This window comes from Nyctereutes procyonoides, unplaced genomic scaffold (assembly GCF_905146905.1).
Source record: "Nyctereutes procyonoides isolate TBG_1078 unplaced genomic scaffold, NYPRO_anot_genome, whole genome shotgun sequence".
Taxonomy (NCBI): Eukaryota; Metazoa; Chordata; class Mammalia; order Carnivora; family Canidae; genus Nyctereutes; species Nyctereutes procyonoides.
Genome location: NW_026575128.1, coordinates 19,200,842 through 19,272,681, shown reverse-complemented (window position 1 = coordinate 19,272,681; position 71,840 = coordinate 19,200,842). Strand labels below are relative to the sequence as shown.

General features: G+C 40.3%; 2 protein-coding genes across 8 annotated transcripts; both read left to right on the top strand.

Annotated features, from left to right (window-relative positions):
• The first annotated feature begins 23,785 nt into the window (after positions 1-23,785).
• On the top strand, positions 23,786-56,227 carry NAP1L1 (nucleosome assembly protein 1 like 1). 7 transcript variants are annotated; one of them, XM_055341653.1, is made up of 16 exons: positions 23,786-23,886; positions 34,486-34,522; positions 39,032-39,117; positions 40,595-40,697; positions 46,245-46,386; positions 46,653-46,733; positions 47,427-47,555; positions 48,516-48,587; positions 49,394-49,533; positions 50,163-50,308; positions 50,405-50,424; positions 52,224-52,346; positions 53,073-53,102; positions 53,617-53,667; positions 55,334-55,377; positions 56,099-56,227. In XM_055341653.1, the coding sequence occupies exons 2-15, from the start codon at positions 34,506-34,508 to the stop codon at positions 55,367-55,369; spliced, it is 1,176 nt and encodes a 391-aa protein (XP_055197628.1). In that variant the 5' UTR covers positions 23,786-23,886; positions 34,486-34,505; the 3' UTR covers positions 55,370-55,377; positions 56,099-56,227. The 7 variants fall into 7 exon arrangements, with proteins under 7 accessions (XP_055197628.1, XP_055197627.1, XP_055197626.1 ...); XM_055341652.1 differs by having other exon boundaries at positions 55,334-55,405; XM_055341651.1 differs by having other exon boundaries at positions 55,334-56,227.
• Positions 56,228-69,872: 13,645 nt separating this feature from the next.
• PHLDA1 (pleckstrin homology like domain family A member 1) lies at positions 69,873-71,749 on the top strand. The gene is given in 4 exon segments (XM_055341961.1): positions 69,873-69,978; positions 69,981-70,119; positions 70,164-71,020; positions 71,190-71,749. Coding segments are annotated over 3 exon segments (1,089 nt in total). The 3' UTR covers positions 71,008-71,020; positions 71,190-71,749.
• Positions 71,750-71,840: the final 91 nt, after the last annotated feature.

Below are 71,840 nucleotides of genomic sequence, written 5' to 3'. Positions count from 1 at the left end.
AACCAAACTAGCAGTTATGGCCACCAACACAAATGGGTTAGTGGTGCCTTGGGCTTCGATTTTATAGGCAGTCATCATCTCTCTCTGGTTCCATTCAGAATTTGAAAGGAAAAATTCGTTTTTGCTGCAATGCATTTTCTGCGGAACATGAATTGTTAAACATTGATTCTCTCTGACTGAAGACTTGTTTGGGTGATCACGTTTTGGTTGAGAGCTAGAGCCACTTCTGTTGGGATTTGCAGGTTTCTCATTCCTGTGCTGTGGACCTGTGCCCTTCTTAAGGAGCTGTTAGAGTGTATCCCCATGGAATCTACCTGAAAGGTAGCCAAATTTCCAAGGTTCATTCGTTTTCTTTCTTCCTTTCTCTCTCTTACTTGGTTAAATAAAAAGATACTTTGCAAGCAAAAAAGAGAACCAGGAAGCAAAGAGAGCAAGACCTAATTCTGAGAGGAATGGGGCTCACAGAGTTGGGCTAGGGATAGGAAGGAATTCTCCAGGAAACAGGAAGACAAGGGGAACATTAAACATCATTTGTAAGTAGTACAATACAACTGTTATTACTTGAGGCGATGTCAACATATAAATCATGTAAATAAAACAAAATAGTCTACTTTCCATAACCAAGTCTCCCTGGATGATTTTTGCCTGCTGCAGAATTTAAAATTTTTGAGAGTTTTTTTTTTTTAAGCCAGATTGAGATGTGGTGGAGAGGGGAGGTTGCTAATGAGAAAAGCAAGGACATTTTATGATTCATGACATGAACCAAAATCAAACTATAAGCAAGTGTAGGTCAAGTACAATGACAATGGGTGGATAGACTCATCTCTGGAGAAGACAGAAGAGAAAGTGTTGAGAAGTTGATTTGGTGGACAGGGCCCAAATGGCAAAAGGAACTTTATCTTTTTATGGTGTGGAAGCACCATAGGTATGATACAAAAAGCTATTTATTGACTTTATGAGAAAAACAGCAACCTATTCAGACTGTGCTTTGGAAATAACAGCTGGAAAACAAGGTTAAAGTTTTTTATTTTGAGAACTTAGAATCCTATTAACAGAAGAACTTTTAGCTATCTTGAAAGTTGAAAAGGATAGATCTTTTAACAGTTGGTTTCATACTTTTGTTTCTGGTGTCCTTGAAAATACATTTATCTCGCTTAAATCCAGATTGTAAAAGCACTTACTGGTTAACATTCCCAGTGTAGGGCTCTCTTCCAGTTTAAGTAATCAGTGATTACTTACTGAACTTCCTGAGTGTTTCCTACATCCGGACACTCTTTTTATTTTTTTTATTTTTTTAAAGATTTATTTATTTATGATAGACAGAGAGAGAGAGAGAGAGAGGCAGACACAGGAGGAGGGAGAAGCAGGCTCCATGCCGGGAGCCTGATGTGGGACTCGATCCCGGGACTCCAGGATCGCGCCCTGGGCCAAAGGCAGGCACCAAACTGCTGAGCCACCCAGGGATCCCCTGATGCTCTTTTTAGATGAAACTAACTATACTTCTTGTTCTTTGATTTTTATTTTTTAAATATTAAAATAAATATTAAATATCAAATATCTAAATTAAATATTTAATATTAAATATTATTTATTTATATTTATTTATTTAATAATAATATTTATTATTAAATAATAATTATTATCTAATAATTAAATAATAATATTTATTATTAAATTAAATATTAAATATTAAAATATTTTATTTTTTAAATTTTTTTATTTTTTAAAGATTTTATTTACTTATTCGAGAGAGACACAGACAGAGGGAGAAGCAGGCTCCCTGCAGGGAGCCCGATGCAGGACTCGATCCTGGGACCCTGGGGTCACGCCCTGTGCTGAAGGCAGATCCTCAACCGCTGAGCCACCCAGGCATCCCTATATCTCTTGTTCTGATGCTCAACCTTTGCCACATGTCTATAAATTTGACTCAGTGACTGATTACAAAGCCAACCGTGTGTTCCACCTATGGGATCCCTAGTCATTTCTTGGCTTCTCGGTGTTGGTGGCCGTTCCTAACCCCAAGCACAGCTCCCAACCCATTGATCACCATAGGTTGTAATAACATTGGCTCTTGTGTACCCCCAGGCAGGCAGGTGAGTCATGAAATGGTGTTAGGTCTATTTACAGTTTGGGGTCAGCCTTATTACTCAGCACCCCCCCCCCATATTCCCCCCCCAACCCCTGCCTCCTCTTTGCATCTTTCTCTTCTGTCAGGAACGACAATAACACCTGTGGGTACCTTTCATTTTCCTCCATTGAGCAATTTAACTCATTCATGTCTCTTTTTCCAGATTCTGTCCCAGGACCCCAACACTACCTGTAATAGCCTTTATAATTCAGTTTTTAGATAAGAGGTATCCTTCTTCAGCTTGTCCAAGATGAGGATGTTCAATTCTTCACTTTCAATAGAAAGTGTCGAATTTATTGTTAATTCGAATAAAACCACAAACTCTAACACAGTTATCGATTGCAAGTGCTCACAAACACTTCTTTTTCAATCCTGAAGAGATAAATAAAAAATGCCTCCAACACATAGGGAGCCCTCACTATTCCCAAAATATACATATTGGTTGTTTGGAAAATTATTAGGGAGGAAAAATTTCCCTCTATATTCCTAGACTCTCTGGCTGGGCCTTGTAAATTAGACTAACAAAGAGAAAAGCATACAAGACTAGACTAAGAGACTAGCATAAGAGAAAAGCATACAAGTTTATTTAATATAAGTTCATGTGACATGGAAGCCTTCATAATGAAACAAAGACCTGGGGAAACATTTGAAACTCAATGTGTGTGTGTGTGTGTGTGTGTGTTTTAAGATTTTATTTATTTATTCATGGGAGACAGAGAGAGGCAGAGACACAGGCAGAGGGAGAAGCAGGCTCCACGCAGGGAGCCCAACCTGGGACTTGATCCCGAGTCCCCAGGATCACGCCCTGGGCCGCAGGCAGTGCTAAACCGCTGAGCACCCTGCCCTGAACCTCAGTGTTTTTATGTTAGGTTTGATGAAGAGTGGAAAGTCATGGGAAAATGTAATAGTACAAAAATGCCTGAGCTAAAGATATAAGCTAATAAACTGGGGAAACTTAGCAAGACCTGTTTATTCAGATACCTCCCTGGGTCTGTCTGTCTGTCTGTCTGTCTTAGGTCTTAGAGATAGGAATACTCATTTCCTCTGGGTACAGGAAGGGCACCTCTCACAGGAGGGTCTTTGGACCGGCCTTAGGGGAAGTCAGAGAGTTCTTTCTGACTCTCTCTCAAATTCCTTCAGCTTAAAATATTCAATATGTCAAGGTGCCATTTTGGGGGGAAGCATGTTCTGTACCCCATCAACACTAAACATGTTTTTGTTTAAACAAACCTTGGTTAAGAGCCTACTGTGCTCTAAACACTTCTTCCACTAACACAATGGAATGAATACTGTTTGGATTTCAGGGCCAGCTCCCTATTTTCACCTCACATGGTACTAAACTGTGTTCGGAATTGTTCAAGTCATATCTCTGAGCTCTGGGAGCAACAGGCCATGTTAGAAGAAGGGATGAGGGAGGAGAAGGAGAAAGAATGAAACTCTCTCCCTGCTGTGGGAACTGACAAGCCCTAGGACCAATGATTAGTAAATACTTGTTATTTTCTTATTATTTGGGGCTAGCCACTGTTCTAAATAGTGTACATAAAGTAACTCATTTAAGCAAATCTGTTTTGCTTTGTGTTGTCACCCCTTCTCAACTCTCTGAGCACCTCTCTCAATATCACCAGGATACAAGTGCTGTCCTGTGTTCTTCGCCGTGGCCAATCTACAGCCCAAGGTGCCCTATGCTCTGAAATCCCCTATTTTCCAATACCTACTCATTAAAATTCTCAATATGACAGTTGTTATGATGAACACTGAATAGATTCTATAGATTATGTTATGATGAACACTGAATAATCTATAGATTATTCTATAGGGTTATTGAATCACTATACCTTATACCTGAAATGATTATAACACCGTAGGTTAACTATAGTGGAATTAAAGTAAAAACTCAAAAAAAAATTCCCATTATGTTAGTGTGACTGATCTTACATGCTAGAAAGAAACATTCCAGAGATACTTTTATTTTCAAACAGGAACCCTCATAAATCAAATGCATTTCTGGTGGTATTTCAGACAAGTGGGTCAGGCAGTGAGGGGCAGGCATGGACTAGTTCTGGGTTAATCAGTGGGAGGGTTGGCCCTCCTGAAAAGAAAGTCCATGGAGGCTGTAACTCAGAGCTATTCTGTTTTACAGCATCTTCCGTTCTCCACTTCTGAACCCAAGAACAACACAGAGGGAAAGTACCAGCAAAGATAAACTAGCACACTCAGCTTCTTTAAGTTCTGCAGAACGTACCAAGGCAGGAGCAGCAGAGGCAATGTTGTGGAAAGCATGGGACTCTTCTTTGGGTCCAAGTGTCCTGTTACTGTGCTTCTGTGCTGACACATGTATCTGCTGATCGTTGGGTGACCCACGCAAAGATTAATTTACATTCACCCTTTTCCAGGCAAGCTCGAAGTAGAAAAGAAAAGTCCTAAAATTGATTTCTGGGACTCTTAACCCCATATATTTTTTATCTTGGTTCTTAATGATGGTGGATTAAAGCCTTCAAAGGAAGAAGATGCTGGTTTTTCTTAGTCATCTTTTGGATATAACTATCTGAAGTAAGAATTAATTATTTCACAAAGGCATGATCTTTGTTTGTCATTCTTAAGCTCTGAGCAGAGGGCTAAGACCCTATTAATCTTTGTCTTTTCCAAATTATTCACGCAGATGCCAAAAGCAATGACATCATTGCAACTCAATTTCCATTTTCATGATTGCAAACTGCTTTGTATACTTCCATAAGAATTTTCAAAATTTGAGTTCTACTGAAAGAAAAATAAATGCAAGAATAATTGTTAGATAAATAAGAGGGATGTTTATGCCTCTATTTTTTTGTGATTTTTCTAATGTATTTATTATCAAATTACATACAATTAAATAATGCATAAGGGAATTCCTGACTAATGATCACAGAGTTTACTTTTAGATAATTGGCCTTAACTAGCCAACTAAGGCAGGCCTATTGAGTGGCCAGGTTATGCCACTATTCATTTACCTTTTGTGACTCTTGTCACAACTATAATTATTTATTTGTGTTGTTGCTTATGTAATTTTTTTCTTCCTTAGTCAACCCTGGGCTACCTGAGGAGCTTACTGTCAACTTTACCACCATGTTTTGCATCCCTGGTATGATTATAACCCCTGACACACAATAGCCCTCATAAATACAATAATCATATATTGAGTAAACAAATGATATCGTTAAGCACCTGAGATAAGTTCACTGCGATATCTGAGCAGTGAATTTGGCAAAGTCTCTTGGCAGTTAAGGCCCAAATGACACATACTGGGCTTTTGTTCTAATTACAAATAGCATGTACGTGACGAACACAGTTTTCCTTGAATTGAACTCAAAGACACCAAGTAACAGAAATGACCACATCTGTGCTTTTGCAGAACAACCCAATGCTATTCAAATGATTTATCTCATGGACACTTTCTGAAAGCTTACATTGCATTAAACTAATGAGAATATTTTTGTAGATAACAGATTACATGGCCCAGGTACATAGATATCAGTTAATCAAAACAAAATACTGTTTGGTATTTAATCGTTCAAACTTTGGAGTCAGGAAGATCTGGGTTTAGGGGCACCTGGGTGGCTCAGTTGGTTAAGTATCTGACTCTAGATTTTGGCTCAGCTCAGGATCTCAGGGTCCTGGGCTCAAGTGCCGTGTTGGGTTTCCTGCTCAGACTGGAGCCTGCTTCTCCCTCTGTGCCACTCCCTGCTTGTGCGCTCTCTCTCAAATGAATAAAATCTTTAAAAAATATTTGACTATATAGAGACTTTGCTGGGATTTTTCTTCAGATGAAAGTAGTTGATCAGATCATCTAGAGCTATAGTGTCTAATATGGTAACCACCAGCCACAGGTGGCTACATTAAAAGTAATTAAAATGAATTAAAATTTTAAAAATTTATAATATCTATTCCTGTATCACACCAGCCATATTTAAGCGTTCAAGAGCTACTCTGTGGCTAGTGGCTGCCATATTGAACAATACAATGGAACCTTCCCGTTATTGCTGGAAGTTTCATTGGAGCAGTGCTGCTCTAGAATGATTACAATTACTGGCTGTACATTTAGGACAATGCCTAGAACTTTACAAGATACCAAGATCATTCTAAGATGGTAGAGGTGAAGGAAGTCATTTGTCCAGCTATCAGTGGAAATGTATAGTTTTGTAATTCCTCTTGCAGATGTCATGCCACAAATAATTCCGTCTGGACAGCTGAGAATAGTTTCTCATTCCAAAAATAATGTTATGTTACCGGTGTCTCTAATGAAGAATAGGTTTGTTGTTGTTGTTGTTTTTTTTTAATCTACGTAACAGTTCTGAGATAGGTATTACTTTCAAAATACAGTTGCGAAGCTAAGAGTGATGAATTGACTTTTCCCAAGTGATTTGGCTGGTAAGGGGAAAATAAGAACTCAAGCCCTGTGCTTAGCCGCTTTAGACTCTCGAACCAGATTCTCACACTTAGTAGCTGTGTGCCTTGAGCAGATAACTTAACCTCTTTGTGCCTCAGTTTCTTCATCTGTAAAGGGAGAGTGATAATAATAGTAGTCAGCTTCAAAGGGCTGCGGAACTCCGGCAGGCATATATGTAGTGTTTGTTTGGCACCTGTTTGCCTGGCACATGGTAAGCCCAATAAATGTTTGCCATTATTATCTAATGCAGTGTTTTTTAAAAAGAGGTTGAGAAAGAGGTTTTAATTGTTCCAATTGCTAATTATTTATAACAGGTTGAAGAACTCTTTTTAATGGTATCTCTTTTCCAAGCTCTCAAAGAGATCGGATGGCCAGGATTTCCCTCATATCCACCCAGAAAAGGAGAGCCGGTGTCAGCCCATGTGCTGAAGTATCACAAAAAGGGAATCTTCTCCGAAAAGCCTGAGCATGATAGCAGAAAATCCTTGGAGCTCAGAAGTTTACCCAAAACCTAGACAGAGTCTATTTTCACTTAACTTTCTTTTTGGAGAATGCAAAAAAGGGACACAGGACTGAGAACCTCCGGTGGAAAGACTATCGGATAAGGGGCCATGTAAGTACTACTGTCCTGTGCAAAGCTTACTGGGGGTATTAATTTTGCAGTTCTGAATCCCAGAAGATTTTAGGAGAGCTTTTCTCGTTGGTTCCTGAGAGGATTCAAAATTCGTGAACATAGGGAACCCGATGGGTTTGGGGGGCAATATTTTTCATGAACTGGGGCAGAAAAACAGAATGTCAAAGCTGAGCACCCCTTTACCATTCAGGACAGAAGAGTACATTTTATGCCTGCTAAGAATATGGAAACGAACTATGCCCGCGTATTTCTAAGGGCCGTGGACACACGCGGGCCTGCATACACACACACACATACACACACACACACACACTCAATAGCAATAGCCCAAGCCTCAAGGAAGAGAGTTCCAAACTCTTTCACTAGCAATACAAATCAAGTTCCAAGAGCAGGAAAACAACCTCCCCCCAAACCCAAAACACACCCACCAAAATAAATATCCGGGCCTCCTCCTTTTCTTCTCCTAAGAAGTCCTGTATGTAGCTATGGCCCTCTGGAGTCAATCATATGGGTCAACTCTTAGAGTGATGCCAGGGAAGGGGGGTGCTCAGCAGACATGTAATAGCCTCTGCAGCAGACTGGTGAGAGGGAGAATGTCACAAGTGGAGATCTTTGGGTGAACCTAAAGCAGCATTTCATTTGCATGTAGGACTGGTCCTCATCACACCATCCCTTCTGCAGACCTAGGTGCTGCAGGCAGGAGGACAGGAACACAGGATCCAAAGCACCAACCATTAGCAAAGAAATTGTTAATTTATGTCAGATAGAACTTAGGAACAAAAGCCTAATTGTATTTTCTCCTTGTTGCCTCTCCAGTTCTCTCTAAAACTCCTATCACTTTTAAAAATTAAGATTATTTCTACTTCTCTCTAAATTGACCCTGTATTTTGTTTATAAGAGAAAACAGTGATAAGCTTCTAAAAGCTTGTTATGTGGCAGGCACTCTGCACACCACCTAAGTGTGACTCCACGTCCTCTCCACAGCCCTCGAGCAGGGTTGCTGGTAAGTGGGGGAGCCAGGACTACAAACGCACGTCGCTCCCCCCTTTAACCAGGTGCTGCGTTGCTGTGCTCTTCTGTCCTGTGGATAGTGTGTAGTCCTAGCAAAGAGCACATCTGCCCCCCAACCCCCGATGACTAGCCATGCTGAGGCCCTCTGTTACAAAGAAAAGTTTTTTGTTTTTAAAAAGAAAAGTTTGCTTTTGAGGTTTTCTTTTGAACTCTTTGTCAGCATGGGGTCACTCCCTGTCATTTTCTGTTCAAACAGGACTCGCACCATCTGGGGACACACACATAACACACACACGTACACTTTGATCTTGGTCTCCACCTAAAACTCCTTTGTACAGCTGCCTCGCACAACGCCTGCAGAAGGAGGAAGAGGGGATGGGAATCACATTTTCTGTGGTCTTGACTTTATTTTTCCCTACATCCCATTGCCGCCTACATAGTTATTTCAGGGGTTTACTACAAGAAAGTACAGGAGTCAAGAGAAAATAATTTTAACCTATATGCTAAGTAAAATTTTCCCCACAGTCTAGGCCAGAGGTTGGAGAACTGTTTCTATAAATGGCCATATAGTAAATAGTTTAGGCTTTGAATAGTTGGTCTCTTTTCCAACAATTCAACCCTAGTACTGCAGGGAAAACAGCTGTAAACAATATGCAAACAAATAGATGTGGCTGTGTTCCAATAAAACTTCATTTACAAGAAGAGGGTTCGGGTTAGGTTTGGCCTGCGAACTACGGTGTGCTGACCCCGGGTCTAGTGCAGTACCGCCCAACAGAAACGCAATGCAAACCACAAATGTGATTTTAACATTTTTAGCAGTCACATTTTAGAAAGTAAAAAGAAACAGGTGAAATTAATTTTAGTAATGCATTTTATTCAACCAGCCAGAGCATGATCATTTCTACACGTAATTAGCATTCAAAATTATTAATGAAGTATCTTCAGTTCTTTCTTCACGTTGTCTTTGGAATCTGATATGCATTTTCACATTTACGGCACATCTTACTGAGCCTGGCCACATTTTGGTGCTCAAGAGCCGCGTGCAAGGACTAGCTTCTGCCCTGGATGGGGCAGCTCGACGCTCGACAGTAGCTCTAGTTCCTCACCTGGGTTCCTTCTTCAGTTCAGCTCTCTGCATCCTCTTTCTCTATCCACACAGCCTGCCCCGAGATCCTTAAGCTTTCCCTTGATTTTGACTTATTGACTAGAAGGCAGCCTTGAGGCATTGCCCCAGGGCTGCCGTGTAACCTTGTGGCTCCCAGTCCCACAGAGCTGCTACGTCCGTGGGGTGGGGTTGGTGTCCAGCCTGTGTAGGCTGCTCTACCAAAAATTATACCATGTGGCTTAGACAATAAACATTCATTTCTCATGGTTGTGCAGACTGAGACGTCCAAGACAGGCTGCCGGCAGGTGCAGTGCCTGATGCGGACGAGCTTCCTGGCTCAGAGACTGCCACCTTGTTACTGGTCCTCACGAGGCCGAGGGGTGAGCCATCTCTCTGGAGTCTCTTTCAGAAGGGCATTAATCTCACTCGTGAGAGCTGCACCCTCAGGACCTAATCACCCCCCAAGGGCCTACCTCCAAGGACCATCACATTAGGGGGTGGAGCTCAAGGTATGAATTTCGAAGAGACTTGAACATTCAGCCTGTAGTGCAATCCCCCGAGCATCACCCAACAAGCCAAGTGCTGAAGGACAACTGGAGTGTGCGTGCCCACTCCAGATCTGGCACCTCGTGAGGTTTCATCAGAATGAATCCTAGATCCTCCTCTTGACCTTTCTGTCCAATTATCCAGAAAGTAACTATTGAATCTGGAGTCCATCCGTTTTTCCTCTCTTTCTTTGTGCGTGTCTCTCTCTGTCTTGGTCTTATTCTGTCTCTGTGCCTCTGTGTTTCTGTTTCTGTCTGTCTGTCTCATACACATGTGCACACACAAACAAACACAAATCACAAATACTACTGCCCTGCCTCTCTCTATACACACAAATATGTGAAGGGAAAATATTTGCTCTTGAAGACTATATCATTTAATAAGTTTGCAAGGAGGAAGAGACACTTTTTTCCCCCTTAATTGTCCCATAATTTGCAATTTTGCCTTACTTATTTTGAAATCATCGCTTTATGACAGCTGAAGGAGTCCTATTAACTTATTAACTTCTTTTGGGTATCCTTTTCCCTCTTAGTTTCCCATTTTGTCTGCTTACGCTTGCCAGATGTAAGAAGCAGATTCATCCCTGAGCCACTTACTTCTTATGGCCATACTCTTAATTACACAAAAACACATCTGAATATTTATAAGGGCCCAGGTGAATTCTTAGACCAAGCGGCATTGATTCGATTGAGGCCAAACTGCCATAATAGAGACCCAATACTACAGCAGCTTGAAAAATATAGAGCTCATTTCTTTGTCATGTAACCATTATGAAGAGGATGGTCTAAGTCAACAAGGCAGATGGTAGAGTTTCCATCACCTCAGGGGCAATTCCTCATCTACATTCGTAAAGAAACTTGGCCACCAAGTCAGGCTCTATAACTGGAAACACAATGAGAACATGGAGAAGGCATATCAAATGTCTTAAAAGCCATTCATAGCCTACACACAGCACGTGTTATTCCTGTTTATGTTCTTTCGGCAAGAACTTAGTAATACACTCACACCTCGATGTGCAGAAGGCTAGAGAATTTAGTCTAGGAGGGCAGCCACATACCTAGAAAGGAAAGGAGAATAAATTTTAGTGGGTAAACAATAATCTCCACCAAGGGATATTTCCCTTCCCAGGCTGACTGGGCTATGAATGTAGGGATCATTTTTCTAATTTCGACTTCATTATCTCATATAATGATTTTAACAGTCCTGTGGGATCAAAATTGTTATTTCCATTTTATAGATGAGTGAATTAAGGTGTTAGGTTATGCAACTTTCATAGATTTTTGTTCCTTGTTATAGTTCATTCTTCCTTTTATTATATTTATCTGGGATATATCCCCAACTAGGTTATAATAGCATGTTACCAACATTACAAAATCCAACATCTACACACAACAATTGCTTAATAAAACTTTGTAATTGAGTAACCAAATTAATGATGGACGTATATTTATATGCTGACACTAGAAGCTAATAGAAGCAGACTTCTTGCTACATAGGTAAATTATTTTGATAAGAACTAATGTTTTAAAACTCAAGTACTCGAGAAAACTACTTAGGAGTATCGAGGATGGCTGCTAATTTCTTCTACAATGCTGAGTCATGGAATCATGTTTATTTAATTAACCCATCAATCTAACATTAAAAAAAACACTACTCAAAGAGTGAATTTTTTAACAGTTCAGTCAAATGACTTATACATATAAAATTCACTTGATTGAAAGCCTATTGTAGGTAAGGTCTATCTTTAGATTAGAACAAAAAAAGGAAGAAAACTAATACTTATTGGGTAAATTCTGTGATAGGCCCTTTATATATTCCTCACAAAACCCTATTAAGTAAAAAGGATATAAGCATTTATATATTCAGAAGAAGAGGAAAACTTTGTTGGGGAGGAAAAACTTTTCCTCTGCTCTCTTAGGTTCAGTGCACGGTGGCCTGTGAATTAAACTAGCAAAAGACAGATGAACAGGTGAAAATACAGACAATTTTTATTAGTGTTTATATGCATAGGGGTTGACAGAAAATAAGGAAATCTCAAAGATGCAATTATACTTGGGGAACTTTTATATTCTTCTTAAATAAGGAAAGAGAATTTGGGTTTCAAGGGATGATAAATTGTGGGGAAATAAATGAGGAAAAAAATGGAAGATAAGGACTATTTTAGTAAGGTCTGTTTATGCAAACTCATCTTGGCATTGGCTCATCATCTCTGATGCTAAGAGTCGCTCTTCTTTCCTTGGTACAGGAGGGGGACCTTCCTCAAAGGGAAACTTATATCCTGGTGTTTAGACAATGAGGGAAGGGCAGAGAACTCTCCCTGCATCTGTTGGCTTTCAACTGCCTTCAGCTCAAAATAATCCTTATATCAAAGTGGAATATTTGGGGGCAGCATATTCAGATCCCCTTCAAGATTCATAAAGATTAAATTATTTGTTCAGGTTTACTCAGTTCGTGTGTGGAGGACTCTGGGATTTAAATCTACCTCTGCCTGCCTCTAGAGCATCTAGAGCCTCTAGTCTGGTTTTTCCTATCCTATATGATTGAAATAATAACATTATCCCAAATAACTATCTTTTAACATAGCATGATGCTTGTTCAAAGTACTTTTATGGGATATTTTATTTGATCCTCTAGGTTGGTAGGAAGGCAGGACTTACTGAACTGGTTTTGCTGATGAAGAACCTAAGCTTGTAAAGAACGTGATGACTTGACCATGGCCAAGCAACCGGTCGGTAGCAGTGTTGCAACCGACCTCCTGAATCTCTGCCAGTGCCTTTTTGGGCCAATTCGTCATTGCCTCTTCCCTAACTCCCCACCCAATGAGTGTAAATGGGATTATTCCTTTAACCACAGCCTCCTGAGGCCTAGTCTCCCAGAGGATTTGAAGGTCCCTGCTCTGACATCATGTGATCTGGGTCGGAGGCCAGGTTTAGTCATTTACTAGCTCCGTGGAGATAATAGCAGATCCTCGTAGGATGAACTTGAAGGAGGTAATGCAGCTTCCATTTCTCTGGCCTTGGGCTTCAGGGGGGAAGAAACTCCACCAGAAAAACCTGCTTTTACTCTTTCCTCTGGATTGTTTACCTTCAGGGCAGATGGAGTGATGCATTCGAAGGGGAGTTTGGGAGGAGAACTGGGCCAGCCAAGCCCAGTCCTCTCTTGGGCTCCATTTTCTTCAAACTTGTCAGTCCAGATCCATACTCTGTTTTGCTAGAGGTGCAGAAGGCCTGTGCCTGTGGGGGGGCCGTGGTAGTCAGAGGCGGGGGTGAGCAGAGCCCGGCAGGCCCCCGTACAGCTCCGTTCTCCGGCCTACCTGCTCTGCAACAAGGGCGCACATCTTGATGTCCCTTTGCTGGTTCCTTTCCATTGGTTCCAACCCGAGCAGGGAAAATGGGCTTTGTTCACTGACTCCCTGGAAACCCAGAAAGTGGATTTACTTTCTTTGTTCATAGACAAAGAGGTCCTACCTTCACTGTAAAATTATGTCTGAACAAAGTTATAGTTTGTGATGTGTGAACCAGGTTTGAACTGGTAGGTGTGAAAATGCTTTTATGTAATTGTTAAATCTAAATGGGTATTGCCTTCCCACAGAATCAGAGTCTTTGTTATTGGTGGTTCTGGTGAGATTTGGTAAGTATTTCAGAAGTTTTCAATACATCTTAAGAGCATATCAGACACAAAGAAAGAACACCCAAAGAAACAGAACTATACCTACGCTCTAATAAAATATCACAGAAATTGGAAAAAATGGAAGTGAATTAGAGCCTTTTAAACTAGAGCCATCAATGTGGTCGGCAGTACGGAGGGGCTGGGATGCTCCTCTTGTGCTAATTCTTGATACATGAAAGTCATAGCCTACTTGGGCCTTAAAAAATTGTTCTTTGAACTTAGTAATAATATCTCTTTTCACTGATGTCCGAGATACTTTCTACACAAGGAAATCAGTACACTGACTCTTGACAAGATTAGGCTGATAGATCTTGCCTGATTCCCCTTCCTCCTTTGGCATCTCCAATAATGGTCTCCTCTGCCTTTCTTCTACTACAGGTCTTTCTTTGCTGACTCTTTATCTTCTGCCAACTTTTTTTTTTTTTAAGATTTTATTTATTTATTCTTGAGACACACACAGAGAGAGACAGAGACATGGACAGAGGGAGAAGCAGGCTCCATGCAGGGAGCCCGATGTGGGACTTGATCCCAGGACCCCGGGTCACACCCTGAGCCAAAGGCAGGTGCTCACCCTCTGAGCCCCCCAGGCTCCCCTTCTGCCAACTTTTTATATATATTTTTTTAATTTTATTTATTTATGATAGGCACACAGTGAGAGAGAGAGGCAGAGACATAGGCAGAGGGAGAAGCAGGCTCCATGCACCGAGAGCCCGACGTGGGATTCGATCCCGGGTCTCCAGGATCGCGCCCTGGGCCAAAGGCAGGCGCTAAACCGCTGCGCCACCCAGGGATCCCTCTGCCAACTTTTTAAATGCTGGAGTTCTTGGTCTTCTTCTTTTTTTCTTACCTTTTTCATGGCCATCCTCATCTGCACTCCTTGTGTTGAAGATTTCTAAATCCCTGCTTGCCTCCCAAATAAGCCTCCTGGACTGTCTATTCAAATATCTACCATTGGAGCCATCAGATTCATTGGAGACACAGCACGGCCAGAACTAAGCTCAGTTTATGCACTCCTCCTCCCAAATTGGTGTATTTCACAGGAAAGTCAGTTTCTCTTGAAATTGGAGAATCTAGGGCGGCCCGAGTGGCTCAGTGGTTGAGCGGCTGCCTTTGGCCCAGGGCGTGATCCCGGAGTTCCGGGATGGAGTCCCACGTCAGGCTCCCGACATGGAGGCTGCTTCTCCCTCTGCCTGTGTCTCTGCCCCCCCCCCCCCGCTTCTCATGAATAAATAAATAAAATCTTAAAAAAAAAAAAGAAATTGGAGAATCTGACAATACCAAAGCCATGTGGCAACAACAGGCTGCGGAGTAGAGGTGTCTGCTTTAAATGCGGCCTGTGATCACATGTCAAGCACAGTCCCTGCCAGTCCCTTGCTGACTTACGCCTGCCTGACTTCACACAAACCACTCCTGGCCTGGTAATGGCAGATGTTCGAGCTTGTGACCACTGATCTAGTCATACTAGACCATTTGTTGAATTAAAAAATGAATTCCAGGGGCATTGGAATTCCAGGGGCACTGGGTGGCTCAGCCAGTTAGGCATCTGCCTTTGTCTCAGGTCATGATCTCAGGGTCCTGGGATTGAGCCCCGCGTTGGGCTCCCTGCTCAGCGGGAGTTTTCTTCTCCCTCTGCTTCTGAGTGCTCTCTCTCTCTAATAAATAAATAAATTAATTAATTTTTTAAAAAAGAAATGAATTCAAGAACCAAATAGCATCACTCTTTTCTGTTCAGGCTAGAATTACCTGATTTTATTGAATCCTGGCTACACCGGTTACTACACTAATTGCAACCTTGGGTAAGTTGTTTAACCTCTCCGTATCTCAGCGACATCACCTATAAACTAACAATAATAAGTAGCTACCAGGGCTTCCTGCTAAAGCAGGAAGGCAACTGAGAACAATGACCAACACATACGAAGCCATAGCGTTTGCTGCCTCAGCCTCTACTGTTTGTCACTTTCTCTTGGATTTTTGTGACATATTTTTCAAAATTGCTTTTAAAAGGGATTGTTTCAGGGAATGCCTGGGTGGCTCAGTGGTTGGGTGAACCCGAAGGTTCAGGTTGTGATCCTGGGGAATCTGGATCGAGTCCCGCGTCGGGCTCCCTGCATGGAGCCTGCATCTCCCTCTGCTTGTCTCTCTGTCTCTGTCTCTCTCTCTCTCTGTGTCTCTCATGAATAAATAAATCTTAAAAAAAATAAAAGAGATTGTTTCATAAGATTTTGGAAAATAGATTTTATCTGGTTCATAGCCTGTAAAGAATACAACCTTGATTGTGTGAGGCTACGTAAATGGTCCTTCTTCATTACTAAGAAGTCACATTTATTTCTGGAGTTAAATAGAGGTTCAGTTTGACACCTGAAGTATGTGAGAGTGATAGGCCCAAACTGAACTGACAAATACTTGGTACCAACACATTATCTGATGTGGCTGGAGTTTTTCTGTGTATGAAATTCATGCTCAAAGGTGGAATTCATCGTTTGAGTGCTTTTGTATTCCGTACCGTATTTCTCGCATGATCTTGAACAACTAGAACAAAACTTCTTCAATATGGCTGTTCTCTTGCCAGAAATATTGTCCTACTCTTATCACACAGCAAATTCTTATCTCTCTTTCGAGATTTGGTTTCAGATGTCATTTCTGTCACATTTTTTTCTGATGCTTACGTCTCTATGATTAGCACTTATATTGAGTTGTAGCTGCTTCATGACATGTCTGTTTCCTTTAGAGTGAATTCCTTGAATTCTGGGACATCTCATGCATTTAACTAGAAAAGAGGTAATTAACGGCTTGGGCTCTGGTGCCAGGCTCTGCAGAGGTGAATCCAGACGATGCTACTTAACGGGCTGTGGCCTAGGGACAGATCCCGATGTCTCTGGACCTCAATTTCCTCATCTACAACACAAGGATAATTCTAGTAGTATCTCATAGGGTTGTTGTGGGGATTAAATGAGCTAATATTTGTAAAACTTTATAGAACGGTGTCTGGCACATAGAAGATATTTAATACATGTTAGCAATTACTGTTATTATTGACTTGATTTTTCTTTAATTTCCATATTTTATCTCTAGTGTCCTGCAATTGCTCAAATTTACTCTGTTACAACTGATGACAAATCTAATTTTACTGCTCTTTGCTTCTGCTAGCTTCAAGAACTAACTTTTCAAAATATGAATCACAATATGATTATGCAGAGATAGAATATTGAGAAATGAAAGATATCGAATGATTGGCAAACGATGCATAGCCACATTCCACTTACTTTTCTTTTTCTCTTTTTTAAACTTATCTTGTAACTCCTCCTAACTCCCTGAGCAGACCTTTCTAGGTCAATAAATTGATTCCCTTTTACTTTATGCTTCATTCTCATTCCCTTCTACCCTCCCCCCAAATACAACGTGTTTAATATATATCTGGTTAATACTAATTCTTGCTTCTTCCCATCAGGGAGCACTTGATATTAATGTGACTTATAACTGATGAAGTTAACCTTGATCAATTTAGTTAGTCATGTTTGTCAGGTTTCTCTACTATAAAGTTAATATTTTCCCCTTTCCTTACTCTCTTTGGAAGTGAGTCATTAAATCCAATTCTCAGTCAAGGGGGAGGGAATTAGTCTTCACCTCCTGGAGCGGTGAGTATCTATATATATTCTTTGGATTTTTCTACAAGGAAGATTTGTCCCTTCACTCTTTATTTTGCATCCATTAATTTTTTTTGAGCAGAGGGAGTGGCAGAGGGGAAGGAAGAGAGAATCTTAAGCAGGCCCCAGGGCTAGTGCAATGCCCCATGTGGGGCTTGATCTCATGGTCTCATGACCTGAGCTGAAATCAAGAGTCAGATGCTTAACCGACTGAGCCACCCAGGGGCCCCAACATTCAATAATTTTTATATCATTATGGATTCATGGATATTTATTTTATTCTTTGGGTTATAATCCAATACTATCATTATTTTATTCCTGAATCGTTCCAGCTTTGGCCATTGGGAGCCATGGGAACTTTTTCAGATTCACATCTGTATTCTTTTGATATGTCACTTTTATTTTGTTTATTCAAACTTACAGTGACATAAAGATGTTCTTGACTTATCTTGTATTTTCCCTCCCCAGTCCTCGAATCAGCTAGATCTCCTTCTCTTGGAAAAAAATTAATTAGAAATTAAAATCTGGGTGATGGCCATACTTATTGCTACTAGAATGTCACTACTTCTAGGCCCTCTCAATGGACAGAGCTAGGAAATATATGTATATATACTAAATGTATGTATATACATACCTATTTATCTATCTACCTATCTATCTATAAACATGAATTCATATTGATATTTCTAGCCCTAATTCAGCACCACAGGGCTCATCTCCTTGCTTATTTGTGTTTTTTTTTTTTTTCGCTGATGATGAGAAACCTGGCTCCCATTATCTACAATTATTTACTTACTTGCTTGACTTTAGTACTGCCAGCTACTAAATTGTGTCATTCCAAAGTTCATATGTTGAAGTCCTAGCCCCTAGTATTTCATAATGTGACCTTATTTGGAGATAGTCTTTACAGAAGTAGGAGGAGAGCAAGGTAAAATGAGGTCATTAGAATGAGCCCTAATCCGATGTGACTGGTATCCTTATAAAAGGGGGGAATTTGGACACAAACACATGCATTTCCACCACATTTCACTATTCTCCCAATAATGGACAATGCAATTGTCTCCAAAGAACTCCATATAATTTATTTTATTTATTCATTATGAGCTCAAAGATTTCAATATTTCTTTATTTTTACTAACAAGTTGCTTCACAGATGAGGAAAATTATTATCTAAACAAATATCCAAGTAATATCTAAACCATGTCCAAAACTCTTCTTTCAGTTTCTCACAAATCTCCTTGTCAAATTTTCTCACATAGACAAATGTAGAATTAATGCAACTGTCTTCAAAAAAGGATCACTTAGTAGAGTATTATGACTTCCAGTTTGTTTTCAATGACTTTTTTCTTTTCTTTCTCCCTCCTTCACTTGCTTTCCTCTTTGGTTCTTTCCTTTCACTTCATTCTATCGCATAAATATTTATTGAAATGCCTTTGCCCTTCTAGTCATTCTCTAAGCCAGGAGTATACAAAAACAAGGACACTGCCTTGTAGTAACTAATAATCTAGTGTAGTGTGTGTTGGGGAAGAAGGAAACATATGGGAACCCACATACAAATGTAAACAGTTGTCCAAAACCAGACAAGACTATGTAACTAGATCTGCCTTGGTGAGCTATGGAAGGTTCTCCAGGAAAGATAAAAACTTGGGCTTGATTTTGAAAGAAAAGTTGAGGTGAGGAGCAGGAAGGTATAAAACGCTTGGTAGTGTTGAGGGTCTGGCGAGTAGTTCAAAGTCATAATGTATGGGGATCATGACAGTGGATAGTGGGAGGAATGGCTAGAAAAAAAGGATGGATTCAGATTAGGATGGACTTTGTAGGCATTATTTTTGTCACGTAGACATCTAAGAGCCACTGCAGGTTTTATGATAAAAGTAGACGTGATTGGACTTGTATTTAAAACCATAGCTTTGAGGCAGCCCTGGTGACTCAGCGGTTTAGTCCTGCCTTCAGCCCAGGGCCTGATCCTGGAGGCCTGGGATCGAGTCCCACATTGGGCTCCCTCTGCCTGCCTCTCTCTCTCTGTCTCTCACGAATAAATAAATAAAATATTTTTTAAAAATAGTAAAACCATAGCTTTGGCAATGCAGATCAGAGAGGCATGAGAGGTCATTATCAGGGAGACCAGTTGCAAAGCTTTATTGCAGATAGTTAAAGTAAGATCTACTGAAGACCCACACAAAGGAATGGCTTATTTTCTACCTAAGTTGTCCATTTGTGAAGCAGGGGAAGAAAGGTAAAATCTGGGAAAGTAGAATCATATTGGTCATGTAAATTACAAAATAAAAACTATCATCAAAGGACAACATAAGAGGGGCACCTGGGTGGCTCAGTTGGTAAACGTCGGCCTTTCAGCTCAGCTCGTAATCTCAGGGTCCTGGGATCTGGCCCCACATTGGGCTCTTTGCTCAGTGGGGAGCCTGCCTCTCCCTCTCCCTCTGCCGCTTCCCTTGCTTGTGCTCTCTCTCTTTTTGACAAACAAATAAGTAAAATCTTAAAATAAATAAATAAATAAAAGAGGACAACGTAAGCGATCCATACTTGTGACAGTACTGTTCTGTCTCTATCTTGCCTTTGGTGATAAACACACTCCAACATTATATAGAACTAAACACACAAACACACACTGGTGGGTCCAAGTGAAACTGGGGAAATTTGAATAAGATTGTGAATTGTTGTTACCATTGTGGCAGACTGGATAAAGTTTACGCAGATCTTTCTGTGTTATTTTGTACAGCTGTATGAATCTACAATCATTTTAATATAAATTTCATTTAAAACTGATAGCAAAATTAAGATATTTTCAAATGAAAATCTATTAATCTGTTTTTGGATGTAGAGAGAGAAATTTAAGGTAACTTGTCCAAAATTTCCCACTGGAATTTTGATTTTATGTTGCATTTATATAATTTTGGGAAAAAAGGAAAAAATAAAACTATCCAGATTCAAAACTAAGATAACAGTTATTTAAATGTATTTTGTGCATTATTAGTGCCACTAGACATTTTACATACTGATTAATTGACATGGGTGAAAATAAATATTGAGTACTTAAAGAGCAAGTTGTTGCTTTGGGGTCTTACATCTATTTCTCTATTTCATGCTAACGAAGAGGCTGATTTTATTAGAATTATCATGCATTTTGTAGATGGAGAAGCATATAAGTACTTTTTCAAGGTCACAGCATGTTGGGATGAACCTATGCCTGTCTGACTTTCAAGCCTATGCACTTTTCCACTACTTAGGGTTTGAAATACAGACATAAGCACACTTAAGAAATCATCTCTGTCATCTGTTTGTCTGGTTGATTTCTATAGTGTATGTATCCAATATTTAGAAATGTGGAATATACTTTGGTGGTAATTGGTGTGGATTATTTCAGCTTAGGAAAACATGTTTTAAGATTTGTGACAAGATAGTTTTTGATAGAGGCACCCGGGTGGCTCAGTGGTTGAGCGTCTGCCTTTGGCTCAGGTCATGATCCCGGAGTCCTGGGATCGAGTTCCGCATCGGGCTCTCTTCAGGGAGCCTGCTTCTCCCTCTGTCTATGTCTCTGCCTGTCTCATGAATAATAAATTAAATCTTCGGAGAAAAAGATAGCTTTTGATAAAATATTTCACAAAAATTGCATCAGATACTATTAGAAGGATTCAGGGGAATTCCCTCAATCTTTAAATAAAATAAAAATAAAACAAAACATTGGTAAGAAGTTTACAATGCTTAACTTTTATTGGGTGTTAACTCTATATCAGGTATCATGTTAAGTAACTTAGATGTTGTTTAAACTTTCACAACAAAATTGGGATGAAAATTGGGCTGTTTGACTCCAAAGCTGCACTTCTTAATAGGCTACAGTGCCTTAAAAATCAACCAAATGAGAATAATGGGGGTTGAATAAAAAAGAAACTTTAACTGAAAGGTTAGTATAGTTCATGATCAGTGACCAGGGCCACCATTTATTGTAATTAAATTAGATGAATTAACTGTATTATGCATTCTGGGGGTCTAAGAGGAGTCAATATGAAAAGCTCAACAGTATCTTAAGGTCAGTCACCTTCTAGTCCTTTGTCTCACTTTATTTTCTTCATAGTTCTTTTACTTATTTACATCTAAAATTATTTAAGGCAACTGGGTGGCTTAATTGGTTAAGCATCTGACTCTTGGTTTTGGCTCAGGTCATGATCTCAGGGTTGTGAGATCCAGCTCCACACCCCTACATCAGGCTCTGGGCTCAGGGTGGAGTCTGCTTGAGATTCTTTTCCTCTCCCGCATCCCCCTCCCCCCCCCCCAAAACCGCTGGGTTCTCTCTCTCTCAAATAAATAGATAAAATCTTAAAAAAAAAGATTTCTTTACTGTCACATGCCTTACCTCACTCAAACATAAGTTTGGTAAAACCAAGAAACTTGTCTTTCTTATTCAATGTTGTATTTCCAGTGTCTCAAGTTGTTCTCAATATATATTTGGGAATATCCCAGATCTACATTTGTTGAATGAATATATAAATGATTGACCTTCCCTTGACTTTAATGGTAGAGTCTTAGATTTGCAAACTATGGTTTAAAAGATTATATTGCATTATTAGCAATTTACTAGTGTCTCATTTCTTTTATTTTTTTTAAGATTGTATTTATTTATTCATGAGAGACTCTCACAGAGAGAGAGGCAGAGACACAGGGAGAGGGAGAAGCAGGTTCCCTGCAAGGAGCCCGACATGGGACTCAATCCCGGATCCTGGTATCATGCCCTGAGCTGAAGGCAGACGCTCAACCGCTGAGCTACCTACTTAGGCCTCCCTAGTGTTTCATTTCTTAGGTCGGCTAAGATACACTGGAAGAAGGAGAGGAGAAAGCTGGAGGAAGCAGCTGGGGGAGGAGGCTGGAGAAAAGGGGAAAGAATATAAACTGGTAATGATAAGCTCTTCAACCGAGGGGTAAGGCTTGAAGCATCAGAAATTAGGAGCCTTAGACCAGTGACTGAAATTGGTGGGGCTTCCTGGGGTGGGATAGAAACCATCACGAAAGCTAACTTTGATCTCAGAAGTTCTACAACCACAAAGATTCAAAGAAAGGAGGTGAAAGTAATTTAGGTCATTTCTAGTGTGCTAATTATCTCAGACTGTGCATAGCTTTGATTGGAACAAAAAGAATCTTGAGGCTTCCATTGAAATCAGTGTTAAGTGCATGTACATATTGGGCACTGGTCTACCTACTTTTTGTACTATGTGGTTTCTTCATGAGGGGTCATTCTAATATGATAATTACTTGTTAACCTTACGTCATTGTCGAATAGGATCTTCTAAAGAAGGCTGAAAAAGAAAACAAAAGAATCACATATGTAGAATCAAAACGAATGGGCAAAATGAGGCATCTAAAGCTTAGAGTGGGAAAGGCAACTAACTTTAACGAGGTTGGGGATGCCGAGAAGAAAATCTATGACCTTGAAAATGGAATATAGTTGTTAAGTGTGAGCATTACAAAAGATGACTCCAGGCAGTCTGCAATTTAAAGGAGTGAGCATTTAGAGAAGAGGTTCTCTAACTTCTTGGTCTCAGGATCCCTGTAGACTCTAAAACTTGGGGATGCCAGAGAACTCTCCTGCGCACTAGATACTGCTATTTATCACATCAGAAATCAAGCCGTTTTAAAGGGATTCATTATTTCATCTAAAAAGGATCAATCAATTAAATATTAACATAAAAGTATGTCTTATATGAAAAGTTCCTACTTTCCCAAACAACAACAACAACAATTTAGAGTTGCATCGTCTTACTTTTTTTTGCAAATCTACTTAACGTCTGGTTTCACCGCCGAGGACTAGATTTTATTATCTGCTTCCTTTTTCAGTGTTTCCATCTCACAAGTCGTGTAGTCTCTGCAAAACTGCACCTACACTTGCGAAGAGGATGAGAACGCAAAAGGCCAAAACCACGTTTTAGCATCATGCAAAGGCTATTTCCACCTCCCCGTTTAAAGGGTGCGGGGACCCCCCTCCCCCCTTGGAGAACTAGGGTAGGAAGAGTGACAGCAGGCAGCCCAGTGTCTCATGAGAAAGAGCCATGATGGTTTTCCAAGGCCTGAGGATTTACAGAAAAGCTATTTCTCCCGCAGGATGCCCCAACGGCGTCCTCGGGACACAGCGCCCCGGGCCGGGCCAGCCGGGCCCTTTCCAGCCGCCGGGGGAACCGGAGCAGCGGGAGGGCGCGCAGGTCGCGGGAAGGGGCAGGGCGCGGGCGGGGCGCGGGGGGGGGGGCGGCGGTAGCCGGGAACCGCGGGCTCCGGGGGCACCAGGGCGGGGAGCAACCGCGGGGCGCGGGGAGGGCGGGGCGTGCGGGCGGCTGTGCGCGCCCCAGGCCGCGCCGGTGCAGGGGGGCGGCCCCGGGAGCCCCAGGGCTCGGGGGCGCGGCCCGGCGCGGCACCGCGGAGCCGGGAGGCGCGCGGCGCGCGGGGGGAGGGCGCCGCGGCCGCGGGACAGCGCCGTTGCTCGGCAACCCGTCCTGGGCCCGCCCCCCGCCTGCGTTGCTAGGAGACGGCGAGGCCCGGGGGCGGCGGAGCGGGCCCTACGTGCTGACGCTAATTGTATATGAGCGCGAGCGGCGGGCTCGCGGGTCCTTTTTAGCGCCATCTGCTCGCGGCGCCGCCTCCCGCCTCCCGCCTCCCGCCTCCCGCCTCCCGCCGCCGCCGCCGCCGCCGCCGCCGCCCTGAGTCACTGCGCAGCCCCGGCCTCGGGTAACGGACGGGTCCCCAGCGGGAAGGGCGCCGGCGGAGCCGCGGCGGGGAGGGCCGGGCCGGGGGCGGGCGCCGCGGGGCTCGGGGCCTCCGGGCGCTCCCGGGAGCCGAGGCCGCGGGGCGGCGGGGGCGGGGGGACTTCCGCGCCGCCCCGCGGTGCCCGAGTCCCGGCTCCTCCGCGCCGCCCGCCGCGGCAGCAGGCGGCCTCGGGGCGCTCGGGGCGCGGAGGAGCCGGGGCTCGGGAGCGCCGCCGCCCCCCCCCCCGCGCGCGGAGCAGCCCCGGGGGGGGCCGGCGGGGGAGCGAGGGCCGGCGGGGGAGGGGCGGGGCGGCCGCGGGGCCCCGGCTCTCCGCCCCTTGGAGGCGGCGGCCGCGCGGGGAGGGCCGGCCCTGCGGACACGTGGCCGCCGCGCCCGGGGGAGCGTCCGGGGAGCCCGGGAGGAGCCCCCAGAGGAGCACCCCGGGAGGAGGTCGGGGAGGAAGCCGGGGAGGAGGAGCCCGAGAGGAGCACCCCGGGGGGAGCACCCAGGAGGAGGAGCCCCCGGAGGAGCACCCCGGGAGTAGGTTCCGGAGGAGCCCCAGGAGGAAGCCGGGGCGGAGGAGCGCCCCGGGAGGAGCCCCCGGGAGGAGCCCGAGCTCCCGGCGCTGCGGAGTCGCGGGCTGGGGGCGCGGAGCTGTGGCGACCTCGGGGCTCCCCGGGGCGCGCCCTTGCCGTACCCGGCCTGCCCCGGGGCCGCACGCGGGGAGCGGGGGAGGGGCAGGGCCTCCCGCGGTGGGAATCGCGCGGCCGTGGTAGGGCCGGCGCCTCGGAGGAGCCCGCCGGGACTTCACGCGGGGGGTGGGGGTGAGGGTGACCCTGACCCTCCGCACGGCCCGGCCGGACCGCCTGGTCCCTAACGGGAGTGTCCGAGCGGGTCCCTCCCCGCGATGTGTTTTTAAGGCGATTGGGGGCGGGGAGCGGGAAGTGCGGGAGGAACCGTGGGGCCGCGGCGGGGGTCGGCTGCCGGGCGGGGCGGGGCGAGCCGGGTGCGGCGGGCGAGGGGGGCCGCGCGGAGAGCCTGCCCCGGGCGCCCGTCTGCGGAGGAGCTGCAGGCCCGGCTCCCTTTTCGGGGGCAGCCGCGCCAGGACGCCCCCTGGTTAGCCCCGGGGCCTCTTTCCGGGTCGGCTCCCGTGACTCGCCGGTTCGCGCTTAGGGGCTCTTGCGCCTTGGGTAAGGGGGAGATCTGCGGAGGACAGGGACTGGCTTTAAACTGTCGGAAGGGAAGTAAGGTTTACAGTGATTTCTCTCTCTCTTCTCTCTCTCTCTTTTTTTTTGACTGCCTCATGTTTGTTTGAAGTTACTCAAATTAAATGGAAATTTTAAAGAAAATTAAGAGATCAGAAAAAAATTAAGAGATCAAATGAACGGTCCACATCTAAAATGTGCCCTTCACGTGTAAGAAGACTAGTCCCTTGGGGGAGGGACGGAACTAAACATGGGTTATGAAACCTTGACATAGTACATGATCATATCAGGTCAGCATTATGCTGATTTGGTAAATACAGCTTCCGAGTTTGAAAAATATGTAAATCTTATCTGTTGCAAAGTACCTCGTTTTGATATTGGGCCCATTGACAGAATATGAAACTAATGTTCAGTGTGGCACAGGACTGTCCTCTAGAGATTTGAAACACGACCAAAACCCAACACTTGTACCAGAATTAAATTAACACAAAATGCTGTTGCTCATTTCACTACTTACTCAACTTGCCCATATGGTCTCCAGGTGACTGAGTTCTAAAACCCCAAAATTATGGGGGCTAAAAGAGGCAAAATCTGTTTGGCTTAAAGATATCAAAATCAAATACTACCTATCTGCTCATTTTTTGGTTGTAAATTTGAAATGTTAGTGACAATTAGATTAGAGAGGATGAATCCTGATCAGTTTTGAAAACTGATGGTCTGTTCGGTTCCTCAAGTCTAATCAGACCTGTAGTTGTGTTGTTATTTGATTCTTTTGAGTAAATATTTTAGCATCTATTTTTGGACATATATCTTAAAACAGGAGCAAAACAAACGTTGGTCATCAAGATGTAAAATGTTGTGATGAATGCTTTAAAGAAAAGTGGGGGGCAGAGTAGTAATTATAGCCTTCTCTACATGAAGGACCTGTTTAATGGTGATATTAAGTGCCATTTCATATTAATTTTATCTGAATAATAAGTTCTTGGGCAGAGTAGGGTTTATTAGAGTATGGTTCAGAAGGTAAGGTTCCTGCTTCCATTCCTCCTTGTAAGTGGTTAGTACGTTGATAGGAGACCACCAGGTGACATTACTGCACTTGACATGGAAAGTGGCCTCAGCTTCCGGTGACCAACTCTGCCTTTTACTGCTACATGGTTTGATAGCTTTTTTATTCAAGAATTTTGTACCTTTTGATTTTTATTGGGAAAGGGGACTAATTTCAAAGAGCCTATAATTACATTTAATTACCTATAATATCTAATTAACTACTTTTAATTATTTTCTAAGGTAAAGAGGGTACGGAACACAACAGGGGTAAATAATGTAACAGCACACATTATTCTGTGTATTATTAACTAATTTAATGCTCCTAGAAGTAGGTAATAACATTTTAATGTGGGAACTTAAGTACAGAGCAGTTAAAGGACTTCTCCAAGGTTACATGACAGAGCAATGATGACTTTTTTTCCCAGCTAAAATTGTCATAATTAGTAATTCTAATTTTTAAAATGAAATTTACATTTAGAATAGTTTCAAGTTCACAACAGTTGAGCAGAAAGTTAACCATAACCCCCCTGACCCCACACATGCACAGCCTCTTCCATCAGCAGAATGATGACTTCTGAGGAGGCTTTTGTATTGGTTTTTAAAGGGAGTTCCTTTGAGTCAAACTGTTACGCTATACAACAAATTGGACTTAAGAAAAGTACACTTGCTTGGGTTCCACTGGGGTCCAAGGAAAAGCACCAGTATTTATAGGTCAGGGCGTCCTCTTCCAACTTGGAATTTGTTTACATATAGTTAGTTGATGGCTCCTAAGTCTTTTGTCTGCCGTGTGTGTAAGTGTAATTTCCCTCCCTCCCCCATGTGAATAAATTGGATTTGTTTGTTATCGTTGGGTAAATTTTCCCTGGATTTTCAGTCCACCCCAGGTGTGTTTCTCTGTTTCGGGTCAGATGAGAATCTAGATATTGAGCTCCCTTGGCCAAGAAGGTATGTAGTATTCTCAAATAGGGGTCCATTTTGCTTAGGACACTTGAGATGGAAGTCCGTTCCAACCAAGTTGGCTGTTGACACCCCAAAATTGAAAAAGTGAGCCTAGAGAATAGGCTATTCTAACTATGAGGTTGTGTTGGAGCCAAATACGGTATTGAGCCCCCAGACCACTGAAAACGTTTTTCCTAGAATGGCAGTGCCTTAAATACAGATTTGCTTGAAGTGCATTTGGAAGGAGAGGTCAGATCTCAGGTAAAGGGAAATCTTATCTTTGGGTTAGTATTGGCCCCCTTGAACGCTAGCTTTAAAAACATAGGTAATTTTTCGTGACTAGTGGTTAACCCACGAGGTCGTCCTTTCCTCTAAAGGAATATCCACTAGTGTACAGTCTGTGTAACAGTAGGCTGATAGGCACTTTGGTTTTTGGAATAGTGGACTCGGCATAGGTTTTGGAAGTTAGATTTTAATTACTAGTTTCTCTCCTTTTGTGTGTTGCTGAGCAAGTTGCTTAGTATTTTATCTCCAGATAGGAGGAAAGCCTATAGTACGGTAGCCCCTTAGGAGTAGCTTCGTAGATGTTCGCTTTCTCCTCCTTGAAAGTCAGGAGAGCTTAGAGCCAGGTTTTCTGGACTGATGAGAAATGATTTGATAACACGTGTCTGGACGTCTAACTGCTACAAGACCACAAAGTAATCAGTTTGTGGTTTAATTCAGTGACTTATTTTTCCCCCTCTTTTTTCAGTGGAAGATTTTCTTTGTGTACAGTTCTCAGGTTAAGGTTTGCCTTTAGTCACATTTTTATGAACCATGTCTTTGAATTGAGATCTTCTGCATATTACATACATTGGGTAATGAATTCTATCTTTTATTATAAAAGGACTTTATTTCTAGGAATGCTTTTCCTTAAACTTTATTTTTTGATGTTAATACAGAGATACCAGCTTTCTTTTGGCCTGGGTTGTATTTTACTTGAAAACTATATCCTTATGTTAGAGATATGTTTCTTATAAATGGGATGTAGTCGGTTTTTCTTAAATCCTGCCTGACACTTTTTAATGGCCTTCAGTTGATTTACATTGAACATTATTACTAATTACCTGAGAGTTTCGACTGTGAAAGCACAAAACACCTAAAGATGTTTAAACCTAAACCTCTCTCAGGTTGGTATAAAAAATTTTTATAACTTTAAATTGTTTTTCTTCTACCTTGAAATTTACATGTTTGGTTTAGGGAGTCATCTTGGAAATTACAACCTGTTGGGGCTCCTAGGTGGCTCAGATGGTTAAGTGTCTGCCTTCAGCTCAGTCAAGATCTCCAGTCCCGAGATCCAGCCCCACATCAGGCTCCCGGCTCACTGGGGAGTCTGCTTCTCTCTCTCCCTCTCCCTCTCCCCCCCCCCCCGCCCCCCCGACTTGTGCACTCTTCTCAAATGAATAAATAAAAATCTTAGAAAAGAAAACATGCCTACTTAAGAACACTAGACTACTTAATCAGTTTCCTGCTCCCCCCACCTTCACTACTGACTTAATGTTGTGGTAGTTTTAATTTTTTATTTTAAGTTTTTTTTTTTTTTTTTTTTAATTCATGAGAGACAGGCTGAGACACGGGCAGAGGGAGAGAGGGAGAAGCAGGCTCCATACAGGGAGCCTGAAGCAGATTTTTTAACATATTACAGAGTGGTGATAGTTAAAAATGTTTACTTAGATATATGCGGTTATCCTTTTTGCCTCTTATTTCTTCTTGGAAATTAGATCTTCCATTTGTGATTACTTGCCTCCTGCCTGAAGAATATACTTAATAGAATTAGGGTGCTGGAGGTATTTTTTCCAGAAAAATATTTTTCCCATTCACTCTTAGAGGATGTTTTTTTAGTTGGGTGTAATATTCTAGGATCGTTGGCTGTTTTCAGCACATTGACAACAACTCTGTTGTCTTTTGGGGTCTATTGAAGAGAAGAGGATTGTGTCTTTTGTGGCTTTAGTCTGAATCGTTGCGTTTTTGAGGGGACTTGTCTTTAGTGTCTTTCCTTTTCACTGATATATCTAAGTGTGAGTTTCTTTTTTATTTATCCTGATGGGGATTTGTAGGGCCATCTTCCATCAGTTCTGGAAAATTCTTAGCTTTTGATTCTTTCAAATATTTTTTGTATTCCCTCCTCTAACTTCTAGAACTTGTATTAAATCTTTGTTAAGACTTTATTGTATCCCCAAATATCTTTTAACATCAGTGTTTTCCATCCTTTAGCCTCTACCATATTTTGGAAGATTTCTTTTTTTTAAAGATTTTATTTACTCATGAGAGACAGAGGGAGACGAAGACTCCCCGCAGAGCGCCGGACGTGATCCCGGCACTCTGGGATCACACTCTGAGCCTGAGGCAGACCCTCAACCACTGAGCCACCCAGGCGATCCTTGGAAGATGTCTTCTAAGCTTGCTTCCTTCACTTAATTATCTTTCCAGCTGTGTTTAGTCTGATATACCTGCCCATTTAGTTTGATTTCCATTATTTTTATTTCTTGAAGTTCTGTTTAGTTCTTTGCCAAATTTGCTCTGTAGCCTTTAATGACTGTGTGCAGATACTCCTGCAGACACTCTATTTTCAAACTCAGTAAGCATGGTTGTTGTCATTGGTCATTTGTCGTTTTATGTTTGTTTATAGTCCTTTTGACAATATTTAAGTCTTTGGGACAGGTTTCTGTTGTATTCTTTTGCCCTTATTGCTCTTGAAAGCTACTTGTATAAATATGAGGTCTAGGATAAAGATGTCGTTCATATTGGGTATGTAGGTGTTTAGGAATACTATCAAGCAGACCACTTTAAGCTCATGGCTTGAGGTTTTGGGACAACACTGATAAAGTGATTCTAGTTTATTTGGCCAAGAGTACTGGTTTGTCATCCCTGAGAATATAGCACTTTGGTTCTGCTTAATGTGGAGGGTTGCTATAAAGATTTCTCACCTTGGATAGGCCTGGGGCTTTTGATTTCACCTCTCAGTAGTTAAATCTTCACTTTTTAAGATTTTTTTTTTTTTTAAGATTTTACTTATTTATTCATGAGAGACACAGAGAGAGAGAGAGAAGCAGAGACACAGGCAGAGGGAGAAGCAGGCTCCTTGCAGGGAGCCCGATGTGGGAGCGCTGAGCCACCCAGGCTGCCCTGCTTTTAAGATTTTAACAAATATTTTTTCTGGACTTAAATATTTTTTATTGGTAGAATTGGTCTGCATAATTTAGCTTGTCACTACCAGAAATGGAAATTCTTCAGATGTCTGAGAAAGCAATTTCATGTCTGATAAATATTCTCATTGATTTTATTTGATGTTGAGTGAAGTAAAAAACAAAAAACAAAAAACCCTAGGTATTAACTGAAACCTGTGTTTTCTCAAGGTGATCTGATTGAGAACTACCCGCCTCAGAGGCTGGGCTTCTTTTTTAGAATGGAGATTTTGGGGTCCACTCTTTCAAATTGGTTGGTTCAGGATCTGGGTATGGGAATCAATCTTTTTCTCTTTTAAATGAACTTATTTGTACTTTTAGACTTAAAGGAAAGTTGTAGAGATACTCAGAGAATTCCTATATGCCCTTTTCCCAGTTTTCATCAATGTTAACATCTTAACGTTACCATGGTACATTGACTAGTCTACATTTTTAACAATCATCTCAACTAATTACTTTGCAGAACGATTGACACTGTGCTAAGATAATTAAAAATGGACAGAATTAAAGAGCTTATGTTTATTGAGTAGTAGTTATCAAACACAAGTTAAGTCTTTCCTATTTTTGTAGATGGTGACCAGAAATTGTCCTGAGATAAATTTTTGCAAAGATGGTGTCAAGCCAAACAATGGAATTACAAAATTAGGCCTGATTTTAAAAACGGAAGTGTGTACAATCAAGAAACCTAATTAACTAGAGTGGGTAGGGCAGATTGGAGAAGATACCTCTGAAGAAGTAAATGCCATCCGTTCTGTCTTGGATCATTTTTATTAAAAAAAAAAAAAAGCAAAAGAATTTCATTTTAAGAGTTTGAATTCTAGGGCGGCCCCGGGGGGGCTCAGCGGTTTGATGCCTGCCTTCAGCCCAGGGCCTGATCCTGGGGACCCGGGCTCCCTGCAGGGAGCCTGCTTCTCCCTCTGCCTGTGTCTCTGCCTCTCTGTGTGTGTCTCTTTGTCTCTCATGAATAAATAAATAAAATTTAAAAAAGTTTGAATTCTAAATGTAACCCCACGAAATGGACAGGGAAGGTAGCAATGCAGCCATTCTTCTGAGTACATGTTAAAATGTTTTAAAAATCTGAATTTATAAGTTTGGGTTATTTTTGATATTTTTGATCATTGCTGGACTTACTAGATTGTGTATTCAACCTGGCAAGTTCCAAAATGTTAGCAAAATGACAAATAATGCAGAATGAAATGTTCTTGCTTTCTCCCAGTCTTAACTTATAGGTGACTACTATTAGTTTTCTGGTATATCTTTACAGAAGTGTTTACATAAAATACGTGCATGACTTTGCATATTCATAGATATCTTCCTGTCCAGATTGGGTTTTGCCATATGCCCTATGCTCTTTCCATATCTGCTTCATTTTTATTGCAAAGCATTCCATTGTATGCACCTTCCATGCTAATACTAAGTTTATTTTTGATGAAGTAAGTAATTGTAGCTGCTCTCCATATAAGCTTTATGGATGCCCCTGAAGGTTGCAGTACAGCGATTGGCAAAAGCACATACAATCCCTGTAATACGCTTGTGCTCTGGTTAGTTGGGAAAGATAGACCTTAGTCAAATAATCACACTTAATTTTTTTTTTTTATAAAGGAACTTCTTTTTTTTTTAATTTTTTATTTATTGGGATCCCTGGGTGGCGCAGTGGTTTGGCGCCTGCCTTTGGCCCAGGGCGCGATCCTGGAGACCCGGGATCGAGTCCCACGTCGGGCTCCCGGTGCATGGAACCTGCTTCTCCCTCTGCCTGTGTCTCTGCCTCTCTCTCTCTCACTGTGTGCCTATCATAAATAAATATTTATAATAAATCATTTATTATAATAAATCATATAATAAATCATATTTATAATAAATAAATATTTATTTACGATAGTCATACAGAGAGAGAGAGAGGCAGAGACACAGGCAGAGGGAGAAGCAGGTTCCATGCACCGGGAGCCCGACGTGGGACTCGATCCCGGGTCTCCAGGATCGCGCCCTGGGCCAAAGGCAGGCGCCAAACCACTGCGCCACCCAGGGATCCCTCACACTTAATTTGTAATTACAAACTTGAGACATCTTATGATGGAAAGAAATAGGGCATTATAGGACTGTTTACAACCAAGAAATCTTATTCAGCCGGAATGTGCAGATTGGAGAAGCCTCTCTGAAAAAGTAAAAACTTTGAGCTAAGAGACAAAGGAAAGGGCATGTTAACTGAATTTTGGAAGAACCTTCTAGACAAATGTTAAAGCACAGGCCTTTAGATCCGTAACATTTTTTTCATGTTAGAATCTCACAAATGGGTAACTAAAGCTGGAGATGGACTTATTTAAGGTTTTTGATATTCCTATGGCCAAATTACTCTCCAGAAAGAAAAAGAAAATAAGTTTATAGGAACACTGGCTGTATTTAAGAATGCATGTTCACCATTTTCCCTGAATTAAAATAAGATCTTTACTGATTGGATAGACAAACTATAGAGTCCCACTAGTATTTCTTTGACTAAGATTCAATATTTTTCTTATTTTTGAATTCATATTTCTTTATAATTTTTTGCTAAATATTTTGTTACTGTTGGCTAATTAACCAGCATCACTAGAGAAATTTATCAGTGATATTAGAAATTATTTAAAGCAACAAATATTTAAAAGTAGAATAGGAGACATTCTTAGGAAGAAATATTTTCCTCATAATTTGTTTAAAGGATGGATATTGGCTTAGTGGTAATACTCCACAGATAGGCACTTGACTGCTAGTCAGTACCTCTTAACTCTTTAATCATCATGCAAGACATGTTGATATGAGGAATCACATCTTGTAGCATTCTGAAAGTTAAAAGTCTGTGGTTTAAAATTTTAAAAGATAAACTTGATTTTAATGTGGTGGGATCTTAAGCTTGATTTCGATTATTTTTTTGTGATATGTACATTCATTACCTGTGGCACTCAGCCATTTTCCTGCCTGCATATTAATGTTTTACCTTAAGTATTCTTTTTTTTTTTTTAAGATTTTATTTATTTATTCTTGAGAGACATGGAGTGAAGGCAGAGACCCAGGCAGAGGGAGAAGGAGAAGCAGGCTCCCCGGGGGAGCCCGAAGCAGGGCTCGAACCCTGACCTCCCTGATTTCCGGATCATGCCCTGAACCAAAGGCAGAGGCTCCACAGCTGAGCCACGCGGGTGTCCCAAGTATTCTTTTTCTTAGAGCAGTGTTCTCTAAGTTAATACTAATCTCTCTTAGTAGAATTTAGGCTAAGCATTTAGGAGATGCTTCAATCAGTTCTAACGGTATTCATGTCAGGTAACCGAGAGTTTGTTGACAATATGCCAGCATATCCCATATCCCGGTGTCCTTGGGGTGTGCTCATTATCAGTGATAAGACGGGAGGTACATTTGAAGAGATAGGGAAGGTTTACTTGAGATAGGTTGGGACTTCGCACTTTATAGTGGTCATTAAGTTGTGTAAAGGGTGACATTTGATAAAAGGATTAATAACTTTTAATGTTTTTTTGAAAGATTTTATTTATTCATGAGAGACACAGAGAGAGGCAGAGACCCAGGCAGAGGGGGAAGCAGGCTCCACGCAGGGAGCCTGATGGGGACTCGATCCTGGGACCCCGGGGTCACGCCCTGGGCCGAAGGCGGCACCAAACCCCTGAGCCATCCAGGCTGCCCGGGATTAGTAAACTTTTAAAAAAAGGTCTCTGGGGGCCATAATGGTGGCTGACTTTCGTTTTTAACATTAATTTGATGAGAATAACTCTTGAAGTGGATTCTGTGAGGTACTAAGTCTAAAAATATAAAGAAAAATTGACCATTTGTAGTTACAGGAGTTGGAATAAAGGCCTCTTGTATTCATTTTCTGTGATGCTAGCATACATCAGATGCTTTAGAGCGGTGCTATTATGAAATTGTGCTTACAGGGTAGATTTTAGAACATAATGGTAACTTGTTTGTTTATGACCGTATCCTCTGAAAAATTACTTGGGGCTAGTATGAAAGCCCATATATATGTGCCATGATTTTTCTTAACACTGATGTGTTTTTAATGGGTTTATACATTCCTCTTTGGGATAGCCCAGGTGGTATTGATTTAAAGGATTTGGGCATCAAATGTTTTTATTGGTATTAAATACATAATATACATAGTTTGTTAACACCGACATTTCTCTCCATAGATATTTGGAGTTCTTACAACATGGCAGACATTGACAAGTAAGTGCCAGATAGTTGATTTCTTGTTTGTTTGTTCTTATCTCAGAGATTGGGCTTCACTTTATACTGTGATATAATTAACAGCAGTATTAATAATGAAAAATGTATGATAATGATTGATGGTTAGTACCTGCAGTTATAACAGTTGGGTACCGTGTATCCAAGACAAAATATAGGATATATAATCATTGCTTAAATAAACTATTTGCTAGTATTTATTTTTAGGAATGTGCTGAGCATAATAATGAATCATAAATACTTGGAAAATTCAGTTTTACCATATACTTGTATTTCCCAAAGATTTTACTACTTCCATTGTAATGTATCGTACATACAAGATAAAAAGTGTATGAAATCTGTCTGTGGAGTTTAAAGAATAATAGGATACTTCAAGGTTTTGAAAGTAAAAATTACTATCAGAAGCCCAGTGTCCCTCTTCTCAATTGCATCCTCCACCTTTCCTCTCCAGATGTGTAAACACTGTCTTGGCATTTGTCTAAATCATTTTTTTCTTTAGAGTTTTATCACCTACATATTGTTAATCAATGTTTAATTTTGAAAATGTGAATAGCAGTCACAAACTCAGCAGTGTCTAAAAAGAAAAGCAATATTATGACTTGAAGTCTGTTAAGGTAGGAAAGTAAAAACAAAAAGGTGATCTGGGTCATAGTCTAGCTTTAGCTTTCCTGGGCAAGGTCATGCATTCTAGAAACATCAGTTTAATGAAGTTGGCTTCTGGTGGGGTTCTAGTGTGGATGGATGTCCTGCAGAAATACGATAAGGGAGAATGGGTGAGCTGCACTGTTCGTTGCTTATGACTTCACACAATTTAGGAGGAGGTTAAAACAGAAAACTCGGGCGTTGATGGTATGCTACGACAGTCCACAAGTTGTAGACACAGCATGGAGGTGGGAAGGCGGGAAAATGTAATACAGAGGCATCACATTCAAGGACACCGAGGAACCTGGCCACTGCTGGCGTGCTTAAAGGGGTGGCCGCAGGTATTTTAGTGTCATGGCTTTCCAAGTGATTGCCTCTAGTGTTCTGCTGCTCCAGTCTGGATTGCTTAACCTTGGTTATGCGGCTGTCACTGTGGATCTATTTTATTATCTTCCTGGGGCTTCCTTTTGTGTCTTCTCTTGGGTTTGCTGTATCCCATGCTATTTTCTTTTTTAGTTCTTTAGTACTTTCCTGGAAGAGTACAAGGGAAGTAAATTATTTTGAGACTGAAAATGGGTATTCTATTCTTACGTTTAATAGTTGGAGCGTAGAATTCTCATTTGGGAATCCTGTTTCTTCAGAATTTTGAAGGCATTGCCCCATTGTCATTTGGCTTCCAGTATTGCTGTGTTGAAGTTCAAAGTTCATTATAATTCTTGATCATTGTATGTGACGCATAATTTGTTTTAAACATAATACATATATACTTATTTCTGGAAGCACTCTGGCTTCAGAGTTCTGAAATTTTCACGTTCTATCTATTTTTAAAATTTCTTGTGTTAGGCATTCATTGGTGGGCCCTTTCAGTCTGGCAACTTGATGGCTTTCAGTTCTGGGGAATATTCTTGACTTACTTTGTTGATTGTCTTATTTCCTTTTCTCTTTCTGGAGCTCTTATTATGTTGTATGTTGAACTGGTTCTTCTAATTATCTTTTGTCTCATTTTCCATCTTTTCTCCTTGTTCTTCTTTCTGGCAAAGCTGAAGAAACTTTATCTTTCACCTCTTGTATTGAGTTTCTAAATTTCTGTTGTTTAGTTCTCAGGAGTGTCTTTATTCTCTCTGTTCCTGTTTTTATAGCATCTTGTTCCTGTTTCATTGATTGTAATATCTTTTCTCTGGATTGTAATATTGGATGTTTTTCCCCTGCATAGTATGTTTGTTCTTCAATTTTTCTTTGCCCTATTTGTTTTTGTCTCCATGTAAAAGCATTTTCTCAAATACGAGGTGTATTACTTGGTTGTCTAGTCACTAAGATCGGGGTGGGGTGGAGAATATGCAGTTGAGATGGGTTTAAAAAAGTTGATTAGAAAATTTGAGTGTTGGGGGTTTTAATTTAGATTGTAATGTAAGGTCATCAGGGAGGGCATTTATTGTGAGAATCTCCATTGACAGATTCTGGGTTGGTCAGATACCCTGGTTTAAAAGTATCTGGGTAAAGATCTGACTTTCAGTGTTGTGGGATCCAAATTGGGAAAAGGTGGTTAGGGAAGGGTCTCTTCACTTAACATTGTAGTGTGTGATACAGGCTTATATCTGAGAGACTCGAGGTTGTGTCTGTGGTCTTGTAGTCCGAGCTCTCGGTTTAATCCTTTCCAAAGAAGAAACAGCCATGCTTCTGCTAGATTGAGGGAGAGAATCTGGAGATTTAACTGCTTTATCAGTTTTTGTTTAGTTCTCTTTATTTTCTCCATTTTCATCCCCCCAGCCCTAGTTCCAGAAGTGTCCTTTTTAAGATTTTGTGTTTGGGCTCCTAGTTTTTGAGCTTTTACCACTGTTAATTTAGATGTCAGTTCTCAGTGAAGTTGCTGTTGCTGTTCTTGTCTTTTTGTCCTTCAATGTTTGTCTGGTTAAAAAACCCTTTTGTCATAATTTTAGTAGGGATTTTGGTAGGATTAAGATCAGAGGAGCATACCATCTTAACTTTGCAACCTCATTTTGTTTTACTTTAAACTTTAGAAAAAGAATAAATAGGTTGTGACCGCTTGATTCCCCACCATCCCCTTATTTAATTTTAGGTGACTGAGCCCTAGGAGAATGGGAGGAAGGGGGAAGATTCTTGTTCTTTAAAACAGGAGTCAAAAAATAAAAAATAAAAAAAAATAAAACAGGAGTCAGCAAACTTTCTGAGTAAAGGAAAGTTTTGAAGGCATCTTATAAATATTATAAATCTATAAAATACATAAACTTTAATATTCTAAAATTTATATAAGTGCCGATTATAAATATTTTAGGCCTTTGGACCATATGGCCACTGTTGCAGTTACTCAACTCTGCTTCGTAGTGCGAATGCAGCCATAGACAATACCTAAACTTATGTGGCTGTGTTCCAGTGAAGTTTTATTTACAAAAATAATGGCCTGTGTTTGACCATGTGACATACTCTGTCGACCTCTGTTTTAAAGCCTTAAAATGTAGGTGTTGAATAAATGGTTAAAATCACACTGGATAAACAGCTGTGCCAGGTAATGACCTTTAAATCTAAAAATGTTATACTAAAAGATAATTTTAGAAGTAATCTATTTCAGATGGGAAGGCTGAATTTTTTTCCTCCTTAGTTTACTGTACTATGCATTTTGCTGATAATACAGTTGACATTTTCTGTATTTGTCCTTATATGAAAATTAGGTAGTATTTGTCTCTATATGAAAGTTAATATTTCAAATGCTGTTTCTAACCATGAAAGTGACTAAATCTGTAAACCAAATACTAAAATGTAAAGTCACACAAGGAATTTTATGAAAATATATATTGACTTAGATACCCTTTTTTCCCTTTTAATTCTCGTTGTAATTTTATGTTCAAAAACTAGATTTTTAGGATGAAATGGGGAGAATATTATCTTATTACTTTTTTCCTTTTCTTTCGACGGTATCATCCTCCTGGCTTTGCTCTAAGCATAAGTAGACTCCGGTCTTCTTAACTTTTTCTGCCCATCTCCACTATGAAGTAAAGAAAAAGGAGGAAAGTCCAAAGATAGTCCAGGCTGTACTGTACTGTACTGATTGCTCCATCCATCGGGGGTACAGGATCCTTGTTTTTCCAAACTCCTTCATTCTGTTGACTTTCATTCTCTAGGATGCCTCATGGTCCAGCATGGCTACTGAACTCTAGTCATCACATGCCTATTTTATGAAGGGAGCAAGATTAGAAGGCCTCCCAGCTGTCCTATAAAGGAGGCTTACTCAATTCTGTACAAATTTTGCTTTTTTAGCTTCACTCACTGCCCAGAGTTACTTAACCACACCTCGCCAAAAGGTACAGGTTGGGAAATGTAGATTTCTAAAAGCTTGGTGTTTTGCCATCTCCTAATATCAGGGTGCTGTTACTAAGAAGACCGAAATCCGTGGTTATTGTGTAGAGAAACACATACTTCTGACCTCACATTCCTGGGACCAACCCCAATCAAACCACATTTTTAAAGCTTGGAGTAGAGGGGAGCCTGGCTGGCTCAGTCAGTGGAGCATGCAGCTCTTGATCTTGAGATTGTGAGTTCAGGCCCCACATTGGGTGCAGAAATTATTTAAAAATAAAATCTTAAAAAAGAAAAAAAGCTAAAAATAAAAACTTTATATTTGACCATGTGCTTTTAAATGAAATTCTGTGTACTTCCAGTTTGTGCTTGTTTACGTGTGAAGTTAGAGAACTGAATTACCTTTTGAATTTCCTATTTCATATTTTTGAAAGAGGCATATTAACCTACAAAATGAGTTGAAGTTTTTTATAATTTTTTATTTATTTTTTGGTAATTGGTACATTTGAACCTTGGTGTGATACTATGATATTGTAGCAAAGAACAGTCTGAACTTGATCAAGATTTGGATGATGTTGAAGAAGTAGAAGAAGAAGAAACTGGTGAAGAAACAAAAATCAAAGGTATTATTTTAAATTACTTCAGGAGCCAGTGATTGTTGGCACATGTCTTCTAGAGGGTAGTTAACAAATACTGTTCCCTTTTGGATCCTTGTCTACCCACGTGGCCTGTATCTCTGGTTTAGGGACAGTTTGTGTGTGTATGTTCAGGGTGGGGGTAAGAAAAGAGGGGAAGAGGGAGATGGAGATATAATGGTAATAAGGGAAAAGGTATGAATATAGTTAGTAACCCGTCAGAAGTCACTCTGTATACCCACCCTCTACTGCTGGAATGACATGGCATAGCTGTGTCAAACAGCTGCCCATGAGTTTTGTCTGAATTCAGAAATGTTACAGATGTTGGTGGGAGTTGTTTTGATGATATTTCTAAACAAACAAACAACACTAGCTTAGAGTTACTGGAAATGTTCAGTGTTTCCTGCATAGAAAACATGTAGTTGTATGTCAGTCATTTTTTAATCCATTCCAATCAAATGACAAAAATGACATTTGTTAAATGTAAAAAAAAATTCACTATGTTTTCTTTAGCAAATAATTATTTAGAGGGGGGGGGTTAGCAGTGTTAGTGGGGAGTTGTACTGCTTTAGGTTACACCCTGTAGGTATGGGCCAAGAATATTAAAGTACTAGATGACTCAATTTTTCATTGTAAGCCAGATGGAGGTTAATTGTGAAAAGGTCACTGAACTTTAGCGTTAGCTTTCGTCATGTAACATTCTTAAACGATATATAGGTCTGTATCCTTAGTGGCTAGTCCTAAAGGCATGTTATAGTAAGTGTATGTCATCCAGTAATCAAATTAGTCTTAGAAATTGATCTTTAAAAACATAATTGGGAAAATTCATGTCAATTTTGTGTAATGTCTATTGATGAAGAGATGATAATAGCAAAATAATTTGTTTTGCCTAAATCTAGTTTTCTAGTTTATTTTTGGATTGAACATAATTTTTAGACACCGTTAACCACATTTTGTTTGGCTTTAGTTACAACCTTGATTGCCTCAACTGTTAACTATACACACAAGCACACTATACTAACAAGCATCAGACAAATATTTAGGCTACTCTAGTCTTTCTCCCAGGGTTGAAATTGACATTTTATTTGCAGTTTTCTGATAATGTGTTGTCTGCCTTCAGAGTGTTACATAGAGTCATACATAGTAGGTAGGCATCTGGATGAAGATTTGAGCTTCTCAAAAATGTAAGATGGATGAAACACAAGGTTGTAGAAGGAGAAAGGATATTTATTGTTAAAGGTAGCTGTGGCAGTGGCATTTGTTTAGAGCATTAGGAATCTGAGCTTTCTGAACGTCAGGTTTTCCTAGAGTGGATTTTCCTCCACTTGCTTGCTGCCCGTCTCTACTCAAACCAATGAATTATGGGCTAGTCAGGAAAACTTCATTATTGGATTGTCCTATTAAAATAGCGTAATACATTTTCATAAAATCCTTCTTTCGATGCCCTTTTTTTTTTTTTTTAAAGCGCGTCAGCTGACTGTTCAGATGATGCAAAATCCTCAGATTCTTGCAGCCCTTCAAGAAAGACTTGATGGTCTGGTAGAAACACCAACAGGATACATTGAAAGGTACAAGTTCTTCTTTTCCGTGGTCCTTATTTATCCTTCTGTAATCAGCATTGCAGGTGTATCTTTTTAAAACCACCTAGGACTTAGATATTTAATAGTGGAAAGCTAATGTCTGTTAGTATCTAGTATAGGATTATTGAGAATTTAAAATTTTGCTGAGTACCACCAATTTAGGGTTGATCTCTTAAAGTTTGACTCCTCTCTACAGGAAATACACTGTTCTTAACTATTTCTGAGATTTATTTGGGGGTTTGCTAGGAATGCACAGAATTAGAAGAAATACAGATTTCCTATTTATTTCACTAGTCCTATATATAAATCATTAATAATAGCTTGTATATCTTATTCTGCTTATAATTGTTTTTACTTGGCTTTATAATTTAAAGATTCATCCCTATTGCTATCTGTATGCAATCTCTAGTCAGCAGTTTCTAGCTTCTGAATGTTGTCACTTGGCGATATTTGTCCACCAAATTTTATACTTTTTCTTTGGCGGATATCTAGATTGCCTCTAAGCTCCATCAACACAAACTCCATTATAATGGTCCTCTTTTTGCATGCTCTCTTAAAGAACTGTGTAAGAAATTTGAGACATGTACTTACCAGTGGGATTATTTGTTATGGGGTATGCAAGCTTTAAGTACTTCCAGCTTGCTTTCTAGAATGACTGTATCCAGTGCATGAAGGATGCTTTATCCTTGTGTCCTTGCCAGCAGTTGGCATCGTTCATCTTTATGGGTTTTTGCCTACGAGGTGCAGGCATATTTTATTTGTACTTTTTGCTGTCTAATGAGTTTTTGAGCTTTTCTTCATGACTGTAAGCCTTTCAGGTTGCTCTCGTCCACTTTCCTATTGGGGTTTACTGTCTTGTTTTGCAGGAGTTTTTGTATATTCTAGGTGTTAATCTCATCAGTTTTAGGCTTTATAAATAATCTTTTGTCATTTTTATTAATTTTATCCATAGCACTCTCCATTAAACCAGCATCTTTCATTTTTTATGTTTTAAGTTTTTTGACCTGTGGCTTACTCTTTTCAAGTTAAGAAGTTTTTCCTAGTTACTTCTGCATTTCCTGTTGAGTAGTTTTACCTTTCATCTTTAGGTCTTTACTTCTCAAGGCCACCTTTGTATTTAGCTGTGCATCAGGGTTTTTTTGTTTTTGTGTTTTTTTTTTTTTGTGAGCCTGTTTTTATTTATAACACTTCATTCTTTCCCCATTTATTTGTGATGCCACCTTTATTGCACATCAGTTTCTTACAAACACCTGTTTGTCTTTGAGCAGCACTCTTTTAATTAATGTGGCTTTTTAATATGTCTTCATATCTAGCAGGGTGATAATTTAATCTATTAATCTATTTCTCCCTGTAGTATCTTGCTTTCTTCTACCCCCCGCCCTCCCTCACCCCCCCCCCCCCCGCAATCCCCCTATGGAACATACTCTTAAGATTGGCCTAATTATATGAGACCTTTATCCCACATATGGCTGATAGTAAGTTTATAGGAGTTTTCACAAAATGAAACACTCCTCCACCAAATTTTGATAGGAGTTACATTGAATATATAGATTAACATGGTAGGGAATCATTCTTTTAATGTTAAATTGTCTCATTTATATCCTTGTATTTATTGAAATCATCCTCTTTTCTGTTACAGTTTTTTTTCATAGTCTATTGGTTGATTCCTGTATACTTTAGTTGTGTTGCTGTTGTGAATAGTATCTTATTTCTTACTGTATTTCCAAGTTGACTATTGTTAATGTAGAGGAGTGATAATGATTTATCTTCATTTTTTTCTTTCTTTTACTGTTGATCTAGTATCCAGAAATCTTGCTACACTTATAATTGTTCTTTTTTTTTCCTCCCATAGGCAAAAGATCTTATCTGCAAATAATGGCAGCTTTAGCTCTAATCTTTTCACATTACACCACACCAAGTTTATTTTTAGTTCATTATAACATTGTCCATGTCTTTCAGTACTCTGTTAAACAATTAGCATTAAACACGAGCATTTTTATCTTATTTCATCTTAACTAGGAATGGTTATAAAACTGCTCCATTAGACTTATTGTCTACTTGGAATTTTTTTTAAAACGTCAAGTAGTTGACGTTTTATTCAAGGTCTTCTCTAGTGAAACGTGTGTGTGTGTGTATATGTGCATGTATATATAATACAGAAATTTTTATGGGATTATAATTCTATGCCCTGGTGTTAGAGTTTCATTTCACCTTTTTAATGAAATAAACAGGGCTACTTTTACTTTTTCTCCTTTTTTTCAAAGCAACTTGTATACATAGATACGAATTAATTGTCCCTTGAACAGTTGATAGAACTCTTCTAAAAACGGACTTGGGCTTTTAGGGTTTGAGAATCCTTCTTTGGATTTGCTCCATTCCCCTTTCAGTTTCTTGAATTGAGGGCTTTGTTCATTTGATTTTTTTTAAATTAATCTATTATGGCCTTAATATTTATTGCAGATGTTCTATGAAAGTTGATTGTGAAGATCTATCTGCTGAAATCAGTACCTCAGGTTTATTAATTGTGTTGTTCAGGTTCTTTTTATTTCTTATTGATTGCTTTATCTAACAGATTCTGGGAAGAATGTGTTAAATTTCCACTTAATCTGTTTCTCCCTGTGATTCTATTAGTTATGGATTAATATATTTTTGAAGGTGTATTATTAACTATATGTTGGTGATGCGTATATTTTGACCATTTTGTTCCAGTTACCAGTATAAAATATCCTCTTTTATATTTTGTGGTGGTTGGTGGTATGAATTGTTTTGTTTGATCTTAAGACCGCTATTTTAGCCTTCTTTTGATGTTTATTTACCTGGCATGTCTTTTTCCATCCTTGAATCTTATCTCTAGTATGTAAGTTTGCTGCTTTATTAGTAATTTTAAACTCTTTGCATTTCTTGAAAGTGGTATTGTTTTTGGACATAATTGCTATTATTTTATAATTTATTGTACTGTTTCTCTTTTTCTGCTTTCCATTAAATAAATCAAATTGTCTTCTGATATTAAAATTGCTGCATTTTGTTTTTTATTATAGTAAAAGGGCTTCTAACCTAATATCTAAGTTTATTTACCCATATTGATTTCTTAAATTTACTCTGTTTTTTTTTTTTTTTTTTTATACGTATATTCTCTAGTCCTCTTTTTCCCATCAAGGCAACAGTAAAATTTACCAAGGTTTTTGGCCACCCACACTTACATAATATTTCCTGAATTTTTTTTTCTTACTTAGAAATTATTTTTAATGAGTATTTGTGGCATATTTCCTGAAGCTTCATATGTCTCATACGATTTTTATTTTGCCTTCATATTTGAATAATAGTTTGGCTTATAAAATTTTAAGTTCAAAGTTCTTAAATATCTTAAAAATTCATTTCTTCTTGTATCTGGAGTTTTCTTTTGAAGCCTGTTGTCAGTCCGATTCCTTTTCCTGTATAGGTTATTTGCTTTTTCATTGAACACACTTACAATTTTCTTTGGTCTTTGATATTCAGGAATATCATTCACCTGTCTAGGGGTTAGAGTAAGGATTTTCATATTACTTTAATTCTGAGAAATTTATTGCTCTTTTCTTCAGATATCCACCTCCTGTCTTTCAGCTGTTGCTAATTTTGTTTCCAAATCATTTTTCTGTCTTTCCTGCTGCTTTTCTGGAGAGTATTCCAACTTTAATGAACTTCCTTAAGCTGAACCTATCCTGTTTATCTTATTTGTTGGTTATTTGTTTTAGCTACTGTATTTTTCATATTTAATATTTCTACTTTGTTTTAGATTTCCTTGTCTTGTTTCTTCCCTCCTCTCTTTAAATATATTTACATTGTTCTAGTAATACGGCTTCAGATGATACGTATTTCATTCTTTCATTAGAAATTATACTCCTTAAAGGTTTAGTTATTTTGGCTGTAGAGCTCAGGCTCACTGGCTGATTTAATCCTCAATAATGATTATTGAGGGAGGAGAAAAGATCAGGCTCTGGTTTGTGACAGTCTGGAATTTAAGAATAGAGTCTGGTCACCTGAGACTCAAAGTTTACTGTCAATTCCAGGCAATTGTCTTTGGCTGCTTGGGGCAGAGGAAGTTGCTCCTTTGGTTGTAATCTGTTGTACTTGGGTTGGAGGGGTGGAGGAGGGAGTGCTTTGTAGGCTCTCAGCTGGTCCAGCTGCCATCAATGAACTCCTAAGAATGCTGGCACCTGGGCTTTGTGAAGGGTGAAGAGGTCAGGCACTGGCTGTTGTAAGGCAAACCCAAAATTTCAAAAGCTTTCTTCCAGTCTCCTGTTCCCCCGTTCTGCTCATTCTCGCCCATTTCCAGGTGGTAGTTCACCCTGTATAGTTTGTTAGTCTTACTCAGAAGTTGCTCCGTAGTGTGTGCGTGTGAGTGTGTAAGTCCCTGAAATAGTTGTTTTCTTCTTGGTTGTGAAGTTCTAGGGTTCATTTTTTTTTTTTTTTTCTGAGATACGGTGTAGGTGTGGCCAGCACCTCATGTTATTTCATCACCTTGACAAAACATTAAGCTTTACTTTTAACTGTAAGAAATAAAAAATTGGTAATAGGTAATTTGTTTTTTTACTTCTGATTAATGTAACTAAGGTAGCAGTTAAGAGAAATATTTGATTTACAACAATTGCTCATGGCAGAAAATTCTAACCTGGATTCTGGATCTATTACACAGATTCCCTGAAGTTGGATCAATTTTAAGTGAACAATTTTTGGGTGGTAGGGGATTCATAAGTTTACTTATACTTCAGGTGGCTTATACGCCATAGAAAATTGTATGATTTATGAATTATATCTCAAAGCTATTATTAAAAGTCCCTTCATGAAATATAGCATTCTTTTTTTAATGTAAATTCAAGTTTTTTTTTTTAAGATTTTATTTATTTATTCGTGAGAGACCGAGAGAGGCAGAGACACAGGCAGAGGGAGAAGCAGGCTCCATGCAGGGAGCCCGATGTGGGACCTGATCCCTTATAGGGGAATCATGTCCTGAGCCAAAGGCAGGCAGACGCTCGACCACTGAGCCACCCAGGCGTCCCTAAATTCAAGTTTTAAATACAGAGACTAAAGAGGAAATAATGGTGTAGGATATCATCCTTTTTTCTATACATATATACATATACTCCTCTCCTTTTCCCTAAAAATAGCTGGTATGGGTGAGATACGCATACTTTATTTTTTTAAATCAAGGTTATTGTCGTTATTCTCAGGATGGTCAGTCCCTAACTTTTTAACTTCCTAAGATAGACTGTTTTACAGCTTAGATGCCAGCACTGACAAGTCTTTGCTGAACTTGATTATAATGAAAGATTTATGTGATTTACATCTTTTTATCAACTTACTGTATCTGTTTAAATGTTCACTTTTGAAATATTTTCTAGTTAAGTCTGTATTTTGTGTTTCTTGACTTTGAGTGGACCTTTTGTTTCAAATAGGAGACTTAACATTCACTAACTTTTATGCTTTACTATTCAGTATGATAGAAGTGTGAGTGTTTTACTCTGATGCTATGTAACTGGTGCACTTCCAACCTTTCAGTTTGCCTAGGGTAGTTAAAAGACGAGTGAATGCTCTCAAAAATCTTCAAGTTAAATGTGCACAGATAGAAGCCAAATTCTATGAGGAAGTTCATGATCTTGAAAGAAAGTATGCTGTTCTCTATCAACCTCTGTTTGATAAGGTAATGATTTCTACTACTTTATTTTCTTTACCTAAAATTTGAGATTATAATAAAGCTCTGGAAATACAACCAACCTTGCAGATGGTTTAGTCTTTATAGACCTCTCAGCAAAATGGTTATTCGAGGTATTTGGGAAAACTCAATAATAGCAATTCAGTTGGTGGTATGCATTCATAAAATCTATACACAGCTTTAATGCAAAACAGCTGGTTTTTGGCTTGGATGTCTGTTTTTATGCACGCTTTTCTTTTTTTAAATCATTTTAGCGATTTGAGATCATTAATGCAATTTATGAACCTACGGAAGAAGAATGTGAATGGAAACCAGATGAGGAGGACGAAATTTCAGTCAGTACCAACTTTAGTGTGTGTTTTTTTTTTTTTTGTCTTGGAAATATTTTATTGTTAAGATTGTTGGTGAGTTAACAATAATCAGAACAGATGAGCCACTGTTTGCCCTGGTACCATCTGTACCCAAATTCATTTTTCCCTTACATTTTTTAGTATTTAAATTTTATAGATCATGTAAACTTTTCCTTTGAATTTAATGACATGCAAAAGATTGTTCTTGTTTTTCAAGTAATAGAGTATTCTAAGTGATTTGCCTACAACTAATAAATGGCAGGATTGTGACACAGATCCGGTGTCTGTTCTATGACTATTTCCCGAGCGTTGCTATTTTAATGTTGGTTGATAAGGAGAACATAATGTTTTGATCAGAAACACCAAGGGGTGAGGATTTGGGCAAAGTTTATATTTCTTTTTTTTAACTAAAGTTTAAAAAAATTTTTTCTCTAAAACGGTTTCCCCGTAGCTCATAGGTTCTATGTTTTGGGAGGGTTATGGTAGTAGCAATAAGTAAGGTTTGGTATGGGTAACAGCAATGTTTACACAGTTGGATTAGAACTTGTTTGAAAATTGTAGTTGGTGATTGAGGATTTGCTGGTTTCTGTACTTCACCACTGGATGTAAGGAGATGGGTAAGATTTTATCAAGTGATCTGATCTAGTTATTCAATAACTTATGCTGTTACTTATCTAGGAGGAGCTAAAAGAAAAAGCCAAGATTGAAGATGAGAAAAAGGATGAAGAAAAAGAAGACCCCAAGGGAATTCCTGAATTCTGGTTGACTGTTTTTAAGAATGTTGACTTGCTCAGTGATATGGTTCAGGTAATTTTATTCATTAAAAACATCAGTTTACCTCAAAGGGTAAAAACCTTTGAAATTTAAATGGGTATGATGACTAGTCACTCCATTGTTGACCTCTATAGAATGATTGCTGTTTTTTGAAAACTGTTACCTGTAGAAGTAAAATTGCATCTTTGATTAATGTAATCAAATAAATTATAGTTCATTTTCAAGTTAGATACTGAAATGGTCCCTTTGACAGTTGTTTATCATTGAGCAGTGTTTTATTTAGTCTTGTGTCTTCTCTGTTTAGGTGCTTGGTATTATTAGAGAGTGGAGAGAGGAAACTTAAAATTTCATTTATCTTCCCAAAAATACCTTTTCAGTCTGAAACAAATATTGAGGGACATTTGTGTTTTAAAGGAATAACATAAAGATCTTTAACTCCTTTACAGTTGTCACTTTTTTTTTGAAATCCAACACAGATGTCACCTTCTCAGGGAAATTTCACCTGTTGTAATCAGAAGCATTTCTTGAACCACTATTATCTGCATTATAGTACTTAACAGTGTAGTTTAGTGATTGAAGTCAAAAAGAAATCTCAAAACAGTGACTGCTTATTGCGTTTCTACTTTGGCAAAATACAGAAGGACCTAGCAGAAGGAAAGGAATAAGAAGCAGCTGGAAAAGGAAATGCTTTTAAAGCAAATATGCCTTAGTTAGACTTGGTTTTATGTTCTTCAGCCCATTCAGTCTGATGATGGATATAATTCTCTGTTAAGTCACTTTTTTTTCTACCATTGGCAGTAGAAATGAGTAGAGCTTATAAGTAAACTATAGCTTTGGTTTAAAACCATAATCTGGAGAGTAGGTCTTATGGTTTCTAATTGTTACCTCACTATATAAATGTCTCAGTCACCTAAATGTTTATTGTCCAGTGGTAGCACACTAATCCTGAAGTGCTACGTTAGATTCTCATTTTAGTATTTTCTTAATTTGCAGGAACACGACGAACCTATTCTGAAGCACTTGAAAGATATTAAAGTGAAGTTCTCAGATGCTGGCCAGCCTATGGTAAAAGAACTTTGAAATATTTTTTAGTTTTGTAACATTAGACATTTATAGGTAGATATATGGAACTTTCTAAAAAGTGATATTCTAAGCCTAGAAATGGTGAGAAAGAAGTTGGTACTCTTAATTATTGTTAGGAAATAAATGGGTGTTGGTAATTATGATACAGTATTTATTCCTTTTCCTCCCTCTGAACATAAAACTGTTATTGAAATATAGTAAATCCTTGTGTCTAGATGAAGAATAGATAAAAATGATAGCAAGGAAAAAAATAATAGCACCCTGAATACCTACTCTGTCTTAAAAGGTATGTGTCTGGAAATTACATGAAACAAGATGTTAGAGGCCCCCCACTTCCCCATGATGAAAGATCAGCTATGAGCTTCTCCTAAAATCATCAGTATTATGTGAAGTATGGACAAAGCTACTACAGACTATAGATTCTTTCTTCTATTGTGTGTAGTAAAGTTGGGCTATTTCTCTGTCACATTTGGGGTAGAAGAAGATTTAAAGTCTTTGTAGGGATGAAAGGAGGAGGGAGTACTAGGTCAGTTTATTTCGTTCTAACCTATTTTATAAAAATGCTACTAAATAGAAGTTGTAAGTTGAGCTAGGTTTTATTTAGTTTTATTTTGTGCCTTGTTTTGCTTTTTTGACATAATTTGGGGATTATCTGACCCATTCCCGGAGCAGAAAAGGCATTATCACCTACTTTATGTGTTTGTAAAAATCAATAGATTAAATTTCATTTAATAAAGCATGAACATTTATGATGCAGGAGTTTCATCAGTTTTTTTTTTTTTTTTAAGAGTTTTGTCTTAGAATTTCACTTTGAACCCAATGAATATTTCACAAATGAAGTGTTGACAAAGACCTATAGGATGAGGTCAGAACCAGATGATTCTGATCCCTTTTCTTTTGATGGACCAGAAATTATGGGTTGTACAGGGTGAGTTTAATTTTACTACTTTCACAGAATATTCTATTTCTATGTCTTATTGTTTTACTTATCATTTGTGATATTTAGTGTTTCCTAGTGTGTGCTTGATACATAGTTTAAACATTTCAGAAAAGTGTTTCTTAGACAAGCATACCTATTTTCCTAGAACTCCTTGGCTTATGGTATTGCAGACATCTCTGCAAAGGAGAACACTTGAATTTACTCTATTGTGAATTTGTGCTACTTGTCAATATTTTTGTTGAGAAAATGTGTTTAGAAATAAAATTTTTCTCTTTATATTGCTATTGAAAGCATTTGAGCCAATTTTCCCCCCTAAAATTGGTAATACAAATAATATTTGGGGTGCTTGGGTGGCTCATTCAGTTAAGCATCTCTTGGTTTTGGCTCAGGTCATGATCGCAGGGTTGTGAGATTGAGCCCCTGTGTCCCAGCCCAGAGTCTGCTGGAGACTTTGTCCTCCTTTGGTCCTCCCCTTGTTCATGTGCAAGAATGCTCTTGCTCTCTAAAAAAGAAAATCTCAAAAAAATATATAACATTCTATTGGATAAATCTTAGCTCTTCCAGCAATTAAGTGTAGTATGTTAATTGTGATAAGATTCTTCCCTTTGTTTTGTAAGGTGCCAGATAGATTGGAAAAAAGGAAAGAATGTCACTTTGAAAACCATTAAGAAGAAGCAGAAACACAAGGGACGTGGGACAGTTCGTACTGTGACCAAAACAGTTTCCAATGACTCTTTCTTTAATTTTTTTGCCCCACCTGAAGGTAAATAGTGTCTTAGTTTGGGTACTGATGGTTGTTTTATTGTAAGCTTTTTAAAAATTTCCTTACTCATTTGAATTTCTTTTCTCAATTTTTCAGTTCCTGAGAGTGGAGATTTGGTAAGTTAAATCGTTATTTGTTGAATTGTTCACTGTGAAACTTAACTGCTTCTCAGATGTGGGGAGTTGGATAGTTGCTACTGGCCTGAGGCTTGCAGTGCATGAAGAAGACCTGTATCCATCTGAAATTATTTCATTCAAAATGCATAGAGTGCTTTCACTGAGAAATGCTGAAAGGCTAAAGACTTTTCTTTTGAGGCTTGTGGGGGCTTCAGGTTCTTAAGATGATAGTTTTCTTATTGAAACTCGGATGTATTAAGTCATTTGGACTATTTACTCCTAACCACATTCTGGTTAGAATCCTTTGAATTTGTTACTCCAGTGGAAACATGCTTTCATATTGTGGCCATGAATTATGTGACCCCATAGGCAAGAGCTTACTTATTAGTGCCTGTGTTACAGCCTGGAATGAGGAATAACCTCAAAGAGGTCTGTGCAGGCAAGGGTGTAAGCTAGGAATGTGTTTTGAATTTGCTTTTCTGTTGGGCAGATTTAAAAAAAAAAAATATTTATTCATGAGAGACACAGAGAGGCAGAGACACAAGCAGAGGGAGAAGCAGGCTCCATGCAGGGAGCCCAATGTGAGACTCGATCCCGGGTCTCCAGGATCACGCCTTGGGCCAAAGGCAGATGCTCAACTGCTAAGCCACCCTGACGTCCCTCTGTTGGTCAGATTTTTGAACTTCTATTAACTCAGTCTAAGTAGTTTTATACATACGGAATTAGAAAGTATGTTTATTTTGAAGTACTTTTGAATTAGAATAGTTTTGGTTAAGACTTAGACCAGATCTATAAAAGCCAGGTATTTCTGCCTATAAAAAGTGGTAATTGGCTTGGTTTTTTTGTTTAAAAAAAAAAAAAAAAAAAAAAGCCTTTCGTGGGATTAAAAAGAATATAAAAGTGGCACGTGGATTTTAGGTAGAACTACTTAGCATTAAGATAGAGTTTTCATGCTATTTTCATGTTAGTGGGTTGGAGTTTGTGTTGAAGTGAATTTTTTTTTTTAATTCTACTGTCAAATATTGATGGTGACAAAAATGGTCTTGAGTTGTTACAGATAGAACACCTCCACTTGTGATTAGAAATCTTTCCTTCAAAGTCCACTGCCCCCTTTTGTGGGTGTTTTTTTTTTTTTTTTTTTTTTTGGCTGTTTGTTAAAGTGGATTGTGTTGATGATTCAAAATAGACATTGATGGAATGTTAATTCATTGTTTGGTATCATGGAACTTAAGTGGGATTATTTTAATTTTGAATAATGTCAGCACATTTCTATGTTGTGCTTTGTCATTAAATAGAACTCCTTAAAACAGAAATTATTAAATATAATTCTTATTTGGCATTATACATGCAAACTGCTAATAGATTATCTTTAAGGAATTGTGAAGTGATCCTGTGTTTTTATGTGCTGTATACCTGTTATTTAAATCCTGAGATTCTTAATATTATTCAATTTGTGCTTTCAGTGATGAGTATAAGGAAAATTACAATCACATAACAAAGTTGCTTTTATATTTTAATTTTAAGTCAAAAACTAAGCAATAAATAAAGTTCTAATTTTATTTTCCTAAATTTCTCTAAGTATAGACACTGACTTGCTAACTTTATTAAAAACCTATGAACATAAACCATATATAGATTACTGTTTAATCACACAAGAAGATAATTTTAAAATGACAAAGTTAGAAGTGAAATTGAATGTTGCTTCATTAGGATTTAATCCTAAAAGTCTTGCATGTGCCTAATTAAATAAGTTACTAAATATTGTGCTTTTTTTTTTTTTTTCTTAAAAAACAAAACAGGATGATGATGCTGAGGCTATCCTTGCTGCAGACTTCGAAATTGGTCACTTTCTACGTGAGCGTATAATCCCAAGATCAGTGTTATACTTTACTGGAGAAGCTATTGAAGATGATGATGATGATGTGAGTGAATCTGAATCCTGCAGTGAAATCATTTGGTGAGGGTATGATGGTCATAATTGGTGAGCAGTTTAATGAGTAAATGTAAATTTTTAAGAAAATAGAATAATTTAAAAGCTAATTACAGATGTCCTGTAGGTAACTTTCCTGAATTGTTTTTAAATATTTCCTTAGAATATTTGGTAGCTTTTATTTTCCTGCTCTTTATGAAGACTGCTCTGAATTAGTGCAACTTTTGGTCAGTGTTGTAGATGTATTATGCTCTTGGTTTTGACTAGACAAAACATACCTGAGATATTTTTTATTGCTTAATAGAACAATACTAGGAAGCATAGAATTTTTATCTAAAGGAATAATAAGAATTAAGGTAAAATTAGGCAGTCCTCATATTTTGGTTATCTTTATTGCTAGATGTCATTCAAATAGGTTTCAGGTTCTTTTTGTGCTTGCTTATACTTCACATAAGTATAAGCAAGTAATGTTTATAGTAATAGTTGTCTGATCACACCCACAATTGTACTGTGTTCTTTAACTTTTTAAATTGTCGGATTTAGATATTGGCACTGAGTTGAGTGATTCCTGCAGCTATTTAATTTATAATTAATGGCCTTAGAGAAAGTATTTTTTAGATATTTTTAGATATTAGTGGATACAGTGATGGCTGTAACAAATGCTATTCTCAAATGTTGGTTAGCTTCATTCAAACTTCATCCTTTTTTCCCTTTTTAGTATGATGAAGAAGGTGAAGAAGCGGATGAGGTAATGTTTACCAAATGAGCAAATAATTCTCTGTTTAACACACTGAGAAGGAAATTGAGTGACTTATGTATTCCTTTGCTATAATCATTATTCTGTGATAACGGGATAAAATCCTTTTGGAAAAAAAATATGGTTTTAGAATTCTACAGCCAAACAATGTATGTATGAGGTTTCAATAAATAAATTGCAAAACTCAGAACATTTTTTTTATTTCAAATAATTCTGTTCTGCTGCAGGGTTATCAGCTCTTTGAAGAAGTCAAAAGCTGCAGTAAACTTTTTCAACGTTGGCTGCAGTAAATCTTTTCAATAAAAGCTCTCTGGATGTCTCAAGTTGTGTTGGGAAATTTTTCATATTAGAAGCTTTCAAATTAAATTGCATTGTCACCAAACTCTGTAATCATGAAAATCTTTTGACCTATAGAGTAACTTGTATTAAAATTTCTCCATACATTATGAGCCATTTCTTCCTACTGTGTACCTACTTCATGGATGCATTTTGAACTTTAATATAGGAAGGGGAAGAAGAAGGAGATGAGGAAAATGATCCAGACTATGACTCAAAGGTGAGCAAAATTAGTGCTGCTTTTTATTAAAGGCAGGTTAAATAAGAGTTGATGTTTCTTAATATAAGGTTTATTTATTTATTTTTTTGTCCGTTAAAGTCTTTAATAAATCCTATTGACTGGAGATAATGTATATTCTGTTTTGATCCCCATTGGCATTTCAGTAGTACATGAGATTTCAGTGCACATTTCCTAAGAAACTTTATTTTTGGTTCTGACTTTGTATTTTTCTTAGTCTCAGGCTAAATAAACCCTAAGATTTTAATGTACATTATCTTGGGCTCTTTTAAAAAATTTATTTTTATTTTTTTATTTATTTGAGAGAGTGCAAGCATACACAAGACAAAAGTTGGGGTAGAGAGGGGAAGAGAAGGGTGCTCTCTGCTGAGCAGGGAGCCTGATGTGGGGCTTGATCCCACCCAGGACCCTGGGATTGTGACCTCAGCTGAAGGCTGAAATTAACTGACTGAGCCACCCAGGTGCCCCTGTGCTTTTTAAAAAGTGTTTTTAAGAAGCATTTTATTTTCATTTTGTTTTTTAAAGATTTAGTTATTTTAGAGAGTGAGTGAGTGGAGGGGGAGGGGTGGAGAGAAAGGGGGTGAGAGAGAGAGCAAGAATCCTCAGCAGACTCCCTGCCCTAGTGCAGAGTTTGATGCAGGGATTCAGGGCTTGACCTCAGGCTTGATCCCAGGACCCTTAGATCATGACCTGAGCCAATATTAGGAGTCAGCCAGTCTTTAACCGACTGTGTCACCCAGGAGCCCCTGGAAGCGTTTTAAATTCTTGTTTGTATTCTTAGGTTGTTTTCCCTCCAAAGGATAGCTTTTTGCTTTTTTTTTTTTTTTTTTTTTTTTTAAGATTTTATTTATTTATTAGAGAGGCAGAGACACAGGCAGAGGGAGAAGCAGGCTCCATCAGGGAACCTGACGTGGGACTCGATCCCGGGGCTCCAGGATCACGCCCTGGGCCAATGGCAGACGCTAAACCGCTGAGCCACCCGGGCTGCCCCCAAAGGATAGCTTATAAACAAAGGTCAGTTTTTAAATAATCTGATTGCAGGAGTGCTTGGGAATAGAGAAGCAGTACTGCTTGTTGGAGTCTCCCAACCACTTCTGTTCTTTATCTTTTTGAGACTCTCAGTTCTTGGGAGTTTGTTATATCAGAGTTGGTAAAGCCCTTTGTCTCCCCCCAAAATACATAGTACATTATCAAGATTCATTTGAAACTTGGTTTCTGTTAAATGCATTTATTCATTTGCTAAGTACTGTAAAATATCCAGAAGATACTTTAGTGAGCAGGTAAGAGAAGGGGTAATTAAAAATCAAATTAAATAGTCTAAAAGGTATAAATTAGTATGTCTGATTAATCTAGAAAAAGGCAAAAATAATTGGTGATATGACTAACATAAATTGCTTGGTTAATTTTTAAGATTATGGTTCAGTGTGTTATTTTATGGAGTTCATTCCACAATGTAAAATTTGGGCTTTTGCATTTTTGTGATTTGCTAATATTTGAATAAATAGTTTGCCATCCTTGCTATACCATTTCCTTAATTTGGCAAAAATTTTGGTAGAACGATTAGATCATATAATTACGATAATTACTGTTGAAAATTAAATGAAGCAGGTAGAAGAAGATAGATTGACTTGTTGTTTTCCTTTAACAGAAGGATCAAAACCCAGCAGAGTGCAAGCAGCAGTGAAGCAGGATGTATGTGGCCTTGAGGATAACCTGCACTGTAATAGCCTAAACACAACTATTATTTACTTACAGCCTTATGTTTTTGTATTTTCTTGGTAGACTCAGTAATTTTTTTTAAAGGAAAGGAACTGATAATTTTAGACCAATTTGTTCTACGTAGCATTTTCACTCTAGTTTTTCTGGCAGTTCTATTGACTGCACAAATTCTTCCACGCATGTTTGTTCATCACTACGTGGTTTGGTTCTTCGGGAGTAATTTGTATCCTGTAACAAAGAGTGTAGATTACAGCCATGAAAGGGAACAGAACTATTAAAAGAAACAGTTTGATAATTTTTTTTTCCTGAAGAACCAAAGTGTTTTTTTAGCTGGTAGTTGAATTGGGTTTATGTTGGCTTGCACTAGCTGTGCCTTTCATGACTTTGTTATAGAAATGCAGTGACTTAGACTAAGACAATTCCTCATTTAAAAAACAAAACTTGTTGAGACAAATATATGGTTAAGAATTTCCAGTAAGACCACAACTGATAACTAGATTATTAATGGAATTTTGTATTTTAGGTGACATAGTTAGAAACCTAGTAAGGAAATAATAGTAAAGAAACCTAACTCATAGTGTGGATATTACTATAGGGAGGTGAATAAAACCTATTTTCAGAAGTTAAGCCTCATTATTTTAACTGTACTTTTAAATTTAACTTCCATTAACTAAGCATCTTTTCTTTATGGTAGGGTCTACCTTCTGCTTCCCTGGAAAGGATGAATTTACATCATTTGACAAGCCTATTTCGAGTTTTTTGTTGTTACTGTTTGTTTGCTTGTTTTTGTTTTTGCAGCCTAAAATAAAAATGTCAAATATAATTTTAGTTCTCAAAAGAGAATGTCTTAATTTTGTACTAATTCAGGTAGAAGCAGAGGCCTAGCTTGAATTAAGCATTGTACCCAGTTTACCCTATTATGGAAGAAAAGAGTGTCAGCTTTGGGAGAGGTACTATATCTGCTAATTAAGAAAGTATAAAAAAGACAAAATCTTAAATGATAAATGATGTACTGTTTTTTTAAAAGAAAAATTAGAAAGGTTAAAATTTCATTTCTGTTGATTAGAACTAGAGAGAAGGCCCCAAGCCTCTATGGTTAATTCAATTCTTAAACTGCTTTTAAAGGATGAGTATGTCATTTACCCATGCTTCTGTTTACTATGTATTAAAATGGGTAGTACTGTTTACCTAACTACCTCACAGATATGTTAAGGCATATTAAGTTAAATTTTATGAAATGTTTCTCGATCTCATTAAAAGCTCAAAAATTTGGACCTATTTGTACCACAAGTATGATATTCAGCATTTTATTCATACTAGGGTTTGATAATTCAACTGGAAAACAAAGGTTTAAGTACCTCTATTCTGGATCTGGTCAGGTAACACTCTTGCAGATCTTCGTGTGGCTCCTATCTCAATAGAAGCTGATAGATGAGCAATTTTTTGAAAAGGTCCAAGGATTGTTTTTAGGTATTTTAGTTACGACCATATTGTAGTAAAATACTACAGAGATCATGGGACTAAGTAGGAAGAAGACCATTTTTAGGGGGAAATGCCATTAAATTTGAGACTGTAGAGCCACATTTAAAATACCTCAGGCTAATTACTGTTAATTTTCGTGATAAGCTTATAAGCTTTGACAGTGAGGGGAGACTAAATGGATTAGATAATTAGAGGACAGCCTAGAGTTCCTGCTCATAATAAACTTACATTGTTTTTAGAAGCGATAGAGTTTCCTTTTTGAAAACTTAGTATTAAGATCTTGGAATGTGAACACATCTTGTTATTTGTATAATACTATTCATTCCTCTCCTGAGATTTTAATTAACTACTGGAAATCCTTAACCAGTTGTGATAGTTTGTAGGAAAAAAATGCCATGAAAAACATTATGTTTTTCCTCTTTATTTTCAAACTGTTTTTGGTTGCTCTGATTAGACCTTCTTTGCTGATTTTTGTTTTTGTACCCATAGCTCATTTGATCGCAGCCTTTTCTAAACTGAAAAAATTTTAATCTCAAGATAGAATCCCATTTTTAATGAACTTAAGTAGCAGAACCCCTATTTTTTTTTTCCTCATTCCTTTAGGTACTAGCTATTGCCAAAGTGAAGGGGGCAGATACTATTTCATCTTGTTATATAAAGGGGATGTGGTTTGCAGAGAAATTGTTTTCTTAATAAATGTGGCATTGCAAGGATATTAGTGTTTATGCCATCTCTCCAGTTCCAAAATGGTTCTATTCCATTCTAGAAATTGAAATATGTAATTTGAAATCCTTAATAAAATTTGCATTTAATTTTATAAAATGTACTGGTGATATTTTGGGTGGTTTTTTAAAAATATATTTGTATCTATATACTTTTTTTTTTTTTTTTTTTGAAGAGCAGAAGAGTAGAGATGTTTAGAAGTAGGCTATTCTGTGCTTAGGCGAGAATGGCTTGTAAATTTGTATAATTTTAAAAGCGACCTCCCAAGCCCTGCAAAATGGAGTTTGTTACTGGAAGACAAAGATTTTTACTCTGAGTTAACTTTAGACATTTTTGAGACACTTTGAATTTTGTCTTTACATTTCCAGTTTATAGTTTCCCCTGCTGAGGCACAGATTACCAAGAAGTTCTATTTTTTCTTTCTAGAAATGGCAAAATCTCATAATCACCTATATAAGCAAATACTTTGAAATTTTTTGTCATTTTATGGTCTTTCAGATATGGTAAGTAAACAACCAACAGTTTTATAAATCACTTAGGTTTTTGATTTAACGCGGATGTCTGAAAGTTAAATTTATGTAACTTTTCAGAATTCTTTTATCGAGTTCACTGAAACAGTATTAGTATTTCTGTGACATAAAAATACCTGAAGTGTGTGGACCTGGCTTACAGAGTAACACTTAAGAAAAATGGGATTCTACTTCTATTCAGTTTTTAGCTCATTTAATAAAAACAAACCTGGAAGGGAGACATTAGCTTTGATAGGAATATTTTCATTATTCTGTAATAGGTTAATGATACTGATTGGTGTATACTTAGACCTGTAAGATAACTGAATTACTGCTCATATGACTGCCGCTTGTAAGGCAGTACAAATTTTGGGGTTTATCTGAGTGGTAGGCCATTACCCTTACTAAAAATAAACTTTAAATTACTGTTTGTGAAAACCTGATCGTACAATGCAGGAATATTAAACTAATATTCAGACATTCTTTGAATGCTTGGTTTTAGGGCTTGGTTTAGAATTTGAGTCCATTTTTACAGGTTAGTCTTAGAAAAATTTTAGCCTTTATATTTTTTTGACTATTTGAGTCCAAATGTTATTTTAAATGTACAGAATAAATGGGTAGTTTAGGAGAAGTATATGTTCTTAATAGGAATCTTAGGAACGAGAAATCCTATGCTACTTTAGTGTTTTTTTGTTTTGTTTTTTTTTAATCTTCCTGCACTGTATATATTCTTGGTAATTGTGAACTGGATTTTGTTTTGAAAATAATGTGTTCATAACTTAGGTAATTTGCTACTTAAAGCACTAAGTCTAATAGCTGAAAAGTAAATATAAATGATAATGATGAGATTAACTTACAGATGTATAGTAGTGATTTTGTATACTGGTTTAAAAATCCAGATATCAGAATATAACTTGAATTAAAAAACCAAGTTCATGGACTAATTAGGGATCACTTATATGACTTCTGAGAAATGGAAATATCTTTGTTGGAGTGTGAAATTATTTTAAGGATGAGTGTTTATCCATGAGAAAATTTTAATTGATGTATTATATTTTCAAAAAATACTATGTACTTTGTATCTTGTGTTTCTTCCATTTAACATTCTGTACTTTTAGGTTTTTCAGGTAAAAAAAAATGAAGGTATTGAGTAATTCTCTTACATGTAAAAATAGGTGAGAAATGGAGTATAACAATTTAGAAATAATAAATTGCCAGCAGGAAATAAGTCATTAATTCAGTTGCTTAATTTTCATATTGAGAAAACTAAGAAATTGAGAGTTTGTAGCTTTTGCAGATCTCTCGTTCTGAGTTTTATTTTGAAAGGAGAAAATGTTGCTTAAGATGAATGGAGTTTTTAGTTCCTTGTGTAGTTTAAGCTTAAAAACTAAGAAAGAACTGGGGATGAGTAATCGAAAGTGCCAGAAATTGACAGATCTCATATCAAGAGTTAGTGATATTGATAGTCTTAATTTTGTTATTCATAATGAAGTTAGGTAATTGTGGCTCTGAAAAGTTTCTCATGGAGTGGTAAAGTAGTTTCTACCAAGAAGACTCAAAAACTTAGGTGACAGCTTTTTAGCTAGAATTTCAAAGAGGGGTAGGAATTTGTGTAGATCCAAAGATGGATCCTTTGAGTGGAGAGCCGTTCAAGTGAAGGTCTGGAGAAAACCCTGAAAATCCTGAGGTAGGACAATCTCGGACTCATTCAAGGTGTTGATAAATGGATGGAGATACAAGCTTGGGGCCAAGCCATGGAAGACGTAGCCACAGAAGTCGTTTTAAAGGGTTTAAAACACTAAAAACCATTTGTTCAGAGTATTTCAAGTGAAGATGACCCTCCCATGAAGGCAGTTTTTAAACTAAGACATGATAGATACTCTAACTCTGAAAATACAGTTGAAAGAATTCTTGTGTATTCTTACATCACAGTGTGTTGGATTTTGCTAAGTATAGCTGTGTATTCTGAAGCATACATTTAGACACATTTTTTTCTAAACTATTTGACAGAGTTGCAGGCATCATGTCCTTTTACCCTTTAAATGTTTTTTCCTCATTTTGAAGACATTCTTACAAAATCAGTACAAGCAATATTAGTTGTGCAATCAAATTTGTGTGCACCAGTGAACATAGATTAAAAACTGAATACACACTGAATGCCTCCAAGTTAATCCAACACAGTAGGACTTTTTCCCGACCTTCCTCCAGTCCATATTTGTTCATTAGGAATGAGAATGGACTCAGGAATGAGAATTGTGAATGAGGTTGCTCTATAGGAATTTAAAACCATGGATAAAAATGGAAAAGAAGTTGTATAGTCCCTAAACAAGGGATGAACTAGCATTTTTTAAATGCATGTGGGAATAAAACCGTTAACGCTTTTGGTGGTAGAATGGTTAAATAAAGGTTCTGGGGTTCACCTGCCACTGTTCATTCAACCTCCTTGTTTGGTGTAGATTGTGGTGAGCACTAGTGAGAACACATTAATGCTTCTAGTGCTTAACAACCTGATACATAAATAATGAGCATATAGTAAACTTCCTAAACAAAGTCCAGAACTTGCAGTTGGAATCCTCTTTTAAATTGATTTTCGCAGTTAATTTTAAAACTAGTTGGGTTTTTTTGTTGTTGTGTTTCTAAAGGTAAAATGTCTCTTGGCTAAAGGGTGTCCTATTTGGTGTACAAAAGAACAGACTAAGGCTGAGAATATAAACCATTTCCCCCATTTCAAAAGGTTTTGATGTAAAACTAAAATGGAAAAGAATAATTTGTTCTCTAAAGTCAGCTAGTTTTTAAAAATCTCAATACCTATTTTTTAAATACATTTTATTATACTAAGTTTTGGCCCTGACTCCTATCCAGGAATGATGTAGAGTAAAATTAAATGAAGTCTGATAGTCTTTAGACATGAATGCTCCAAAATGCCCAAGTTGTTGTTCAGCCCATCTCCATCCCTAACTTTTATGTGGAGCTCCGGACATTGTGACAGATAGATAACCAAGAGGTGGACGATGAGAGCGGGTGTCTGTTTTGGAATCAGATGTGATTTTATAGACTCGGATTAGGCTAGTTGATTTAAGTTTCAAAACCAGAAGCTGGATCTGGCCTTTTTGCTGTTCGGTTGGCTTGGTGAGCAGGCCTGCAATCTTGAGAGCAACCTGAGTACCAACAACCCACCCTGTCTAACCTGCATTTGTGATGTTTCAGTTCTGCGTGGCTGCCTTTTCTTTCACTTTCTTCCTGCCACTGGTCTTTTGTGCATGTCTCACTTAACACAGATCCTCTTTTTCATGGATTCATTTATTTATTTTAAAGATTTTATTTATTCATGAGAGAGAGAGAGAGAGGCAGAGACACAGGCAGAGGGAGAAGCAGGCTCCATGCAGGGAGCCCGGCATGGGACTCAATCCCTGGGCTGAAGGCGGCACTAAAAAGCTGAGCCACCCAGCTGCCCTGTTTCATTGATCTAATACCTACTCTGGTCCTTCAGTTTTGAACTGGTTCTGCCAGTTTAAGAAGTAGCTCGGGATGCATGCCACTGTCGGATTTCCTAACTTGTAATACCGGGCCTGGAAGTTAGAGGTGGAGAGCAAATTTTTGTACGTGTAGATCAATTAGGATTTACCTGGCTGTACCGGGTCATTCTCCTGAGGTCATGTGGCAAGATAAAATGATGGATTCTCAGTAGTTCAGTCTCCTGAGCCCACCAAGATGCTCTAAAGTCCTTTGTTGTCAAATTCCTACATACGCTTGGCTTATATTGAGGAAATCATCAACCAAAGCTCAATTGTGCGTACTCTGTAAAACCCAGTGGTTCTGTGAAATCCTGGAAAGTATCCATAGTCGCAGTTACTTAGTACTGAATAACAAAACCATTCTCAGAACATGGACAAGATTTATTTTGTTGACTTGGTTATAGTTCATTTCTGTTGTACTGAGCCGCACAAGGGGCAGCCTTTGAAGAGCAGGGACTGGAATCCTCTGAAGGCTTTCATGCACAGGAGGGGATTGATGTTGGATGAGACCTCGGCTGGGATGTAGCCAGATGCTTACCTAGATACGGCCTTAGAGAAGAGGAGCTGGGTTCCAAGCCTTAGGTAAAAGTTGCATCCTTTTTATCACCTAACCTGGGAAGTCCTCACTTCTATATTATTTTGGTTATAGTCACAAACCTACCCAGGTTTACTTCTGGAAGGGGACTAAGTCTTCCTGGAGGAATGATAAGATTTTGGATGAGGAACTGAATTCTTAAAATGGCCACAATTTTTTTATTTTTATGAAAAGTTGGCTGCAACAGTTGTTTTTTTTTTAATAACAGTTTTTCAAAATGACCAGAACCTACAGAGTTTAAATTATACGTTGTATGCCTGTTAATGGAGAATGAGTGTTTTTACTTTATTGTATTAGAATCTTTATCGTTTGACTATTGTGGACAATTGAGATTCTTAAGTGTACACATAATTAGGTCATTCATAATCATAAAAATGTCGATTGATTAGTAAAGAAACCTTAAATGGTAAGTATAAGGTGACCAACAAGTATAGATTTATTTTTATTTTTTTAAAGAGCTTACTTATTCATGATAGGCAGAGACACAGGCAGAGGGAGAAGCAGGCTCCATGCAGGGAGCCCGATGTGGGACTCGATCCCGGGACTCCAGGATCGTGCCATGGGCCACAGGCAGGCGCTAAACCACTGCGCCACCCAGGGATCCCCTAGATTTAGAGGAGTTCAGAGGAAAACATTGCTGTATTGGGTCAGCATTCTAGATCCTAATCATTTTTGAGGGATCCAAATATGTACCCATTTAAGATAATAGAGATAATCTTTATTTAATCTTTATACTTGAGGATGGTAATTATTCCCTCTTTGTATGTAAAGGTAGAATTTTAAGAACTTTAACACGTGCTCACCATTGGTCTCTTGTTGGAGCCAGTAGGCCGTTCACATGTTTGGCCTCTGTCTGTGTTCCTACCCACCCTGAGAAGTCTTCACGGGCTGCCTTGCAGCTAATTCTGTGCACACTAGTGGTTAAGTAGGCACTTTGATTAAGCTGGGGATTTCAGAATATCAAATATATTAGAGTACATAGTTAATCTGGGTTAATTCTAAACAGCCTATGCTGCCCCTTGTGGTTTTCATACACGTTGGCTGAACAACGAACCAAATGCAACGTGGGTTAAAAGGGGTTTTCTTCTAAATGTAAGTAAACGTAGGCTCAGGGGCTGGTTTGGGAGCTTCATAGTTTTCGAAGAGGCTTCTGCTTTGCTGTCCTTGGCATACAGCTTCTATCCTCACCCCCACCCCCTTGCTTAATTGGTGGGAATGGCTGCTGTGCTCTTACCCATCTCGGCCAGCTTTGAGGCAGCAGTGGGACTGGACTGAAGGAGGCAAAAGACTCAGCATCGAGTCCTCTTCAAAGAAGAGCCTGTGATTCCTGGTTACGGCACCAGAGGGAGACCTGGACATCTAGAGCTGAAGGAGCTGGAGGGAGGAGGAAGGTTAAGATGACCACACGCTGGTCCCATGTATTGAAGACCTTCAGGTTTAGAAAAAGGTGGTTTGACCAAGGGTATCCTGGAACATACAAAGCAGTAACTGTATCTCAGAAATAGGTGGACAGGCCCCAGTCAGGTTTGGGAATACAGCCCAAAGAAGGAGTTTTGGCCAGAGTCCTGTCCTTCATTGGAGGCTTTTTGCGTCACTGTGCATGCTGCTGTCCTTGGAAATGGGTACACAGGTCAGGCCGAGACTGGCTGAGGTGACCGTGTAAATGGGGTCTCCCGAGGAACGACTCGCCAAACGTCTAGGTCTGACCTGTGAAGGGACGGTCCTTGTTACTCCGCTGATTTACTTAACCCCGGTAGTTGCAGCTAAGGAGCTGAAGGGGAGTTGTGTCCCGTTGCCGTGAGACTCGGTGTTCTGGGGGGTTGCTGGCAGGTCAGAGCTTGCCGTGAAGAGGTTTCCTGGATTCGGTCTTTGCTAAAAGTATCTGCACCTTTTTGGGGCAAGGCTGCCACACAGCTCTTTCATTTTGTTCCCTTCACTCTTCTCTTGCACCCGTCACCCCATCAGTGCTGTTCTCTGCCGCCACCTCTGCCCTCCCGTCCTTGGCCCACAGCCTGCATTCCTCTTCCGAAGCAACCGTGCCGTTCACCGCGCCCAAGCAAGGTTATCATCCCATCTGTTTTCCTTCATCCCTGGAGTTTTGGGAAGCGTTTTTGACACGGCTGCTTTCCTCTGAAGCCTAACAAAAAGCCTTTCAATAATGATCGGATTAAAGCGTCTGTGTCTTCTCATACTATGTGCTGTGCTGAAATAGAAGACTGCGAAGAGGGAGTCCTCCTTGGAATCCAGCCCCTTAAGTGGAGAGACTTGCCAAGTGGCTAGCAGACGTTTGAGTTGTGAACAACAGGAGCATTTACCTGGTTTGAGTGGAAATGGATTTAGGAAAGGATGCTAGGGCTCATGGGCTCGTAGTGAAGGCAGAGGTTTGGATGCTGTTCGGCCAGGGCAATGCTCCAATTCAAAACCGTCCACCAGTGTTGTCACGGTCACTGGACTACCTGATGCTTCTCTACTGTCACTGCAAATTGTATCGGTACTTTGTGGGGCTGTTTACAACACCCCAGCAAGATTCTCATACCCTCCTAACCTTCCTTCATTGGGCTGCCTTACTCGGCTCAAATAGATCTCCTTGATTCTGAATTTACGACAAAAAGAAGAGACCTAGACCCCAGCTCCGTTTCATCCACTCACTCTCATTTGTCATTTCAAAGCTAATATTACTTAATGCATTACCAGGCTCCTGAACTCCGTTAACTTGTTGGACATCTTCAAAAAAGTGTCTTCAGCCTGCCTTCTCTTCTGTCTTCTCTGTCTTCTCTTCTGTCTGCCAGCACCATCCTCAAGCGTTAGCATGATCCACTATGTGGCTAGGTACAATGATAAAAACACTAAGATGTTAACTACTGATCAGATGAGAAGTAGTGGGATATGGTTAGGGAGGGGAGTCCACTACGCCAAAAGAAATCTAAGCTGTGAGGTTTGAATTGGGCTTTTAGAAAACAAAACTTTTGATAACAGTTGGAAAAGATTGGTGAAGAAAGGTGCACAGAGAAGTGGCTGAAGCTAATATAGGGTTGAGTGGAAGGTGAGTAAATTGTAAAGGAAGGGGATCCCTGGGTGGCTCTGCGGTTTGTTGCCCACCTTCACCCCAGGGCGTGATCCTGGAGTCTCGGGATCAAGTGGATCAAGTCCTGCGTCGGACTCCCGGCATGGAGCCTGCTTCAACCTCCTCCTGTGTCTCTGCCTCTCTCTCTCTCTCTCTCTCTCTCTCTCTCATAAATAAATAAATCTTTAAAAAAAAATTGTAAAGGCAAGTAGGACTTCTGAGGAGTTGTAACGTTCCTATACAATGAAAGGGAAGTTTTATATCCTCCTAAGAATAGAACTGGCAGCAATGTAATGTATGGAATGGTGGAGATTCAGGTGGTTAGCCTGTTACAAGATGAAATGAGAGAAAAACCTGAATTAGGCTATTGGCAGAAAGGGCAGTGATAGCTGCTTGGCAATGGCTGAACCACAAAGGGATTGTAAGAGTTTTTAAAGCTGTGAATAGAGAGCAACAAACAGCCTCTGCTATTCTGACTTGTTCTGCGCTGTGTTCTACACGTTGGACACTAGGAGGCATCACTTCATCAACTAGTGAGGTGAGAAAGGCGGGTAGGTAGGTGGAGGAACCTAAGAAGTGTGGATAGATCTGTATCTGAGAGTTAATATTTAACCATTTCAACTAGGCATTTTGGAGATTAGTCTTCAAAAGGTTTTTCTACCGAACAGTATTTTAAAATGAATGGCTAAAATGTCTAAATTGCAGGCTGAATGTGGGCCTTTATGTGCTGCTCAGAGTAAACAACCATTTTCATAGGTCACTGGGATTTTAGCTATTTTTTGAAAAATAATTGAACCTTGCTGAGAGGTTCAGTCTTTAATAATCATTGCTCTGAGAGTCTACAGTGTATTGCAAATTAGGAAGCTGATAGTTTTTTGTCATGTATTCAAGTCGTAAATGAAAGTTAACAGTTATTAATAATTACCAAGTTCTATTAAATGTCTTTGGTATTGATTAGAGGACTTTTTAAACTAGTATTTGGCTATTTGCCAGGTAGGAGAAACTGCTGTCAACTCTGTTCAACTATTGTTTCTCCATCCTTTTGTTTACTCTTAACTAGAAACTAATAGGATGATCGTTTGTATAAATACCTCTCATAATATTAAATTGCATGTTGCTCGGAAAAGTTTGTAGGACTTATTTTAGATAGCATCTATATAGGATATAGCATTTAAGATCTAGAGAAAGGCCTAGCATATGTAGTATTTATTCCTTTTAAAATATTATACCAAATGCATATTGGTATGGCAAGTTTGGAGAGTTTTTTCATGGTCTCTTACAGCTTGAAAGTTTTTGAAAGGATGCATTATGAAAAATGCGTCAGCCTTTGAAGACACGGATTTTCTTTTCATGACTGATAGGCTTTTGATTTAGTTTAAATTTCTACATATATTGAGCTCCTACTGTGTGCCAAGAATTACACAGGGTGATTGGGACCTATCAAAACAATGGTTCTTGCCTTTTTGAGGAGGAACTGAACCTATAGGCACAATAAACTATTCAGTAGATGCTAGGAGATAATACATACTGTGGGGAAAATTAAGGGGAATGGGGTGGTTGCAGTTTTAGTGATTAGGATAGGCCTCATTGAGATGACATTCAAGCCAACTTGGAGAATGTGGGATGACCCTGATAGAACACATAGTTCGGAGGCTTCTACTGAAATTTCCTGACTCAATTTGTGGGTTGGGTATGAAGAGAAATACATAAAGGATATACTACAGGGCAGGTATGCTTCTAAATATTTGCAGTCCTGGGGCAAGAATGCAGCGGAGACACAAATGGTTAAATATTTAAAAGCTCTGTAAAAATGAAAGTATGATCAGTGCATCTATCTTGACAAAGGTATCTTTGTAAGCGCCTGACAAACCAGATTTATCTTAGTCTAGTGCAAGGATGTTTCTTGAGAGGGAGAGCTGATCCTCATCCCTTCTCTCCTTGTCCCCGTCTGAATGATATGGCTCATTTATATGGGTATCCTAGCCTGCACGTTCAAAATCTGCCCACCCCCTCCTACACTAGTGCACACACTGATGGAATGCGTTTCTTGGCAATAGTGGGGGCCATCTAGGCAGGGTATTTGGAATCCTGAGTACCTAGAGTTGGTCTAGAATGAGTATGAACTCCAGATAGGCAAGTCATTTCAACTCCTCTAAAGCTCAGGGCTCTGGATAGGGCCTCTTAACTTGTTTTAAGGGCAATACTGGAACAAGCTTTTTGGCCTGAGCAACTGCACAGGTGGGATTGGCCATCAACTGTGAGAGGAGCTGCAGATAGAGCAGATCAGGGTGGGGAGGGAGCACATAATACTTGAATTCTTTATTAGGTATCCAAGTGGTACTGTAGAGAAGAATAAAAAGACTTTTTTTTTTTTTTACAATTACTGGCCTGTAACATAAAACAAGGCTGCTAAAGTTTAAAAGCAAAACCCCAAGATGTTAAAAAACAAAACAAAACATGGTTTTAACTGCAGATCTTTATCGAACCAGTTCCATGCAGGAATTTAAGAAATCACATATAAACCTATGTTGGACTCCTTCCTATCCAGAGCAATATTTTTCAAATTTTTTAATAGAAGCTGTAAGAATCCTATAATTCCTCAGTCTAAAATCCCCTTAGATTCTTCCCTCTAGTGAAGCACTCCATGAATACAAGATGAGGGGGAAGAGGAACCTGTAGAGGATAGCGAGACTGATCCGGGAGGTCGAAGGAAAATTGGGAGCTATGTCCTTGAGGTCAAGAAAACTCTCCAAGAGGGGCAGATAGATAATCCACTCTCAGAGGCTGCTCATGGGCCACGTGATGTGGACAGCTGGAATACGCGGTTGGAATCCGCCTTTTCAGATTGGTTTCCCAAAGCAGTGATTTCATTAGTTTGCTTTAGAAACTAGTAACTTGTCATTTTGTAGGGTTTCGTTATATCTACAGCCAAAGTTGTGGTATGTCGGGGAACACTTATTCCCTATACATTTTTGTGTGTGTGAATTTATTGTCTTTAAAAAAAAAAACCGGCGAAACGTGGCTATTTTTTGTGAATTGGTTGTGACTGTTGAAAGAAGAGCCAGGTTGTCACTGAGAGATTTCCGACACTCCTAAGATTTCCAATAATCCATGCACTCTGCAGGCTGGATATTGAGTGGCAAAGCAGGATAAAACACGTGCTTTTGAAAATCCTGCTGCTTTTCAGGCGTTTCAAAGTAATTGAGGATGCATCTGCTGCATCCTGCCTGCAGGTTAGAGAACATATTTTCTCAAGGAAATGGCTTGCACTTAAGATTTAACATTTCGTTTTTTCACCCAGATTTGTATCCCTTTTCCACATGAAATGCCTTTCTCAACTACACCTGCCCTCCGAGACCGAGTCGCACGCCCCCTTCTCCAGGTGAGCTGACGACCGGCTTCCTGTTAAAGCGAAGAACAGCCGGTCCTGGTAGAGATCCTCGGGGATGCCCACGCGTCCCAGGAAGGCGGGGGGCGGGGGCGAGGTGGCGGAGGTGCAGGCCGGTCACTGGTGCGCGGAACTGCGCGTCCTTTAAAGCTTGGTCTTGGTAGAAATCTTTGTAGGACCTCAGTGATTGCCTCTTCCCCTGCAAGACGGTCAGGCGGGGCAACCGGGGGCTCAGAGGGCCTGACCAGTGCAAGTCCGCGGGGCTCAGGGCTCCTGGACTTGCCCCGTTTGCGGGGCCTTGTTCCCCCTGTTAAGAGTCAGCCCCACCCCCCACCCCCCCCCCCCGTTGCAAGATCTGGGTTTTCAGTTACCTCGGAGTAAGGGCGGAATCTTCAGCTGCACGCGGAGGATGGGGGTCTCGTTCCCCGAGCTCCTCCTCGTTTCTTTGCTTGTTCGGCCTCGGGAGCCAGCGGGTGGGGCGGAGGCCTCCGTCCTCCTCGGCCGGGTGGGCCAGGGGGGCCAGGGGGGCTGCGCTGCCGTGATGCCCCCCCCCGGAGGTCTCATCATTCGCCAGGGCAGAGACGCAAAATCCAGGAGCAGGAAGGGGCTCGGGGCGAGCACAGCGTCCCCGGCTCCCCCAGGTGGCCTGAGGTCACGGGGCGTCCCGAGGCCCGAGGGGGCCCGCCCGCCCAGGGGAGGCTGGTAGTGCCCGGGCCGGGGCGCTGCTCCCCGGGAGCCTGCGGGAGATCGCGGATGCCCGGGGCCGGGGCCGGGCGGGGCCGGGCGGGACGGCAGGACGGCCTCGGCGCCCCCCGGGCGGGGCACTCGTCGTCGGGCAGCGGGGCGGAGGCGAGGAGTTCCCGGGACTGGGGTCCGGGCGGCCTGCGCAGGGCTGGGAGCACGGGGGGCGGGGGCGGGGCGGGGCCGCGGGGGGCGGGGCTCCCGGCTAATGAGGCGCGGGGGCGGGGCCAAGGGGGGCCGGGGCCGGCCTCGGGTCCCCGCTAATGAGAAGCGCGGGGCGGGGCCCTCGGGGGCGGGGCCGGAAGCGGCCTCGACGGAGCCCAGCTAATGAGGGGCCGGGGGCGGGGCTGGAGGCGGCCTCGGTGGGGCCCGGCTAATGAGGGGGCGGGGCCGGGGCGGGCCCGGCTAATGAGGGGGCGGGGCCGGGGCGGGCCCGACGGGGCCCGGGCTAATGAGGCGCGCGGCGGCGGCGGCGGAGCGCGTCTCGGAGCTGGGCTTTCCCCCGCGCGGCGGGCGCCGGGAGCCGCCTTTTCCGCTGGGTGTCACTCGGGGGTGGGGGTCTGGCTCATTGAAAAGCGCCGCGAGGGGGCCCGGCCAGTGCCCTTCGGTGAGCGCTCGCGGGCGGACGGCGGAGGTGCGGAGGCTCGCGGCGGCGGGACCTTGCGCCCCAGGACGCGGCTGCCCCTGCGCGCGGAGCCCGGGCCGCTGCTCCGCTGCGCCCGCTGCGCCCGCTGCGCCCGCTGCGCCCGCTGCGCCCGCTGCGCCTGCTGCGCCTCGGTCTCCTGTGCGCGCTCCGGCCGGGCGGCCGCGGGAGCCGCGGGAGCCGCGGGAGCCGCTGGGGCGAGGACGGCGCGCGGCTGCTGCTGCTGCCCCCGGCCCGGGCGGCGGGGAGCGGAGAGGCCGAGCCGGGCGGCGGCCCCGCCTATGCCGGGAGGATGCTGGAGAGCAGCGGCTGCAAGGCGCTGAAGGAGGGGGTGCTGGAGAAGCGCAGCGACGGCCTGCTGCAGCTCTGGAAGAAAAAGTGCTGCATCCTCACCGAGGAGGGGCTGCTGCTGATCCCGCCCAAGCAGCTGCAGCAGCCGCCGCCGCCGCCGCCGCCGCCCCAGCAGCCGGGGCCCGGCCCGGCCGAGCCGTCCCAGCCGGGAGCGCCCGCCGCCGCCAGCCTCGAGCCGCCGGGCAAGCTCAAGGAGCTGCACTTCTCCAACATGAAGACCGTGGACTGCGTGGAGCGCAAGGGCAAGTACATGTACTTCACCGTGGTGATGGCCGAGGGCAAGGAGATCGACTTTCGGTGCCCGCAGGACCAGGGCTGGAACGCCGAGATCACGCTGCAGATGGTGCAGTACAAGAACCGCCAGGCCATCCTGGCCGTCAAGTCCACGCGGCAGAAGCAGCAGCACCTGGTGCAGCAGCAGCCGCCGCCCCCGCAGCCCCCGCAGCCCCCGCAGCCCCCCCAGGCGCAGCCCAAGCCGCCGCCGCAGCAGCCGCAGCAGCTGCACCCGCACCCGCACCCACTCGCGCACCCGCACCCGCACCCACACCCGCACGGCCACCGGCTGCTCCGCAGCACCTCCAACTCCGCCTGAAGGGGCCGCCCAGGTAAGGGTCTCGGCGGCGCGCAGGTGCGCCGGCCCGGGGGGCGGAGGGAGGCCGCTGACACCCCTGATCCCGCTGACCCCGCGGCGGCGCCCACGCGCGGGGGGCGGGCGGGCGCCACCTGCTGCGGCCCGGGCTCGAGCCCCGACTCCCTTCGCTCACCTCTTCCCAGGTGCGAGGACCACACGTGGGGCGAGCACCTTTGCACCGTCACTTGCACCTGAGAGTCGTCTCCCCGCCCCGCGCGCCCCGGGAGCTCGCCCCGGAAGCTGGACGCCTCCCTGCCTCCTCCTCGCCCCCCGCGACCCCCATCGCAGCGCAGGACACCTGCCGCCCCGAGGGCTCGCTATTTATGGACCTTTTCGAGGATCTTCCAGTACGGTGGACCTTCTAGGAGCAATGATGTACTGTAATTTTTATTTTAATGTATTTTGATTTATGATTATTTATTAGTTCTTTTTTTTAAATGCTTGTTTTAAGACATTTCTGAATGTAGGCCATTTTCCAGGAAAAAAAAAAAAGAAAAAAAAAAGAAAAGAAAGAAACTCTATTTTCAAGAACTTATTCCCTAGTAAACTCTAATCTTGGAAAAGAAGAAAAGAAAAAAAAAAAGTAGAAGGGCGGTGGAGGGGAAAACGTTAAACATTCATTATTCCTAGGGCATTTCCAGAAGGTCTGACACTTTCGTTGTTTTGCCAGGTGGTTGAAATTAAACTCTGTGATATTACTGCACTTTTACTTTGAGATTTTTTTTTTTTCCTTAGACATACATTTTCTTTCGAGTAGAAGTTTTCAAAAGCTCAGTGTTCGGAGTTGTATAACT

Coding starts and splice junctions, on each gene's coding strand:
- NAP1L1 (XM_055341653.1), top strand. Junction 48,588..49,393: donor CAGATGCTGGCCAGCCTATG/GTAAAAGAACTT, acceptor TTTTTTTTTAAG/AGTTTTGTCTTAGAATTTCA. Junction 50,425..52,223: donor TTCCTGAGAGTGGAGATTTG/GTAAGTTAAATC, acceptor AAAACAAAACAG/GATGATGATGCTGAGGCTAT.